This window comes from Carcharodon carcharias, chromosome 15 (assembly GCF_017639515.1).
Source record: "Carcharodon carcharias isolate sCarCar2 chromosome 15, sCarCar2.pri, whole genome shotgun sequence".
Classification (NCBI taxonomy): Eukaryota; Metazoa; Chordata; class Chondrichthyes; order Lamniformes; family Lamnidae; genus Carcharodon; species Carcharodon carcharias.
Genome location: NC_054481.1, coordinates 134,507,569 through 134,576,858, shown reverse-complemented (window position 1 = coordinate 134,576,858; position 69,290 = coordinate 134,507,569). Strand labels below are relative to the sequence as shown.

The 69,290-nt window shown below is 52.4% G+C and overlaps 1 protein-coding gene across 1 annotated transcript; it reads right to left on the bottom strand.

Annotated features, from left to right (window-relative positions):
* Positions 1-23,294: 23,294 nt before the first annotated feature.
* On the bottom strand, positions 23,295-25,649 carry camk2n1b (calcium/calmodulin-dependent protein kinase II inhibitor 1b). Its single transcript, XM_041206636.1, has 2 exons — positions 25,035-25,649; positions 23,295-24,460 (listed from the first exon to the last, which is right to left on the bottom strand). The coding sequence occupies exons 1-2, from the start codon at positions 25,336-25,338 to the stop codon at positions 24,390-24,392; spliced, it is 375 nt and encodes a 124-aa protein (XP_041062570.1). The 5' UTR covers positions 25,339-25,649; the 3' UTR covers positions 23,295-24,389.
* Between the last annotated feature and the right edge of the window lie 43,641 nt (positions 25,650-69,290).

Here is a 69,290-nt window from a genome sequence, read left to right as displayed (position 1 = left end):
GAGAGTGCCAGTGAGTTTAAACACGTTCGAGAGGCGAAAGAGCCAGTGAGAGTTTAAAGAAGCACAAGAAGGGATAGTGCCAATGAGAGTTTAAACAGTTGCAAGAGGGGAGAGGGCCAGTGAGTTTAAAGAGGGGTGAGAGGGCAGAGTGCCAGTAAGTTTAAAAAAGGGCGAGAGGGGAGAGTGCCAGTGAATTTAAAGAAGCGCGAGAGGGGAGAGTGCCAGTGAGAGTTTAAAGAGGGGCAAGAGGGGAGAGTGCCAGTGAGGGTTTAAAGAGGGGCGAGAGGAGAGAGTGCCAGTGACAATTTAAACATGTGCGAGAGGGTACAGTGCCAGTGAGAGATCAAACAGGGGCGAGAGGGGAGTGTGCCAGTGAGAGACGAAAGAGGCGCGAGAGGGGAGAGTACCAGTGAGATTTTAAAGAGGCACGAGAGGGGAGAGTGCCAATGAGAGTTCAAACAGGGGCGAGAGGGGAGATTGCCAGTGAGTTTAAACAGGGGAGATTGCCAGTGAGAGTTCAAACAGGGGCGAGACGGGACAGTGCCAGTGAGAGTTTAAAGAAGCACAAGAGGGGAGCGTGCCAATGAGGGTTTAAACAGTTGCAAGAGGGGAGAGGGCCAGTGAGTTGAAACAGTGGTGAGAGGGGAGAGTGCCAGTGAGTTTAAAGAGGGCTGAGAGGGCAGAGTGCCAGTAAGTTTACAAAGGGGCGAGATGGGAGAGTTCCAGTGAATTTAAAAAGGGCCGAGAGGGGACAGTGCCAGTGAGTTTAAACAAGTGCGAGGGGGGACAGTGCCAGTGAGTTTAAACAAGTGAGAGAGGGGTGAGTGCCAGTGAGTTTAAACAGGAATGAGAGGGGAGAGTGCCAGTTAGAGTTTAAACAGGGGCGAGATAGGAGAGTGCCAGAGAGAGTTTCAACAGGGGCGAGAGGAGAGAGTGCCAGTGAGAGTTTCAACAGGAGCGAGAGAGGAGAGTGCTAGTGAGAGATTAAAGAGGCGCGAGAAGGGAGAGTGCCAGAGAGGGTTTAAAAAGCAGGAGAGGGGACAGTACCAGTGAGTTTAAACAGGTGCGAGAGGGTACAGTGCCAGTGAGAGATCAAACAGGGGCGAGAGGGGAGTGTGCCAGTGAGAGATGAAAGAGGCGCGAGACGGGAGAGTACCAGTGAGATTTTAAAGAGGCGCGAGAGGGGAGAGTGCCAATGAGAGTTTAAACAGGGGCGAGAGGGGAGATTGCCAGTGAGTTTAAACAGGGGAGATTGCCAGTGAGAGTTCAAACAGGGGCGAGACGGGACAGTGCCAGTGAGAGTTTAAAGAAGCACAAGAGGGGAGCGTGCCAATGAGGGTTTAAACAGTTGCAAGAGGGGAGAGGGCCAGTGAGTTTAAAGAGGGCTGAGAGGGCAGAGTGCCAGTAAGTTTAAAAAGGGGCGAGATGGGAGAGTTCCAGTGAATTTAAACAGGGCCGAGAGGGGACAGTGCCAGTGAGTTTAAACAAGTGTGAGAGGAGACATTGCCAGCCAGTTTAAAGTGGTGCGAGAGGGGAGAGTGCCAGTGAGATTAAACAAGCACAAGAGGGGAGTGGGCCAGTGAGTTTAAACAGGTGCGAGAGGGGAGAATGCCCGTGAGTTTAAAGAGGCGCGAGAGGGGAGAGTGCCAGTGAGCTTAAACAGGTGCGAGAGGGGAGAATGCCGGTGAGTTTAAAGAGGCGCGAGAGGGGAGAGTGCCAGTGAGTTTAAAGAAGCGTGAGAGGGGAGAGTGCCAGTGAGAGTTTAAAGAGGGGCAAGAGGGGAGAGTGCCAGTGAGAGTTTAAAAAGCATGAGAGGGGACAGTACTAGTGGGAGTTTAAAGAGCGTGACCGAGACAATGCCAGTGAGTTTAAACAGAGGCGAGAGGCGATAGTGCCAGTGAGTTTAAACAGGTGCGAGAGGAGAGAGTGCCTGTGAGAGTTCAAACAGGGGCGAGAGGGGAGAGTGCCAGTGAGAGATTAAAGAGGCGCGAGAGGGGAGAGTGCCAGTGAGATTTTAAAGAGGCGCAAGAGGGGACAGTGCCAGTGAGATTTTAACGAGGCGCAAGAGGGGACAGTGCCAGTGAGTTTAAACAGGGGTGAGAGGGGAGGGTGCCAATGAGATTTTAAAGAAGCACAAGAGGGGAGAGTGCCAATGAGAGTTTAAACAGTTGCAAGAGGGAAGAGAGCCAGTGAGTTTAAACAAGGGCGAGAGGAGAGAGAACAAGTGAGAGTTTAAACAAGGGCAAGAGGGGAGAGTGCCAGTGAGTTTAAGCAGGTTCAAGAGGGAAGAGAGCCAGTGAGTTTAAACAGGGGTGAAAGGGGACAGTGCCAGTGAGAGTTTAAACAGGGGCGAGAGGGGAGAGTGCCAGTGAGTTTAAAGAGGGGCAAGAGGGGAGACTGCCAGTGAGAGTTTCAACAGGGGCGAGAGGGGAGAGTGCCAGTGAATTTAAACAGGTGCAAGAGAGCAGAGAGCGAGTGAGTTTAAACATGGGTGAGAGGAGAGATTGCCAGCCAGTTTAAAGAGGCGCGAGATGGGAGAGTGCCAGTGAGATTAAACAAGCGCAAGAGGGGAGTGTGCCCGTGAGTTTAAACAGGTGCGAGATGGGAGAGTGCCAGTGAGTTTAAAGAGGTGCGAGAGGGGAGAGTGCCAGTGAGTTTAAACAGTGGCGAGAGGGGAGAGTGCCAGTGAGTTTAAAGAGGGGCGAGAGGGGAGAGTGCCAGTGAGAGTTTAAAAAGCATGAGAGGGGACAGTACTAGTGGGAGTTTAAAGAGCGTGACGGAGACAATGCCAGTGAGTTTAAACAGGTGCGAGAGGAGAGAGTGCCAGTGAGTTTAAACAGGGGCGAGAGGGTACAGTGCCAGTGAGAGATCAAACAGGGGCGAGAGGGGAGAGTGCCAGTGAATTTAAACAGGTGCAAGAGAGCAGAGAGCGGGTGAGTTTAAACATGGGTGAGAGGAGAGATTGCCAGCCAGTTTAAAGAGGCGCGAGAGGGGAGAGTGCCAGTGAGATTAAACAAGCGCAAGAGGGGAGTGTGCCCGTGAGTTTAAACAGGTGCGAGATGGGAGAGTGCCAGTGAGTTTAAAGAGGTGCGAGAGGGGAGAGTGCCAGTGAGTTTAAACAGTGGCGAGAGGGGAGAGTGCCAGTGAGGGTTTAAAGAGGGGCGAGAGGGGAGAGTGCCAGTGAGGGTTTAAAAAGCAGGAGAGGGGACAGTACTAGTGGGAGTTTAAAGAGCGTGACGGAGACAATGCCAGTGAGTTTAAACAGGTGCGAGAGGAGAGAGTGCCAGTGAGTTTAAACAGGGGCGAGAGGGTACAGTGCCAGTGAGAGATCAAACAGGGGCGAGAGGGGAGAGTGCCAGTGAGAGATTAAAGAGGCGCGAGAGGGGAGAGTGCCAGTGAGAGATTAAAGCGGCGCGAGAGGGGAGAGTGCCACTAAGATTTTAAATAGGCACGAGAGGGGAGAGTGCCAGTGAGATTTTAAAGAAGCTCGAGAGGGGAGAGTGCCAGTGAGTTGAAACAGGGGAGAGTGCCAGTGAGTTTAAACAGGTTCGAGAGGTGAAAGTGCCAGTGAGAGTTTAAAGAAGCACAAGAAGGGATAGTACCAATGAGAGTTTAAACAGTTGCAAAAGGGGAGAGGGCCTGTGAGTTTAAAGAGGGGTGAGAGGGCAGAGTGCCAGTAAGTTTAAAAAATGGCGAGAGTGGAAAGTGCCAGTGAATTTAAACAGGGCTGAGAGGGGACAGTGCCAGTGAGTTTAAACAAGTGCGAGAGGGGTGAGTGCCAGTGAGTTTAAACAGGAATGAGAGGGGAGAGTGCCAGTGAGAGTTTCAACAGGGGCGAGAGGGGAGAGTGCCAGTGAAGTTAAACATTTGCAAGAGAGGAGAGAGCCAGTGAGTTTAAACATGGGTGAAAGGAGAGAATGCCAATCAGTTTAAAGAGGTACGAGAGGGGAGAGTGCCAGTGAGATTAAACAAGCGCAAGAGGGGAGTGGGCCAGTGAGTTTAAACAGGTGCGAGAGGGGAGAGTACCAGTGAGTTTAAAGAGGTGCGAGAGGGGAGAGTGCCAGTGAGTTTAAAGAGGGGCAAGAGGGGAGAGTGCCAGTGAGGGTTTAAAAAGCATGAGAGGGGACAGTACTAGTGGGAGTTTAAAGAGAGTGACGGAGACAATGCCAGTGAGTTTAAACAGGTGCGAGAGGAGAGAGTGCCAGTGAGAGTTTAACGAGGCTCAAGAGGTGAGAGTGCCAGTGACAGGTTAAACAGGAGCGAGAGGGTACAATGCCAGTGAGAGTTCAAACAGGGGCGAGAGGGGAGAGTGCCAGTGAGATTTTAAGAGGCGCGAGAGGGGAGAGTGTCACTGAGAGTTTAAACAACTGCAAGAGTGGAGAGTGCCAGTGAGTTGAAACAGGGAAGAGTGCCAGTGAGTTCAAACAGGGGTGAGAGGGGAGAGCGCCAGTGAGAGTATAAAGAAGCACAAGAGGGGAGAGTGCCAATGAGAGTTTAAACAGTTGCAAGAGGGGAGAGGGCCAGTGAATTTAAACAGGGGCGAGAGGGGAGAGTGCCAGTGAGAGTTTAAACAGGGTCGAGAAATCGAGACTGCCAGCGAGAGTTTAAACAGGGACAAGAGGGGAGAGTGCCAGTGAAAGTTTAAACAGGGTCGAGAAATCAAAAGTGCCAGCGAGAGTTTAAACAGGGGCAAGAGGGGAGAGTGCCAGTGAATTTAAAGAGGGGTGAGAGGGGAGAGTGCCAGTGAGTTTAAACAGGTGCGAGAGGGGAGAGTGCCAGTGAGTTTAAACAAGTGCAAGAGGGGAGTGGGCCAGTGAGTTTAAAGATGCACGAGAGTTGAGAGTGCCAGTGAGAGTTTAAAGAGGCGCAAGAGGGAAGCGTGCCAGTGAGTTTAAACAAGTGCAAGAGGGGAGTGGGCCAATGAGTTTAAAGAGGGGCGAGAGGGGAGAGTGCCAGTGTGTGTTTAAACAGGGGTAAAAGGCGAGAGATGCCAGTGAGAGTTTAAACAGGGGCAAGAGGTGAGAGTGCTAGTGAGAGTTTAAAGAAGCACAAGAGGGGAGAGTGCCAGTGAGTTTAAAAAGGGGCGAGGAGGGAGAATGCCAGTGAGAGTTTAAACAGGGACGAGAGGGGAGCGTGCCAGTGAGTTTAAACAGTGATGAGAGGGGAGAGTGCCAGTGAGAGTTTAAAGAGCGTGAGGGGGGCGAGTACCAGTGAGAGTTTCAAGAGCGTGATGGGGACTGTGCCAGTGAGTTTTTAACAGTTGCGAGAGGGGAAAGTGCCAGTGAGAGTTTAAACAGGTACGATAGGGTAGAGTACCTGTGAGAGTTGAAAGAGCGTGAGGGGGACAGTGCCAGTGAGTTTAAACAGGGGTGAGAGGGGAGAGTGCCAGTGAGAGTTTAAACAGGGGTGAGAGGGGAGAGTGCCAGTGAGAGTTTAAACAGGAGCGAGAGGAGAGGGTGCATGTAAGAGTTTAAAGAGCGTGAGAGGGGAGAGTGCCAGTGAGAGTTTAAACAGGGTTGGTTGGGGAGACTCCCAGTGAGAGTTTAACCAGGGCGAGTGGGGAGAGTGTCAGTGAGTTTAAACAGGAGCGATAGGAGAGGGTGCCAGTGAGAGTTTAAACAGGTGCGAGAGGAGAGGGCCAGTGAGTTTAAGGAGGTGCAAGAGGGGAGAGTGCCAGTGCATCTTAACAGGGGTGAGAGGAGAGAGTGCCAGTGCATTTTAACAGGGGTGAGAGGGGAGAGTGCCAGTGAGTTTAAGCAGGGGCGAGAGAGGAGAGTGTCAGTGAGAGTTTAAGCAGGCACGAGAGGGGAGTGTGCCAGTGAGAGATTAAAGAGCGTGAGGGGGACAATGCCAGTGAGTTTGAACAATGGTGAGAGGCGAGAGTCCCAGTGAGCGTTTAAACAGGGCGAGAGGGGAGAGTGCCGTCGAGAGTTTAAACAGGGCGAGAGGGGAGAGTACCAGTGAGTTTAAACAGGGGCGAGAGGGAAGAGTGCCAGTGAGTTTAAACAGGGGCGAGAGGGGAGAGTGCCAGTGAGTTTAAACAGGGGCGAGAGGGGAGAGTGCCAGTGAAAGTTTAAACAGGTGCGAGAGGGTAGAGTACCTGTGAGAGTTTAAAGAGCGTGAGGGGGACAGTGCCAGTGAGTTTAAACAGGTGTGAGAGGGGAGAGTGCCAGTGAGAGTTTAAACAGGGGTGAGAGGGGAGAGCGCCAGTGAGTTTAAACAGGAGCGATAGGAGAGGGCCAGTGAGTTTAAGGAGGTGCAAGAGGGGAGAGTGCCAGTGCATTTTAACAGGGGTGAGAGGGGAGAGTGCCAGTGAGTTTAAGCAGGGGCGAGAGAGGAGAGTGTCAGTGAGAGTTTAAGCAGGCACGAGAGGGGAGTGTGCCAGTGAGAGATTAAAGAGCGTGAGGGGGACAATGCCAGTGAGTTTGAACAGTGGTGAGAGGCGAGAGTCCCAGTGAGCGTTTAAACAGGGCGAGAGGGGAGAGTGCCGTCGAGAGTTTAAACAGGGCGAGAGGGGAGAATGCCAGTGAGTTTAAACAGTGGTGACATGGAACAGTGCCAGTGAGTTTAAAGAGGCGCGAGATCGGAGACTGCCAGTGAGAGTTTAAACGGGCGTGAGAGGGGAGAGTGCCAGTGCGATTAAACAAGCGCAAGAGGGGAGACTGCCAGTGAGTTTAAAGAGGCATGAGAGGGGAGAGAGCCAGTGAGTTTAAACAGGGGTGAGAGGGGAGAGTGCCAGTGAGAGTTTAAACAGTGGTGAGAGGGGAGTGTGCCAGTGAGTTTAAAGAGGCATGAGAGGGGAGAGTGCCAGTGAGTTTAAACAGGGGCGAGAGGGGAGAGTGCCAGTGAGAGTTTAAAGAGCGTGAGGGGTAGAATGCCAGTGATTTCAAAGACTGTGAGAGGGGAGTGTGCCAGTGCGATTAAACAAGAACAAGAGGGGAGTGGGCCAGTGAGTTTAAAGCGGTGCGAGAGGAGAGAGTGCCAGTGCGATTAAACAAGCGCAAGAGGGGAGACTGCCAGTGAGTTTAAAGAGGCATGAGAGGGGAGAGAGCCAGTGAGTTTAAACAGGGGTGAGAGGGGAGAGTGCCAGTGAGAGTTTAAACAGTGGTGAGAGGGGAGTGTGCCAGTGAGTTTAAAGAGGCATGAGAGGAGAGAGTGCCAGTGAGTTTAAACAGGGGTGAGAGGCGAGAGTGCCAGTGAGTGTTTAAAGAGCGTGAGGGGTAGAGTGCCAGTAATTTCAAAGACTGTGAGAGGGGAGTGTGCCAGTGAGTTTAAAGAGGCGCGAGGGGCGCAAGTGCCAGTGAGGTTTTAACGCGGCGTGAGAGGAGAGAGTGCCAGTCAGAGTTTAAGGAGGCGCGAGAGGGGAGAGTGCCAGTGAGAGCTTAAACAGGTGGGAGAGGGGAGAATGCCAGTGAGTTTAAACAGTGTTGACAGGGAAAAGTGCCAGTGAGTTTAAAGAGGCACGAGATCGGAGAGTGCCAGTGAGAGTTTAAACGGGCGTGAGAGGGGAGAGTGCCAGTGCGATTAAACAAGCAAAAGAGGGGAGTGGGCCAGTGAGTTTAAAGCGGTGCGAGAGGGGAGAGTGCCAGTGAGTTTAAGGAGGCGCAACATGGGCGTGTGCCAGTGCGTTTTAACAGGGGTGAGAGGGGAGTGTGCCAGTGAGAGGTTAAAGAGCGTGAGGGGGAGACTGCCAGTAATTTCAAAGACTGTGAGAGGAGAGAGTGCCAGTCAGAGTTTAAAGAGGCGCGAGAGGAGCAAGTGCCAGTGAGAGCTTAAACAGATGCGAGAGGGGAGAATGCCAGTGAGTTTGAACAGGAGTGAGAGGGGAGAGTGCCATTAAGTTTAAACAGGGGCGAGAGGGGAGAGTGACAGTGAGAGTTTAAACAGAGGCGAGAGGGGAGAGTGCCAGTGAGGGTTTAAACAGGTGCGAGAGGGGAGAGTGCCAGTGAGAGCTTAAACGGGCGCGAGAGGGGAGAGTGCCAGTGCGACTAAACAAGCACAAGAGGGGAGTGGGCCAGTGAGTTTAAAGCGGTGCGAGAGGAGAGCGTGCCAGTGCGATTAAACAAGCGCAAGAGGGGAGACTGCCAGTGAGTTTAAGGAGGCGCAACATGGGCGTGTGCCAGTGAGTTTTAACAGGGGTGAGAGGGGAGAGTGCCAGTGAGAGTTTAAAAAGGGGTGAAAGTGGAGAGTGCCAGTGAGTTTAAACAGGTGCAAGAGGGGAGAGTACCAGTGAGAGCTTAAACAGGGGTGAGAGGGGAGAGTGCCAGTGAGAGTTTAAAGAGCATGAGGGGTGAGTGCCAGTAATTTTAAAGACCATGAGATGGGACAGTGCCAGTGAGTTTAAACATGCGTGAGATGGGAGAGTGCCAGTCAGAGTTTAACGAGTCGCAAGAGGGGAGAGTGCCAGTGAGATTTCAACGTGGCACGAGAGGAGAGTGCCAGTGAGAGTTTAAACAGTGGTGAGAGAGGAGAGTGCCAGTGAGAGTTTAAACAGTGGTGAGAGAGGAGAGTGCCAGTGAGAGTTTAAACAGTGGCGAGAGAGGAGAGTGCCAGTGAGAGTTTAAACAGTGGCGAGAGAGGAGAGTGCCAGTGAGAGTTTAAACAGTGGCGAGAGAGGAGAGTGCCAGTGAGAGTTTAAACAGGGGCGAGAGGGGAGAGTGCCAGTGAGAGTTTAAAGAGGCGCGAGTAGGGAGAGTGCCAGTGGGAGTTTAAAGAGGCGCGAGTAGGGAGAGTGCCAGTGAGAGTTTAAAGAGGCGCGAGAGGGGAGAGTGCCAGTGAGAGTTTAACAAGGTGAGAGAGGGGAGAGTGCCAGTGAGTTTAAACAGTGGTGAGAGGGGAGAGTGCCAGTCAGAGTTTAAACAGGTGCGAGAGGGGAGAATGCCAGTGTGTTTAAACAGTGGTGACAGGTGTGTGTACCAGTGAGTTTAAACAGGGCTGAGAGGAGAGAATGCCAGTGAGTTTAAAGAGGCGCGAGATCGGAGCTTGCCAGTGAGAGTTTAAGCAGGCAGGAGAGGGGAGGGTGCCAGTGAGTTTAAACAGGGGCGAGAGGGTGGAGTGCCAGTGAGAGTTTAAACAGGGGCAAGAGGGTGGAGTGCCAGTGAGAGTTTAAGCAGGCAGGAGAGGGGAGGGTGCCAGTGAGAGTTTAAACAGGGGCGAGAGGGTGGAGTGCCAGTGAGAGTTTAAAGTGCACGAGAGGGGAGGGTGCCAGTGAGTTTAAAGAGGTGCGAGAGGGGAGCTTGCCAGTGAGAGTTTAAGCAGGCAGGAGAGGGGCGAGTGCCAGTGAGTTTAAAGAGGCATGAGAGGGGAGAGTGCCAGTGAGTTTAAGGAGGCGTGAGAGGGGAGAGTGCCAGTGAGAATATAAACAGGCGCAATAGGGCAGAGTGCCAGTGAGTTTAAAGAGGCATGAGAGGGGAGAGTGCCAGTGAAAGTTTAAACAGGTGCGAGAGGGGAGAGTGCCAGTGAGTTTAAACAGGGGTGAGAGGGGAGAATGCCAGTGAGTTTAAACAGGGGCGAGAGGGGAGAGTGCCAATGAGTTTAAAGAGGCACGAGAAGGGAGAATGCCAGTGAGTTTAAACAGGGGCGAGAGGGGAGAGTGCCACTGAGAGTTTAAACAGGGGCGTGTGCCAGTGAGTTTAAACAAGGGCGAGAGGGGAGAGTGCCAGTGAGTTTAAAGAGGCACGAGAGGGTAGAAGGCCAGTAAGTTTAAACAGGGACGAGAGGGGAGAGTGCCAGTGAACGTTTAAAGAGCGTGAGAGGGGAGAGTACCTGTGAGAGTTTAAAGTGCGTGAGGGGAACAGTGCCAGTGTGTTTAAAGAGGCGCGAGAGGGGAGAGTGCCAGTGAGTTTAAACAACGGCGAGAGGTAAGAGTGCTCGTGAGTTTAAACAAGGGTGAGAGGAGAGAGTGCCAGTTAGTTTAAACAGGGTGAGAGGAGAGAGTGCCAGTGAGAGTTTAAAGTGATGAGGCCAAGTCTATGCATTCACCTCATTCTGGGAGAAAAGTAAAGTGTGCCATCACAGAGAAAGAGGTGTTTGATTGGTAAATATTTTCCTGTTTATCTTTGAAAATTCATGCAATTTATTAATAAGTATAAAGCTATATTATTAGTTGTAAGCTTTACTAGCAGTAGTAAAGCTGATTGGTTATGGTAGGGTTTATCCATTTTAACTTAATTAATTTATTATTTTCCTTAATTAACATTTAATAAAGATGTCAGGGCATCTAATGGATTACAACTGTGGAATGTGGGAGCTGCCGGATACCAACGTGATCCAGGGTGAACACGTTTGCAGTAAAACAAGCTTTGGCTCAGAGACATAGAGCTGGAGTCTGAGCTGTGCACACGATGATCCTTTGGGAAGGGGGAATGTTGGCCACTTGTACCAGGAGGCAGTCACACCCCTTAGGGTATCATCTTCTGATTTGGTCAGTGGTCAGGAACAGGAGGCTGTGACTGTAAGTGAGGCAGATAAGAAGATTGAGAAAGTAGAATTGGAGGAGCCTCAGCCCTTGCAGTTGTCCAATAGGTCCAAGGTTCTTGCAGCTTTTAGGGATGAAAGCAAGGGCTGCAGGGTAAGTAAGCAAATCGATCATTGTTGCATAGTACAGGATGCCATTCAAGCAGGGGGAGTTAATAGGAATGTAATGTAGTAGAGGACAGTATAGTTAGAGGGATAGGCACAGGTTTCTGCAGCCAGAAACCTGAGTCCAGACACTGTGTTGCCCCCAACAACTAAACCATCTTCCTTTGTGCTGGATATGACTCCAGCATGTGGAGAGTTTCTCAATGTTTACTGGGACTACCTTCAATTGGTCTTGGTGTTTTTGTTAGCATTCTGTACTATTCAACTGTAGGAGCAACACAGCTGACCTCCATCTTCACCTGATACTAGGACAGTTTTCCTTGGAGGAAAGGAGGCTGAGAAGAAATTTCATTGAGATATTCAAAACCACGAGGGGCCTGGACAGAATAGATAAAGAGTAAATATTCCCACTGTTGAAGGGGAACATTCAAAACAATTGGCAACATAAGCAAGAGCAACATTCAAAAAAACATTTTCACACAGCACATGATTAAGTCTGGAACGCATAGCCTGAGAGTGTGGTGGAGGCAGGTTCAAAGGGTAATTAGAACATTATCTAAAAAGGAAGAATGTGCAGGGTTATGGGGGAAAAGCGGGAGAATGGCACTAAGTGAATTGCTCATTCAGAGAGGGGGTGCAGACACAATGGGTTGAATGGCCTGCTACGCTGTAACTATACGGGGATTGTGAACATGCTGTGTTTACTGGATAACATCATGAAGCCAGATTGATTTCTCACCTGCAAGATGAGCACCAAATCCAATTGTAGAATCACAAATTCCACTCCCCCATTACCCCACTGCTGCCTGAGTTCACATTATTCAACAGAATCTGCAAATCAGGTGTAGACTTTGTGATCTGGCCAGGTCAGTCCCACAGTGAGCCACTCATTTACCCACCAGCTCAGCAAAGTTAAACATTCCATCTCAGTAAACTTGTAAATACCAACTACAATATTAATGGAAATATTAACAGGTAAATTTACTCTTGCAATGATGGAATTTTTAGGAACTAGTTAGAAAATGAGAGATACAGTACCCAATCTGAGTACCTGGGTAGATGCCTTTACTCCCTGTTTGATCCTGTATTCAATGCCTCTACCCGACCAGTCAGAGGACCTGAGTGGTTAACCTACACACTGACACTCCCGATGAGATGTTGGATGAGACTCTATCTGCCCTTTAGTTTGAAAGATCCCACGTCGTTATTCAAAGACAATTACGGGAGCTCTTCCAACATCCTGGAAAACAGTCATCCCTCAAACAACACCTACCAGGGATACTCTGGCCGTTTGTTTTGTTTCCGTCTATGGGATCTTGCTGTGCTCAAATTGGCTGCCACGTGACCTGCGGGTGGCTATACATCAAAGGCCGTGTTTTTTTTTGCCTGATAAACATTTTCAGACATTCCAAGGTCTTGAAAGAAATTGTCTGTAACTGTAAACTCTTTCTCGGTAAAGGGGATGTTGTTGAAATGAGCTCCGATTAGATCATTTTCATGGAGGGTTTTCTTGTTTGGACTTGGCGCTGGCAGAACAACAGCCGGGTCCACGGATGTTTGTTCACATGAATTTTTCACAATTTACTGACTCCTACACAATTCATCAAATTCTCGTCGAGAAAACCTCATTTTGCATTTTGCAGCACAATTGCAACTCTGTAATTTCTCTTAATTTGATTGTTAATGTAATAGCTTTTGCTAATTTTGCACATACATGTTTTAACAGGTAATTATACGACGAGGATTAAATCAAAATTATGTGGAAGACATTTTAATCCTAATTATTTTACATGAACTAATATTCACTCCACTTGACAGGTTTCTTTAAGAGATAAATTTATTTCGGCCAATGAGATGAAGGGGATGTCGGACCGCGTTCACCTTACACCAACACCACTGAAAATGTGTTTTGCATCATTTCAACAGAGTGGAAAGGAAATAAATCATCGATCTCAAAGATCAACATCCTTTGCTCGCATCGAGAAAGAACATGTTATTGCAAATTACGATTCTGTTAAATATTCAAGTTTAATCCTTATTTTCCTGTTGCATTTTGACATCCAATGTCTTAGAAGAGAAAATGAGCTCCATTTATTTCAACGAGAGTCCATTGATCTTATGATAATAACGATTTGTGATTCAGCCTTACCCCTGCAATGCTCGCTTTCCGGAAAAATCGACTAATCTCTTAAGAACCGGGATTCCTTTAAATTCCCAACATGTATACTCTTTACAAAAATCGTAATCGGGCTGTTATTAATCTCATTCAACTTTTCTCACTGAAAGTATTTTGAATCTTTCAATGAAACAAATCTGACATTAAATAATGAGAAATCCCTGGACAGCTTGTTCCGAATTACCGACCGTTGGTGTCAGATATTAATTTGGTGTCTGCTCACTGTCATGACAATATTACAATTTTATAATATTATTGTAATTTATTGTAAAGGTAGGTTAATAGCGGTGTTTGGATTAGTTTCTCTGTGTGTAGGTGTGTGTATGTGTGGGTTGTAATTTAATTACAGGAACTGGTCTGGGTACTTCGATGTGTCAGGAGGGAAACCAGGTTTGAAATGCTAAATAGGTAAACAGGGCTGAAATTTTAGAATGGGAGGTGCGATGAACATTTGCATTTTTAGATAAATTAGATTAGTTTGAATTTTAATGAGATGGTGAGGTGTTTGGCTAAGCCAAACAGTGTGTTTATTTTCCCCAAACGTTACTGATAATATGCAAGATTTATGTTATTAACTATTGCAAGATCCAACAAGTGTGAAAAGCCTCCAGCCTCTATGTACCAAGCTGCTGTCTCCAGGAACCGAAGCTAAGAAAACTCACTGTGAATATCCCTGTGCAGGGTATTGTGTGCTTTGCCTGGATCTGTTCAAATCTATGTTGTTTTACTATTACCTTAACATTGGTGTAACTGGGAGTCAGATTAATTAGGGGACCTGGGAGTTATCATAGGAGTAATCTGTAAACCTATGTATGTGCTTAACATTATTTATTTTATTAATAAATGTTTAATTTAGTTTTGTAAAAATCCTCCAAGCCTCAGTGGTCTTATTATTACTGAATTCAAGGCAGGCATCTCAAAATAAAAATACAAATTGCAAAAACAGTTGTGGCAGCTGTTTCAAGTTTCCCTCTGGGATTTCAGCAGCTCAGCATCTACCATCCACTGTGCCACAACACTCACAATGAGACATCCGGTAAAATGGAAGAGGCTTCTTTTGTTCAATCTCTGCCTAATGAAGTGCGGGTTTGTGAAAAGGACATTTCTCAGTTTGCATTTGGCACTGTCCTACAGCTTCCTGTCATGGTTGAATTAAGTGAAGAACCCTCAACACTTGAGCTTGAGAAAGCCTTGGACCACTTAGCAAGCAGAAAGGCACCAAACAAGGATGGAAACCCAGCTGAACTCTTCAAGCACAGAAAGTCCCATATATTACCACATCTCTATAACCTTCTCCTCTCTCACAAAGTCAGCTTCATTCCACAGGAGATGGGTGATGCAAAAATCATCACATTATATAAAATGAAAGGTGACCATAGGGGCATCTCACTCCTTAGCATCAGTGTGAAGATCTCTGTGAAGGTCTTGCTTTAAAGGATCCATCTATTTGCAGGCTAGTGTATTCAGAAGCACAGTGTGGTTTTCATGCTGACAGATCTACAATGGACACAAACCTCTCCACGGACAGAAACAAGAGAAGTAGAGGGAACAGGATATATCTTTTTACCTGACTTTCCAGGGTCTCACTAAAGCATTCAACAATGTCATCAGGGCAGGATTTTGGGAAAAATTGGCTGTCCACCAAAGGTCCTCAGTCTCATCTGCCCCTTCCATGACAACATGCACTGTACTGTACATTTTGATGGCACCACTTCCGAGAGTTTGAGGGTGAGGAATAGTTTGAAACAGGCCTGTGTCCTCACTCCCATTCTGTTTGGTATTTCTTCTCCTGGTCTTTGCCTTCCCTACAGATAGGGAAGGAGCTTCCCTGCATAGTAGGTCAGGCGAAACGCTCTACAATCTGTCCAGATTGAAAGCAAAGACAAAGATACAACATATCTTTATCAGGGAACTCCTCTGTGCCAGCTAGTCACTCACATGGAAACCCAGTTACAAAGGCTCATGCACTCTCTCTCCCATGCTGTAACTTATTCCCCCTGATGATTAACATCAAGAAAACTGCAGTCATGGGACATGGTGTCACATCTATATCCTGACTGCACAAAGTAACACCCAGTGGAAGTAGTTAGTAAATTTTGCTACCCTAGGTCCACAGTGACAGACAATCTGTCCCTTGGTACTCCTATAGGGAAAACAGCGACTGCCTTTGTTGACTCACAATGAATGCATAGAAAACAACAAGCTGACTCTTAGGGCTAAGATGTTGGTTTAGAGTGGTAATGTTACTGAACTAGTGATCCAAAGCCCTGGACTAATGCTCAAGGACATCTGTTCAAATCCAACAGCTGGAGGAATTGCAGTACAATTAATTAATAAAGTCTGGTCCCATTAATAATAATAATACATGAAATAACCAGATTACTGTTTAATAGTGCAGGAAATCTGCTGTCCTTATTCAGTCTAGTCTACATATGACTCCAGAGCCTTGGGAATGTGATTGGCTCAGTAGTACCTAGTGAGTGATTCAAGCCACCACAGGAGAAGAAACAGATAGACTGCCTGTTATCAAGCTAAGCCCTGCAAATGGCAATAACACACCTGCTGATCCTGAAAAGTTCTCCTTCTTAACATTTGGGAACTTGCGCCAAAATTGGGAGAGCTATCCCACACAGACTAGGCAAGCAACAGACTGACAAAATCAGAAAATGCTGGAAAAACTCAGCAGCTCTTACAGCATCGAGGGAGAGAGAAACATAGTTGACGTTTGAAGTTTGCATGACTCTTCTGAAGAAGGATCGTGAGACTCGAAACATTAACTCTGTCTTTCTCTTTGTTTTTGTTTCAGGTTTCCAGCATCCGCAGCATTTTGCTTTTAGCCTGACATAGTCATTGTCAGTGAATCATAGTGTCCAGCCAATGTTCCAGACTTCTCCATCACCATTGTTGGGTATATCCTGTCCCACTAGCAGGACAGAGGAAACAGAGGTGCTGGCACAGTGGCATACAGCTAGGAGGGAGTTGTCCTGGGAGTCCTCAACATTGAATCCAGACCCCATGAAGTGTCATGGCATCAGGTCAAACATGAGCAGGGAAACCTCCTGCCGATGACCATGGACTGCCCTCTGTCTGTTGATGAATTAGTGCTCCTCCATGCTGAGAACTAAAGGTGGCAAAGGCACAGAGTGTACTCTGGGTGAGACAGGCTGAGATTTTGGTCTCTCAGGGAATTAGGGGATATAGGGAGTGGGTGAGAAAGTGGAGTTAAAGCTGAAGATCAGCCATGGTCATATTGAATAGAGGAACAGAGTCTCCTGGAACTAATCCTGCTCCTATTTCTTATGTTTTCTCCACTTGCCTGGATGAGTCCAATTCCAACAACACTCAAGAAGTTCAACACCATCCAGGACAAAGCAGCCTGCTTGATTGGCACCACATCCACCAACATTCACTCCCTCCACCACTGACGCACAGTAGCAGCAGTGTGTACCATCTACAGGATGTACTTCAGGAATTCACCAAGGCTCCTTAGACAGCACCTTCCAAACCCACAACCACTACCATCTAGAAGGACAAGGGCAGCAGACACATGGGAACACCACCACCTGCAAGTTCCCCTCCAAGTCACTCACCATCCTGACTTGGAAATATATCACCGTTCCTTCACTGTCACTGGGTCAAAATCCTGGAACTCCCTCCCTAACAGCACTGTGGGTGTATCTACACCACAGGGACTGCAGCGGCTCAAGAAGGCAGCTCACCACCACCTTCTCAAGGGTAATTAGGGGTGGATAATATACTGGCCTTGACAGTGACAGCCACATTCCAAGAATGAATAAAAAAAGAATCTTTAAGGAAATCATTTTGAGCATTATGAGAATTGCATTGCATTGAATTTGCAGAACAGAAAGAAGTCATTTGACCCAATTGGTCCATGTACTTGGCCAATGTGCTTATTATAAGCATTGTGATCTATGAGGAAGGCAGTGTAGGACTTCAAAAGGACATTGGCCAGCTGGTGGAATGGGTGGACAGATGGTGGATGAGGTTCAATGCAGAGAAATGTGAGATGATTCACTTAGGAAGAATATGGGGGGAAGATATAAAATAAAGGGTACAACTCTAAAGCAGGAGCAGAGAGACCTGGGTGTATATGTACAGAGATCATCCCAGGTGTCAGGACAAGTTGAGGGAGCAGTTAAAAAAGCATATAGTATCCCAGGCTTTATCAATAGGGGCATAGGATACAAGAGCAGGGAGGTTATGTTGAACTTGTCTAAGTGTCTAGTTCAGCCTCAGCCGGAATATTGAATCCAGTTCTGGGCGCTGCACTTTAGGGAGGATGTGAAGGCACTGGAGAGAGTGCAGAAAGGATTCAGGAGAATGGTTTCGGGGATGAGGAACGTCAGTTATGAAGATATATGGTTGGGATTGTTTTGCTCAAAGAGAAGGCTGAGAGAAACCTTGATAGAAGTTTTCAAAATCATGATGGGTCTGGACAGAGTAGCTAGGGAGAAACTGTCCCAGCTGGTGAAAGGGTTGAGAATGAGGTCACAGATTTACAGTAATTGGTAAAAAAAAAAGCAAAAGTGATATGAGGTGAATTTTTTTCATGCAGCAAGTGGTTAGGGTCTGGAATGCGCTGCCTGAGAGTGTGGTGGAGGCAGGTTCAATTGAAACATTCAAAAGGGAATTCGACAGTTTTCAGAAAAGGGAGAAGGTGGGAGAATGGGACAAGTGAATTGCTCATTCGGAGAGCCGGTGCAGTTGGCTTCCTTCTGCACTCAAACGATTCTGTGCATGAGCCCCTAACCCTAAACCTAACCCTAACCCGGGCAGAAAGGAATGCTCCCATCTGCACCCTCTCAATAGGACCACTTAGTGATGCTCTCCCTGTGCATTTAAGCGTACGCGACCAAATAACTTCTGTTTTCAACCTGTATTAATGCACAGTCAGCAGTATAATTCCACTCCCCGGCTATGCACCGCACTGCACATATTGTCAATCACATTATACCTGCAGCCTTATCAAAGGTTATCAAGTAAAAGTTAAATATATTGGAAACTCAACATTTCCCTGGCCACAGAATTCCCCTAATAAACACACATGAATATTATCCTCAAAGGATCTGCATTAACTGCCGTTTGTGCAAATATTTGTCTTTCAGTTGTTCACTGAAACCCGTCCTATTTTCACCTCCCCAGCGGTCACAGCCTTTCCGCTGCTCATTCGAGCTGCGGGTTTTACACAAACATTCTTATCTTATTTCATCCGAGTGACTGTCCACATTTTTACAATATGTCAGTCAAACATTTCTACCACTGGTGACTGCGGCTCTGTCACCATCTGTCGAGGGTCGCGGAGTCTCCTGTACCGACCGCAATGGGGTGGGGGGTGGGGTGGGGGGGGGGGTTTGCGGTTCCCAGTGTCCAGGCCGATGCGAATCTAACTTCCGCACCCCCCACCTCCCCCCGCACCGCCACCCCCCCCCCCCAAATCCCCGAAGGGAATTCGCCTGAAATATTTGCTTCAAATTCAATCCTTTCACTTTGGGCAAAACAGCAAATGCAGCCAATCCCTCAGACTCTGAGAGTAGGAGGTTTGACGGGAGGGGAGGGGGCACGAATAGTAACTGCGACTTTTTGCAGAGCTGATGGAGATTTTGCCATGCTCCGTGTTTGAGCTCCCGGTTCCCGCACTTGGTGTTGGTTTGATTAGCAATGATTGGGGAGTTGCTGGATTGTTAACGTGACAACATCCGACATTACTTGTGACATAACAAAACATGTGTACACCACTGAGCTCATCTGTACTGACCCAGGAATCAGTCACATCTGGTCTACATCCAACAACAGTCGGGGTCGGAGGAAATTTGGGGAAAACCTTTATGACGATAGTGATGGTGGCGAATCGCTGACAGATCCGATCTGTAAATCCAGGTCATTGGTCTGAAACATCCCCACCCCCCCTCTCTCTCCTCCACAGGGGCTGCCAGACCCGCTGAGTCTTTCCAGAACTTTCTGTTCATTTCAGGTTTCATACTTTTACATCAATTTTAAACTCTGATTACACCAAATTCCTTGGTTCTGGCGGGGAGGGGGTGAGCGATGGGGGATTGGGGTTGGAGATGCGGGAGGGGATGGTGGGATGGGGGAGGGGGAGGGGGATGGGGATTGGGGGAGGGGATGGGGTTGGGGGAGGGGATGGGGATTGGGGGAGGGGATGGGGATTGAGGGAGGGGATGGGGATTAGGGAGGGGATGGGATTGGGGAGGGGATGGGATTGGGGAGGGGATGGGGATTGGGGGAGGGGATGGGGATTGGGGGAGGGGATGGGGTTGGGGAGGGGATGGGGATTGGGGGAAGGGATGGGGATTAGGGAGGGGATGGGATTGGGGAGGGGATGGGGATTGGGGGAAGGGATGGGGATTAGGGAGGGGATGGGATTGGGGGAGGGATGGGGATGGGGATTGGGGGAAGGGATGGGGATTGGGGAGGGGATGGGGTTGGGGAGGGGATGGGGATTGGGGGAAGGGATGGGGATTAGGGAGGGGATGGGATTGGGGGAGGGGGATGGGGATTGGGGGAAGGGATGGGGATTAGGGAGGGGATGGGATTGGGGGAGGGGATGGGGATTGGGGGAAGGGATGGGGATTAGGGAGGGGATGGGATTGGGGGAGGGGATGGGGATGGGGATTGGGGGAAGGGATGGGGATTGGGGAGGGGATGGGGTTGGGGTTGGGGAGGGGATGGGGTTGGGGGAGGGGATGGGGATGGGGTTGGGGGAGGGGATGGGGTTGGGGAGGGGATGGGGTTGGGCGAGGGGATGGGGATGGGGATTGGGGGAAGGGATGGGGATTAGGGAGGGGATGGGATTGGGGGAGGGGATGGGGATGGGGATTGGGGGAGGGGATGGGGTTGGGGAGGGGATGGGGATGGGGATTGGGGGAAGGGATGGGGATTGGGGAGGGGATGGGGTTGGGCGAGGGGATGGGGATGGGGATTGGGGGAAGGGATGGGGATTGGGGAGGGGATGGGGTTGGGGGAGGGGATGGGGATGGGGATTGGGGGAGGGGATGGGGTTGGGGAGGGGATGGGGATGGGGATTGGGGGAAGGGATGGGGATTGGGGAGGGGATGGGGTTGGGCGAGGGGATGGGGATGGGGATTGGGGGAAGGAATGGGGATTGGGGAGGGGATGGGGTTGGGGGAGGGGATGGGGATGGGGAAGGGGATGGGGATGGGGATTGGGGGAGGGGATGGGTTTGGGGGAGGGGATGGGGTTGGGGAGGGGATGGGGTTGGGCGAGGGGATGGGGAAGGGGTTGGGGGAGGGGATGGGGTTGGGGGAGGGGATGGGGATGGGGATTGGGGGAGGGGATGGGCTTGGGGGAGGGGATGGGGTTGGGGGAGGGGATGGGGATGGGATGGGGATGGGGATTGGGGGAAGGGATGGGGATTGGGGAGGGGATGGGATTGGGGGAGGGGATGGGGATGGGGTTGGAGGAGGGGATGGTGTCACTGTGCTTATCTTATGAGGAAAGTATGAACAGACTAGATCCCACCCGCCGGAGGTTAGAAGAATGAACAGTGCCTTCTCAAGGGGCAATTAGGAATGGACAGTAAATGATGCCCCAGTCAGGGACTCCCACATCCCGTGGGTGAAAAAACCATCTAAGATCTTGAGGGGACCAGGTAGGGTGGATGCTGAGAGGTTTTTACCCTTGTGGGAAGGGCTGGAACTAGGGGGACACAGGTTAACAATAATGGGAGGGGGGGGAGGCAAAATACTGTGGATGCTGGAAATCTGAAACAAAAACAAAAATTGCTGGAAAAAGTCAGCAGGTCTGACAGCGTCTGTGGAGAGAGAGGCAAAGTTAATGTTTCGAGTAGATGACTCTTCTTCACAACTCTAAACGTTAACTCTGTCTCTCTCTCTCCACAGATGCTGTCAGACCTGCTGAGTTTTTCCAGCATTTTTTGTGTTAAAAATAAAGGGTCTCAATTTAAGTGCAAATAAGGAGAATTTTTCTCTCTCAGGAGGTCGTGAATCTTTGGAACTTTCCTCCAAAACAGGTGGAGGCCGGGTCAGTGAATCTTTTTGAGAGAGAGAGATAGAAAGATTCTTGACTAAGAAGGGAGTCAAAGGTTATCAAGGTAGGTGGGGATGTGGAGTTGTGGTTACAATCAGATCAGCCATGATCTTAGTGAATGGTGGAGCAGGCTCGAGGGGCCGAGTGGCCTACTCCTAATTCCCATGTTGTTGTTTTCTATTCCCGAAGATTGCAATTGACCCGAGTAAATGTGGCACCAATAATCTCACAGGTTGACTGAGCTATTCTCATCTGTGTTGACTTAATTCAATTTTATTCCCTATCAATAAAGTTTGTTCTATGAAGCAAATAGAAGATGTCAATCTTTGGCATGTATTTATCAGTACAGTCTGAATATCGAAAAATGTCAAATCTCATCGCTCTGGAATAGTCTGTCTGATATAAACAGCCCCATTGTTAAATGGTCTTCACCCAGAGCAGCTGGAACTCCCTTTACACCTTCACCCGAGCGGCTTCAGTACGAGGGACTGCAACCATTCCCAGAAAGGCGTGTTCAGGGGTCATTCCACTCGGACAATCCATGAGGCTTGGTCAGGGATGTCCGTATTCCAATCAAAATTATTTTTTAAAAAGCATGTAGCAAATGCTTATCAATAAAACATAACATTAACGCTGCATTTTGCTCCTTTTTGGATGTTTAGGGGTTAGTATCCCAGTAAATCCTGCTGTCTAAGAACATTTCTCTCGGAATCACTTCCCCATCGATGGTAACATGAGCGAAAATCCTGGAGATTGTGTAGAAATTGACAAATTGGAACCGATAATGTGATGGCATTACTAGTGTGAAATAAAAATAACTGTTGCTAATTCATTATTTAATATAACGTTATTACGCTCATTATAACGTTCGCTCCCAGTTGATATCCAGCTGCCACACAATGTAGAACCACGAGCTCTAGATAGTGAAAGAATATGAATAATAATAATAGATTAGCTCAACTCTCAACCCCTCCATTCAAAAACTCATGGTAGAAACAGCGAGAGCGAATTAAGATTCCAAATTTCTCCGTCGAACTCCTCTGAAGTCTTAGGGGGAATCCCTTTCTTGAGCGACTTCCATCTCTCAGTCTTCATCTCTTTTGGTTTTTACCGTTTTGCAAATCACATCTAAGAATTGGACAATTCTGAGCATTTCTGTTAACCTTTTTCTAAAGGGCTAATTGAGGTATCCTCTCACACCTGGAATTATTCACAATGTGTTCCGGGCTCCCATATTAAACATAATTAAGCAGTAAGAACATTAACATTCTGCTTAAGTAGACAGAGCACATCCCAGGCGGATGGCTGTAGATTCAGCAAATGCCAAACGGCCGCAGCCCTTCCAATCTTTCAGACTAAAGGCTGTAAGGCAAATCGGACAAAATAAACCTGCACTGAATTGGTCCCAGACCCGTGCTTTAGAAGGTTCCTTAATCTGTTAATACCCAAATATCCGTCTCTAAACAAGGAGTTCCTTAACTTCACCTCAAACTTCACGTGATCCCAACCTTCTGGTAGCTGAAAGCAGCGGGTCTGAGTCAGGGGTTTTCGTGTTATTGATGGAAATTCAAGGTTAACTTCACCAGCAGGACAAATAGGGAATTGACAGATTGTGAAGTTTCCAGTATACACTGCTTTTGAAAACGTGCTAAAGATAATGTGAGAAAGACACCTTTTAGATTTCGTGACACATTCGCCACTCTGACACAAGCAGGGGGTAGACACACACACAGATTCACAGCTAAACATGCATATTTAAACTAGTCTCACTTTACCACCCACACAACCATTTAATCTTATTCACACTTCACAGAATCTAACTAATGGGCTGATGATGAAGGATAATGACAGGGGTCATCAACACCAATCTCAGAATCAGGAACAACCCCAAAGGATTATATTATTTACAAGGTATAAAGGTGCCAGTGGAGATTAAAGGAAAGATTGTTTAAATGCGGGCCATTTAAAGCCCACGAGTTTCTCTCTAATGAATTGTTTTGGCAAGAAAATCGAATGACAACAGTTTCTCGCCTGGTTTGGAACACTCACTGTACCAATATTATTATAAATCTGTAACCGAGACTGGAAACCTGCCTACGCTACTTTGAACAATTTATTATATTTCATAACCTTATTGTTTTTGTGCCAAGATGTAATGTGCCTGATGTTTTAACTGCTACCCGATTGAACTGGTGTTTTAGCACAATGTTTTATGTTTTTAATGATTTTTTTATGATGTTTTAGCACTATGCTCTCTTATTCTACAGTTCCTTCGGACAACTGAAGTGAATTTCTCTAGTGTTCCTGAAATAATGATCTGTGTCCCCTAAGGGATCAGTTGCACCGTGTCCAACACCACACAGCATGAAACGACCAGACACTTATTGGACAATCCGATAGTATTATTGAAAATGTACATTAACTGCCAGGAGCAGTCCATATCCCAGCAAGGTTCTGCGAATAGACACAGAGAGAAAGAGACGGTAGAAAGATTTGACCTTTTATTAATACTTTGCGGAAATAGCCCTGTAGAGGAGAGAGGTACAACAGATATTTATATTTTTATATATTCAATTAAGAAAAAAAATTGAGGTCTGTCATTCAGAGTTGCAAACAAGATCTGCAATGATTTTAGATGTCCTCACATGAGGCAGTTTACATATTTTCATGCAGAGCAATAACTTCACCAATAAGAAAAGTAAATAAGTCCTTTAACATGAAACATGGCAGCCAAGTAGCGTTACTTTATACATTCACAGAGAGCACAGAGATACTGGTAGCCTTCTTGGCATTCTCGAGATATTTGGCACTGTCGTGATGATGTCTCATACAATATAGTAAGTCGATTACTGCCACGATAACAAAACATATTATATGGATCGTACTGAAGGATACACTGTTGTTTATAAATCCTAATATAGAAAATATTTCACTTTAAGTTCAGCAGGCCGCATTATATCGCAACGAGAAATAAAATCAAGCTGCACAGAAGTTTTAAATCAAAAAAGAAACAATATTTCTCCATTCCTATAAAATATGTTTTTGTCTTAAACATTCTCCAACACTGCAATAAAGGAGAATAAAAATAATATTTTACATCCAAGGTGCACAGGATTACAGTATTTGCAAGATAATGTAAACAAGGTGCTCCACTCATAACAAGGTAGCCGCTAGCAATACAATACAAAGATTTGATTGATAGACATTTATGTGCTTGCTACAGCATTCTCTCGCTCCAGTGCTGGTCTGCACACATTGGCTCTTGTTAGCCTGTTACTACAGGCATCGGTTTTAGACAATTTCACTCGGACTTAGAGTTCATGAGCAATCAATCCTTGCACATGACATTGAAAGGTTCACTCTTGTACCAACATTATTCCGTTTCCCTTCGCAGCTGCCCTCACATCCTGCCTCCAAGCGCCAGATACAATAGTTTGATTTTAAGCATCGTGGATCACAGCTTTTATAAGTAAAGGTTAGTTCTGCGTCTCAAAGTGCTCCTGCTTTTCTCCTCAACGAAAAGGTGGGACTTGTTTAAATGTCTTTGTTGTTGTTGATTGGACACAGTATCTTTCGGATTGTTTTAAACACCCGGAGAGGACTTCTCTGTCATATTTTTCAGTACGTCATCAATTCTGTCATCTTCGATAACAACTGCAACGCGGAAAAAAAAGAACAATTCATGTCTCTTTTAAAAAAAAAATCTCATGTTGTTAGTGACTGCCCGAACAGCCAAGGCTGTGTGTGAACAGACATCAATATAAAATCAAACCTGGTCGGGATCTGGTCATTTCAATAAATGTACAGGCGACAAAATGAAGGCGATGGTGGAGGATTTAGAATTTGAGTATAAGAGTTCACACACACACACACACACACACAATGAGTGTAGAAAGGGGACCAGAGCAAGATCCGCAGAAGGTGCAGGGCAAATCCCTGCTTCCCCATCTCCTCCCAATCGGTCGCGATACATTTGAATTGATCCTGCACCCCCTTCAAAAACCATAAACATTTACCCCCCCCCCCCACAAAAAGCTGGAAATTATTGGGTGAAAAATAATCAGATTGTTGCATTATTGGAATATCTGCGCTGGAAAAATGACAAATTAATCCCCACGGATCGGCCAAAAAATCTGGAGCATTAAAAATGCTTCAAGTGGCCAGATTTTGGGACGAGCTCTGGAAGGTTTATTCCTGTTCACGCTACAGGTATGGAGCAGCCACTTACCCCGTTTGCTTCTCCCGATCTGCCCCAGTTTGGGGGGCCGCTTGTTCTGCCCCGATCCGAAAAAGTTATTGGTGTCCTGGAGGCGGCAGGTGAAGGAGATTTGCCCCACTTCATCTCCGTGACCATAGTGCGCAATCTTTTCCTCATTGTAAGGCAGGACCTCCGACATGGCGGCGTGTTCCCCTCGGCGATCCAAGTGTAAACAAGGAGCTGAGGCAGAGAGAAGCAGCAGCAGGAGCGGGAGCAGCAGCGGGAGCCGCGGCTTTGGGATGAGCTCACTCTGACTGCGGCTCAATGTCTTCATTCAATTGCACTTTGCCAATCAGCCGCTGCCTCAATGCTGATTTCCCCCCTTCTTGCTTGCTTCCCGACCAATTTCTTGGGTTAAATCTTTTGTTTTCCTGCCTCAGTGTCGGTGGCGCCGAAGCACAGCTGCTGGAGGTGAAATGCAAACAGAGAGAGAGAGAGAGAGATAGAGAAAAGAGAGAGGAGAGGAGTGAAATCTCACTCGCACGTCACTGTGCCGGAGTATGTTCCCCTGCCAATGGTGACCGCGTCAGTCCGGGCGGAAGACTGGGGTTCAGCTCCCTCTGGGTCTCTCTCTTCCCCTCTGAACCTCTCTTTCTGTATCTCCGGATCTGTCTGTCTCCCTCTCTCTATGTGTGGATCTCTCTGTCTCTTTGTGTGTGTGTTTCTCTGCCTTACCGATGTGTCTGTTGTTTCCCTGTCTCACTGTTCCCTCTCTTTCACTCACCCTGTTTCACTCTCTCTCTCTCTCTCTCTGGATCTCTCCCCGTTTCACTTTGACTTTGCATCTTTCTCTGTGTGTGTGTGTGTGTCTCTCTCTCTCTTTACCTCATTCTGTATATATTTCTGCCTCTTTCGCTGTCTCACCCCCACCCCCACCGGAGGATGGGGATCCCTCCCCGCACCGACTCGCTAACTCAGTCGAAGTTAATCAGGGCCAAAGGTCACTGTAGGATTGACAGGCTGAGGTGTGCCCCAGCTTTAATAGACTGAGCAATGTACCTAAGGGGGCGAATGGAGAGGGGGCAGTGGGTCCACACTGAGCAGTGGGGTGCGTGCAGCCGCCGCCCTGTTAAAAAGGAAAGTGCAGGTATGAAAGGGAGGGATAAGAAAAGACAGATATGGAGAATGTGAAAGACAAATAATGCAGAACACTTACCCTCGGACCGGGAGAGCAAACATCAAATAGAAAAAAAAAACACAAATAAGCAAGTTTTCTAGTTTAAATTGTGATATTTACATCGTTTTACTGATTGCAGTTAATATATTTACTGCACCATGTTTCCTGTAATTATCAACTGAAAATCCAACATCTGTTAGAGAATATCTGAACTGTAACATTGACGCGGTGAAATATAAGCTGCACCTTTATTGTTGACACGAATGTGTCAGTTCCTCACACCCTGCAGGAATATTGAGGGCACTTTGTTCAACGCCAGTGTGAGCGGTACTTTAACAGCAAATACATCTTTTTGCAATTGATAATTGTCGACGGAAAATTCCCCAGTGTAATTGATGAAGGTGCAGCGGAGTGTGCGGCGGGATTGCGCTGGGGTTCCGCCCCCCCCCGCCCCGCTGCAGAGGCGCTGACAGCGCCGCTCAGAGCCCAGGGAACCGGATTCAAGGCACATTTCCATCTGATCCATGACGAGGGCAAAATGTTGAATATTGCGAAAGTCAAACTATATTCAACCTCCAGGTTTAATTATTTAAAAACATTATTCTGACGTGGTTATTCAGAAAAGGTGAATGTTTAAGAAAATGGGGAGCTGGGTGGGGAGAAGGATTAGACCTGTTCATTCAGGTGGAGAAACAGCACGGGTCTACCATAAACCCCCAAAACTAATATTAAAATACTATTACCGATGACCTTATATTAAACAAATATGTAATTACTTGTCCAATACAGAATAATTTACTCATTTCTTAAAACTCTGAAAAGCCCCCGGCAGAGCAGGAGTAATAATGTAAACAGCTCACGATCGACATGTGCATAAAACCTGAATATTGATTAGTGACATACTTCAGCGCACACCCATCCCCTAACAGCATTGCGAAGAGACTCTGCACTCACTGTCACACAGCCGCAGCGCATTTAACCACCTCACCCCACCCCAACCCAACCCCAGACACTGGGCCAGCAGGACAACTCAACACTGACCCGCACCTGACCCCTCTCACTATCCTGACTTGCCCTATCCCCATGTCGTTCTCCGTCTGTCTCCTGGTTCGAAGTTAGCAAGGGGCTGGGAAGAGACAACAGTCACAATAGTCTTATAGTATTCTCATCAGCCAGGGACACAACACTGACAGTTAAACAAAACAGTTAAAATCCCCTTGATATCAAAACGTCCCAGACAAGTTATACTCCAGCAGCTTGGTGGAGGAAGTTAGGATGGAGCGGGGTATTGAGGAAGGTATGGTGGGGTATTTATTGATGGGGTATTTGAGGAAGTTAGGTTGGAGCGAGGTATTTGGGCACCCAGATGTGACCAACTACAATTTCAAATTTCAGATATCTCCAAACTATCGGCCAGCATTTATTGCCCATCCCTAATTGCCCCTTGGGAAGGTGATGGTGAGCTCCCCTCTTGATCCGCTGAAGTCTATGTGGTGTAGGTACATCCACAGTGCTGTTAGGAGGGGAGTTCCAGGATTTCGACTCAGCGATAGTGAAGGAATGGCGATATACTTCCAAGTCAGAATCACAGAATCACAGGCAGAAGAGGCCCTTTGGCCCATCAAGTCTGCTCCGACACATGAGAAACACCTGACCTACCTACCTAATCCCATTTACCAGCACTTGGCCCATAGCCTTGAATGTTATGACGTGCTCATCCAGGTACTTTTTAAAGGATGTGAGGCAACCCGCCTCCACCACCCTCCCAGGCAGCGCATTCCAGACCCTCACTACCCTCTGGGTAAAAAAGTTTTTCCTCACATCCCCCCTAAACCTCCTGCCCCTCACCTTGAACTTATATCCCCTCGTGACTGACCCTTCAACTAAGGGGAACAGCTGCTCCCTATCCACCCTGTCCATGCCCCTCATAATCTTGTACACCTCCATCAGGTCGCCCCTCAGTCTTCTCTGCTCCAACGAAAACAACCCAAGTGTACCCAACCTCTCTTCATAACTTAAATGAACCATCCCAGGCAACATCCTGGTGAATCTCCTCTGCACCCCCTCCAGTGCAATCACATCCTTCCTATAATGTGATGACCAGAACTACACACAGTACTCCAGCTGTGGCCTCACCAAGGTTCTATACAACTCCAACATGATCCCCCAACTTTTGTAATCTATGCCTCGATTGATAAAGGCAATTGTCCCATATACCTTTTTCACCACCCCACTGAAGATGCCCCTCTGCCTCCAGAGATCTATGGACACATGCCAAGGTCCCTTTGTTCCTCAGAACTTCCTAGTGTCATGCCGTTCATTGAATACTTCCTTGTCAAATTACTCCTTCCAAAGTATTTTCAGGGTTAACTTCCATCTGTCACGTATCTGCTCATTTGACCATCCCGTCTATATCTTCCTGTAGCCAAGACACTCAACCTCACTGTTAACCACCCGGCCAATCTTTGTGTCATCCACAAACTTACTAATCCTACCCCCCACATAGTCATCTATGTCGTTTATATCAATGACAAATAATAGGGGACCCAGCACAGATCCCTGTGGTACGCCACTGGACACTGGCTTCCAGTCACTAAAGCATCCTTCTGTCATTACCCTCTGTCTCCTATAGCTAAGCCAATTTTGAATCCGCCTTATCAAATTACCATGTATCCCATGTACATTTACCTTCTTTATAAGTCTCCCATGTGGGACCTTGTCAAAGGCTTTGCTGAAATCCATATAAACTACATCAACTGCACTCCCCTCATCTACACACCTGGTCACCCCCTCAAAACATTCAATCACATTTGTTAGGCATGACCTCCCTCTGACAAAGCCATGCTGACTATCCCTGATCAAACCTTGCCTCTCCAAGTGGAGATAGATTCTTCCTTCAGAATTTTCTCCAATAGTTTCCCTACCACTGACGTGAGACTCACTGGCCTGTAGTTCCCTGGCTTCTCTCTACAACCCTTTTTAAATAGCAGAACCACATTAGCTGTTCTCCAGTCCTCTGGCACCTCCTCTGTGGCCAGAGAGGAATTAAAAGTTTGGGTCAGAGACCCTGCGATCTCGTCCCTTGCCTCCCACATTAGTCTGGGATACAAATCATCTGAACCTGGAGATTTGTCCACTTTTAAGCCTGCCCAACACCTCCAATACCTTGTCACTCCCTATATCAATTTGCTCAAGAACCTCGCAGTCTCTCTCCCCGAGTTCGATACCTTCATCCTCATTCTCTTGGGTGAAGACGGATGTGAAGTATTCATTCAACACTCTACCAATGTCCTCTGGCTCTACCCATAGATTGCCCCCTTGGTCCCTAATGGGCCCTGCCCTTCAGGATCGTGAGTGACTTGGAGGGGAACTTCCAGGTGGTGGTGTTCCCATGTGTCTGCTGCCCTTGTCCTTCTAGATGGTAGTGGTCATGGGTTTGGAAGGTGCTGGTGAATTCCTGCAGTGCACCTTGTAGATGGTACACACTGCTGTTACTGTGCATTGGTGGTGGAGGGATTGAGTGTTTGTGGATGGGGTGCCAATCAAGTGGGTTGCTTTGTCCTGGAGAGTGTCAAGCTTCTTGAGTGTTGTGAGAGCTGCACTCATCCAGGAAAGTGGGGAGTATTCCATCACACTCCTGACTTGTGCCTTGTAAATGGTGGACAGGCTTTAGGGAGTCAGGGTTTTAAACGTTATACTAACTTGAGCATGGAAGCAAAGTGGTTTCTCTCTCTTTCCTGTTGATTACTGTGAAAATTGGTTTACTAGTACAGGGTGGGACATATTGGGAGGGACTGGGAGGTATGTCAGCTTCAGTCACTGTACATGACTGCTCCTCGTGAGATATGATTTTCTAGACATTTGATGGTAGATGCCTGAATGAACAGTGTGGGTAAGCCCCAATAAACAAAGTGTGTCTGCAATCTATGTCAATCCACATGCTGCACATCACTGACACCACAACCCTACAACAGGGGGAATTTGATCATCCATCAGAAAGGACAAAAACCCAAAGCTAAATAATGGAAATCAGCAGCAGCTCACAAAAATAAACAGCAAAGTAATAGTTCCTTGTTCATATATGTGTGACTGACATGGAATTACTATGATTAAAGCAGGAGTTGCAAAGGGTTCCCCACATGGCAGAAAATTCTCATTCAGGAATTGTTCATATTTATTGTTAGTGCTTAATTTGCATAAGAAATTATCCCTTTTTTCCAAATGTACCAGGAGTGCACTCTTCAAAATCAGACTATGGGAAATGATTGAAACTGATCATTTTTATATATATATTATATACAGATTTAAAATGCAGATTGGGCATTAGTTTCTCCTTTTACTCATTTTTTCACTAATACAAAAGCAACCAAAAAGAGAAATAGAACGGATTTAACTCCGGCTGCCCTCCCAACTCTCCATTACCGACAACTATTCTCCAACATTCCTCCAGTTTGCTCTTTCAATCTCAATCCAATTTCCACTAATCTTCCAACTCACCTCCCAATTCCTGCTGCTTTACCAACCTAACACTTATTCCCAATAGCCTTGCAACTTGACTGCGGTTTACACTTCTCCTCCCACCTGACCCCAGCTTCTGACCCCTGAGTTCCCTCTGCACTCCCTAACCAACCTCAATTCTCACTGGCCTCCCAAAGCTGCTCTCCTGACTTCTGACTTAACCTCTCCCAGTGACTGCAGCTCTCCAGCTAAGCCTCAACTCCTGCTAAAATATTTGCAGGTAATCAGATTTATGGACAATGGGAAAGTGGATAATCATACCGTAAATTTAATTGACATTCAAAACACTCATGGTTATGGCTTCAAACACTGTCATTCACTCTGCAATCTGAATACAAATTCAGTTTAGAATGATTGTGCAGTAGGGTCTCTGCTGGTTGTGAGAGTTTTTAGATTCAAGTCACTTAAAGCCACATCTAATGGTTTTTGACTAACATTCCCAAACGGACAAGCAATTGGAAAAGACACAGTGGGTGTTGGGGTGGGGGTGGTGGGAGTGGGGTCTTGGGAGATTCTTTTCTGTTACTTTAACCCACATAGTAGGAACAAAATAAAGTGATTTTTACCAATACCTAAACTGAAAGTGCTACTGTATCTAGTGGAATGTTCCTGCATGAAAAAAATCTTCATACACCTTAACATGAAACTGGATATATATTTGCTCTTTGAGAAAGAAGCAGTGATATTGAAGTACCATGATTTGTATAAAATAGTGTTACCCAGTTTCTCCAAAAATCAAATCTGCACCTTCACATTTTATCTACATGTCAGTTCTGATCGTAAATGGCATAGGTTTCTTTTTGACACATACATAATAAAGGGCTGAGGGTTCAGGTGTAAGCCAGCTCTGGTGCTCTTGTGCATACATTACATTATTAGAGTAGCCAAGGTAGCGTGAAATAGAAGTTTACTATGGCACTGCAGGCACTGATTAGTAATTAAAGAAAAATGTTCAAAGATCAAATGATGGATTGTTTTAATTTTTACAATGCCAAGTTATTAAATAATCTTTGATGCAAGCATTTGACTTGAAAGAAAATCAGCTCTTAAGTTACTGGGATAGAAATGTGATGGTTCTGCACTGTTACACAGGCACTAAACAAGTGCCTAAACACCTAAACAAAGCTGGGTAGGAGGGTGAGCTGTGAGGAGGATGCAGAGATGCATCAGTGTGATTTGGACAAGCTGAGTGAATGGGCAAATGCATGGCAGATGCAGTATAATGTGGACAAATGTGAGGTTATCCATTTTGGTAGCAAAAACAGGAAGGCAGGTTAATATCTGAATGGCTATAAATTGAGAAAGGGGAATATGCAATGAGACCTGGGTGTCCTTGTACAACAGTCGCTGAAGGTAAGCATGCAGATACAGTAGGTGGTAAAAGTGGCAATTGGTACGTTGGTCTACTTTAAAGACCACTGGAGGCCACTACCAACAAATAAGTTTGAAAAACATGTGTACCTGCATGTGGAGCCAGAAAAATGGGAATGCTTCTCGCTCACCACTCAGGAAATGCTGCTCATCCACAGCCCCCATCTCAGGAAATGCTGCTCACTCCCCCTTCAGGAAATGCTGCTCGCTGCCCCCTCAGAAATGCTGCTCGCTGCCCCCTCAGAAATGCTGCTCGCTGCCCCCTCAGAAATGCTGCTCGCTCCCCCCTCGGGAAATGCTGCTCATTCCCCCCTCAGGAAATGCCGCTTGTTCTCCCCTCAGGAAATGCTGATCGTTCCTCCCTCAGGAAATGCTGATCGTTCCCCCCTCAGAAAATGCTGCTCGTTCCCCCCTCAGGAAATGCTGCTCGTTCCCCCCCCAGGAAATGCTGCTCGTTCCCCCCTCAGAAAATGCTGCTCGTTCCCCCCTCAGAAAATGCTGCTCGTTCCCCCTTCAGAAATTGCTGCTCATTCCCCCCTCAGGAAATGCTGCTCGTTTCCCCCTCAGGAAATGCTGCTCGTTCCCCCCTCAGGAAATGCTGCTCGTTCCCCCCTCAGGAAATGCTGCTCGTTCCCCCCTCAGGAAATGCTGCTCGTTCCCCCCTCAGGAAATGCTGCTCGTTCCCCCCTCAGGAAATGCTGCTCGATCCCCCCTCAGGAAATGCTGCTCGTTCCCCCCTCAGGAAATGCTGCTCGTTCTCCCCTCAGGAAATGCTGCTCGTTCCCCCCTCAGGAAATGCTGCTCGTTCCCCCCTCAGGAAATGCTGCTCCTTCCCCCTCAGGAAATGCTGCTCCTTCCCCCTCAGGAAATGCTGCTCCTTCCCCCTCAGGAAATGCTGCTCCTTCCCCCCTCAGGAAATGCTGTTCGCTGCCCCCTCAGGAAAGGCTGCTTGCTCCCCCTCAGGAAATGCTGCTCCTTCCCCCTCAGGAAATGCTGCCTGTTCCCCCCTCCGGAAATGCTGCTTGTTCCCCCCTCAGGAAATGCTGCTTGTTCTGCCCTCAGGAAAAGATGTTCACTCTCCACTCAGGAAATGCTGCTCGTTCCCCCTCAGGAAATGCTGCTCGTTCCTCTATCAGGAAATGCTGCTCGCACCCCCTCAGGAAATGCTGCTCGTTCCCCGCTCATGAAATGCTGCTCATTCCCCCCTCAGGAAATGCTGCTTGTTCCCCCCTCAGGAAATGCTGCTTGTTCCCCCCTCAGGAAATGCTGTTCGGTGTCCCCTCAGGAAATGCTGCTCGTTACCACCTCAGGAAATGCTGCTCACTCCCCCCTCAGGAAATGCTGCTCGTTCCCCCCTTAGGAAATGCTGTTCGCTCCCCCCTTAAAAATGCTGTTCGCTGCCCCCTCAGGAAATGCTGCTCGCTCCCCCCTCAGGAAACGGTGCTCAATTCCCCCTCAGGAAATGCAGCTCGTTCCCTCCTCAGGAAATGCTGCTCACTCCCACCTCAGGAAATGCTGCTCGCTCCCACCTCAGGAAATGCTGCTCGCTCCCACCTCAGGAAATGCTGCTCGCTCCCCCCTCAGGAAACGGTGCTCAATTCCCCCTCAGGAAATGCAGCTCGTTCCCTCCTCAGGAAATGCAGTTGGTCCCTCCTCAGGAAATGCTGCTCACTCCCCCAACAGGAAATGCTGCACACTCCCCCCTCAAGAAATGCTGCTCACTCCCCCAACAGGAAATGCTGCTCGCTCCCGCCTCAGGAAATGCTGCTAATTTCCTCTCAGGAAATGCTGCTCGCTCCCCCCTCAGGAAATGCTGCTCACTCCCCACTCAGGAAATGCTGCTCGTTCCCCCCTCAGAAATGCTGCTCGCTCACACCGAAGGAAATGCTGCTCACTCCCCCCCTCAGGAAATGCTGCTCACTGCCCCCCTCAGGAAATGCAGCTCATTCCCCCCTCAAGAAATGCGGCTTGCTTCCCCCTCAGGAAATGATGTTCTCTGCCCCTCAGGAAATGCTGCACATTCCCCCCTCAGGAAATGGAGCTCATTCCCCCCTCAGGAAATGCTGCTCATTTACCCCTCAGAAATGCTGCTCGCTCCCCACTCCGGAAGTGCTGCTTGTTCCCCCCTCAGGGAATGCTGCTTGTTCCCCTCTCTGCAAATGCTGCTTGTTCCCCCCTCCGGAAATGCTGCTTGTTCCCCCCTCCGGAAATGCTGCTTGTTCTGCCCTCAGGAAAAGATGTTCACTCTCCTCTCAGGAAATGATGCTCATTCCCCCCTCAGGAAATGCTGCTCGTTCCCCCCCAGAAAATGCTGCTCGTTCCCCCCTCAGGAAATGCTGCTCGTTCCCCCCTCAGGGAATGCTGCTTGTTCCCCTCTCTGCAAATGCTGCTTGTTCCCCCCTCCGGAAATGCTGCTTGTTCTGCCCTCAGGAAAAGATGTTCACTCTCCTCTCAGGAAATGATGCTCATTCCCCCCTCAGGAAATGCTGCTCGTTCCCCCCCAGAAAATGCTGCTCGTTCCCCCCTCAGGAAATGCTGCTCGTTCCCCCCCCAGGAAATGCTGCTCGTTCCCCCCTCAGGAAATGCTGCTCGTTCCCCCCTCAGGAAATGCTGCTCGTTCCCCCCTCAGGAAATGCTGCTCGATCCCCCCTCAGGAAATGCTGCTCGTTCCCCCCTCAGGAAATGCTGCTCGTTCCCCCCTCAGGAAATGCTGCTCGTTCCCCCCTCAGGAAATGCTGCTCGTTCCCCCCTCAGGAAATGCTGCTCGTTCCCCCCTCAGGAAATGCTGCTCGTTCCCCCCTCAGGAAATGCTGCTCGTTCCCCCCTCAGGAAATGCTGCTTGTTCCCCCCTCAGGAAATGCTGCTCATTTCCCCCTCAGGAAATGCTGCTCACTGACCCTTCCGGAAATGCAGCTCCATCCCCCTCAGGTATTGCTGTTGGCTCCCCCCTTAGGAAATACTGCTCGCTACCCCCTCTGAAATGCTGCTCGTTCCACCCTCAGGAAATGCTGCTCGCTCCCCAATCAGGAAACGCTGCTCGCTCCCCCGTCAGGAAATGCTGCTCGCTCCCCCCTCAGGAAATGCTGCTCGCTCCCCACTCAGGAAATGCTGCTCGTTCCTCCGTCAGGAAATGCTGCTCGCACCCCCTCAGGAAATGCTGCTCAATCCCCCCACAGGAAATGCTGCTTGTTCCCTGCTCATGAAATGCTGCTTGTTCCCCCCTCAGGAAATGCTGCTTGTTCCCCCCTCAGGAAATGCTGCTTGTTCCCCCCTCAGGAAATGCTGCTTGTTCCCCCCTCAGGAAATGCTGCTTGTTCCCCCCTCAGGAAATGCTGCTCACTCCCCCCTCAGGAAATGCTGCTTGTTACTACCTCAGGAAATGGTGTTTGCTCCCCCCTTAGAAATGCTGTTTGCTGCCCCCTCAGGAAACGGTGCTCAATTCCCCCTCAGGAAATGCAGCTTGATCCCTCCTCAGGAAATGTAGTTGGTCCCTCCTCAGGAAATGCTGCTCACTCCCCCCTCAGGAAATGCTGCTCGCTCCCACCTCAGGAAATGCTGCTAATTCCCCCTCAGGAAATGCTGCTCGTTCCCCCCTCAGGAAATGCTGCTCGTTCCCCCCTCAGGAAATGCTGCTCGTTCCCCCCTCAGGAAATGCTGCTCGTTCCCCCCTCAGGAAATGCTGCTCGTTCCCCCCTCAGGAAATGCTGCTCGTTCCCCCCTCAGGAAATGCTGCTCGTTCCCCCCTCAGGAAATGCTGCTCGTTCCCCCCTCAGGAAATGCTGCTCGTTCCCCCCTCAGGAAATGCTGCTCGTTCCCACCTCAGGAAATGCTGCTCGTTCCCAACTCAGGAAATGCTGCTCGTTCCCCCCTCAGGAAATGCTGCTCGTTCCCCCCTCAGGAAATGCTGCTCGTTCCCCCCTCAGGAAATGCTGCTCACTGCCCTCTCAGGAAATGCTGCTCGTTCCCCCCTCAGGAAATGCTGCTCATTCCCCCCTCAGGAAATGCTGCTCATTCCCCCCTCAGGAAATGCTGCTCGTTCCCCCCTCAGGAAATGCTGCTCGTTTCCCATTCAGGAAATGCTGCTCGTTTCCCACTCAGGAAATGCTGCTCGTCCCCCCCTCAGGAAATGCTGCTCGTTCCCCCCTCAGGAAATGCTGCTCGTTCCCCCCTCAGGAAATGCTGCTCGTTCCCCCCTCAGGAAATGCTGTTCGGTGTCCCCTCAGGAAATGCTGCTCGTTACCACCTCAGGAAATGCTGCTCAATTCCCCCTCAGGAAATGCAGCTCGTTCCCTCCTCAGGAAATGCTGCTCGCTCCCACCTCAGGAAATGCTGCTCGCTCCCCCCTCAGGAAACGGTGCTCCATTCCCCCTCAGGAAATGCAGCTCGTTCCCTCCTCAGGAAATGCAGTTGGTCCCTCCTCAGGAAATGCTGCTCACACCCCCAACAGGAAATGCTGCTCACTCCAACAGGAAATGCTGCTCACTCCCCCCTCAAGAAATGCTGCTCACTCCCACCTCAGGAAATGCTGCTCACTCCCGCCTCAGGAAATGCTGCTAATTCCCCCTCAGGAAATGCTGCTCGCTCTCCCCTCAGGAAATGCTGCTCACTCCCCACTCAGGAAATGCTGCTCGTTCCCCCCTCAGAAATGCTGCTCGCTCACACCTAAGGAAATGCTGCTCACTCCCCCCCTCAGGAAATGCTCCTTGTTCCCCCCTCAGGAAATGCTGCTTGTTCCCCCCTCAGGAAATGCTGCTTGTTCTGCCCTCAGGAAAAGATGTTCACTCTCCCCTCAGGAAATGCTGCTCGATCCCCCCTTAGGAAATGCTGCTCATTCCTCTGTCAGGAAATGCTGCTCGCTGCCCCCTCAGGAAATGCTGCTCGCACCCCCTCAGGAAATGCTGCTCGTTCCCCGCTCATGAAATGCTGCTCATTCCCCCCTCAGGAAATGCTGCTCGTTCCCCCCTCAGGAAATGCTGCATGATCACCCCTCAGAAAATGCTGTTCGGTGTCCCCTCAGGAAATGCTGCTCGTTACCACCTCAGGAAATGCTGCTCACTCCCCCCTCAGGAAATGCTGCTCGTTCCCCCCTCAGGAAATGCTGTTCGCTCCCCCCTTAAAAATGCTGTTCGCTCCCCCCTTAAAAATGCTGCTCGTTGCCCCCTCAGGAAATGCTGCTCGCTCCCACCTCAGGAAATGCTGCTCGCTCCCCCCTCAGTAAACGGTGCTCAATTCCCCCTCAGGAAATGCTGCTTGTCCCCCCCTCAGGAAATGCTGCTCACTCCCCCAACAGGAAATGCTGCTCACTCCCCCCTCAAGAAATGCTGCTCACTCCCCCCTCAGGAAATGCTGCTCGCTCCCGCCTCAGGAAATGCTGCTAATTCCCCCTCAGGAAATGCTGCTCGCTCCCCCCTCAGGAAATGCTGCTCACTCCCCACTCAGGAAATGCTGCTCGTTCCCCCCTCAGAAATGCTGCTCGCTCACACCTAAGGAAATGCTGCTCACTCCCCCCCTCAGGAAATGCAGCTCACTGCCCCCCTCAGGAAATGCAGCTCATTCCCCCCTCAAGAAATGCGGCTTGCTTCCCCCTCAGGAAATGATGTTCTGTGCCCCTCAGGAAATTCTGCTCGCTCCCCCCTCAGGAAATGCTGCTCGCTCCCCCCTTAGGAAATACTGCTTGCTACCCCCTCAGAAATGCTGCTCCTTCCACCCTCTGGAAATGCTGCTCGCTCCCCCCTCAGGAAATGCTGCTCGCTCCCCACTCAGGAAATGCTGCTCGCTCCCCCCTCAGGAAATGCTGCTCGCTCCCCCCTCAGGAAATGCTGCTCGCTCCCCCCTCAGGAAATGCTGCTCGCTCCCCCCTCAGGAAATGCTGCTCACTGCCCCCCTCAGGAACTGCTGCTCGATCACCTCTCAAGAAATGCGGCTTGCTTCCCCGTCAGGGAATGCTCCTCCCTTCCCTCTCAGGAAATGATGTTCGCTGCCCCTCAGGAAATGCTGCTCGCTCCCCCCTCAGGAAATGCTGCTCGCTCCCCCCTCAGAAATGCTGCTCACTCCCGCCCTCAGGAAATGCTGCTCACTGCCCCCCTCAGGAACTGCTGCTCGATCACCTCTCAAGAAATGGTGCTTGTTTCCCCGTCAGGGAATGCTCCTCCCTTCCCTCTCAGGAGATGATGTTCGCTGCCCCTCAGGAAATGCTGCTCATTCCCCCCTCAGGAAATGGAGCTCATTCCCCCCTCAGGAAATGCTGCTCATTTACCCCACAGAAATGCTGCTCGCTCCCCTCTCAGGAAATGCTGCTCACTCCTCCCTCAAGAAATGCTGCCCGATGCCCCCTCAGAAATGCTGCTCGCTCCCCACTCTGGAAGTGCTGCTTGTTCCCCCCTCAGGAAATGCTGCTTGTTCCCCTCTCTGCAAATGCTGCTTGTTCCCCCCTCAGGAAATGCTGCTTGTTCCCCCCTCAGGAATTGCTGCTTGTTCTGCCCTCAGGAAAAGATGTTCTCTCTCCTCTCAGGAAATGCTGCTCATTCCCCCCTCAGGAAATGCTGATCATTCCCCCCTCAGAAAATGCTGCTCATTCCCCCCTCAGGAAATGCTGCTCGTTCCCCCTTCAGGAAATGCTGCTCGTTCCCCCCTCAGAAAATGCTGCTTGTTCCCCCCTCAGAAAATGCTGCTCGTTCCCCCCTCAGGAAATGCTGCTCGTTCCCCCCTCAGGAAATGCTGCTCGTTCCCCCCTCAGGAAATGCTGCTCGTTCTCCCCTCAGGAAATGCTGCTCGTTCCCCCCTCAGGAAATGATGCTCGTTCCCCTCTCAGGAAATGCTGCTCATTCCCCCCTCAGGAAACGCTGCTCGTTCCCCCCTCAGCAAATGCTGCTCGCTGACCCCTCAGGAAATGCTGCTCGCTGACCCCTCAGGAAATGCTGCTCGTTCCCCCCTCAGGAAATGCTGCTCGTTCCCCCCTCAGGAAATGCTGCTCGTTCCCCCCTCAGGAAATGCTGCTCATTCCCCCCTCAGGAAATGCTGCTCATTCCCCCCTCAGGAAATGCTGCTCATTCCCCCCTCAGGAAATGCTGCTCATTCCCCCCTCAGGAAATGCTGCTCATTCCCCCCTCAGGAAATGCTGCTCATTCCCCCCTCAGGAAATGCAGCTCATTCCCCCCTCAGGAAATGCAGCTCATTCCCCCCTCAAGAAATGCGGCTCGCTTCCCCCTCAGGAAATGATGTTCTCTGCCCCTCAGGAAATTCTGCTCGCTCCCCGCTCAGGAAATGCTGCTCGTTCCCCCCTTAGGAAATACTGCTTGCTACCCCCTCAGAAATGCTGCTCCTTCCACCCTCTGGAAATGCTGCTCGCTCCCCCCTCAGGAAATGATGTTCTCTGCCCTTCAGGAAATGCTGCTCGCACCCCACTCAGGAAATGCTGCTCGCTCCCCCCTCAGGAAATGCTGCTCGTTCCCCCCTCAGGAAATGCTGCTCGTTCCCCCCTCAGGAAATGCTGCTCGTTCCCCCCTCAGAAATGCTGCTCGTTCCCCCCTCAGAAATGCTGCTCGTTCCACCCTCAGGAAATGCTGCTCGCTCCCCAATCAGGAAACGCTGCTCGCTCCCCCGTCTGGAAATGCTGCTCGCTACCCCCTAAGGAAATGCTGTTCGCTCCCCACTCAGGAAATGCTGCTCGTTCTTCCGTCAGGAAATGCTGCTCGCACCCCCTCAGGAAATGCTGCTCAATTCCCCCACAGGAAATGCTGCTTGTTCCCTGCTCATGAAATGCTGCTTGTTCCCCCCTCAGGAAATGCTGCTTGTTCCCCCCTCAGGAAATGCTGCTTGTTCCCCCCTCAGGAAATGTTGCTTGTTCCCCCCTCAGGAAATGCTGCTCACTCCCCCCTCAGGAAATGCTGCTTGTTACTACCTCAGGAAATGGTGTTTGCTCCCCCCTTAGAAATGCTGTTTGCTGCCCCCTCAGGAAACGGTGCTCAATTCCCCCTCAGGAAATGCAGCTTGATGCCTCCTCAGGAAATGCTGCTAATTCCCCCTCAGGAAATGCTGCTCGTTCCCACCTCAGGAAATGCTGCTCGTTCCCCCCTCAGGAAATGCTGCTCGTTCCCCCCTCAGGAAATGCTGAACGTTCCCCCCTCAGGAAATGCTGCTCGTTCCCCCCTCAGGAAATGCTGCTCGTTCCCCCCTCAGAAAATGCTGCTCATTCCCCCCTCAGGAAATGCTGCTCCTTCCGCCCCTAGGAAATGCTGCTCGTTCCCCCCTCATGAAAAGCTGCTCCTTTCCCCCCTCAGGAAATGCTGCTCGTTCCCCCTTCAGGAAATGCTGCTCGTTCCCCCCTCAGAAAATGCTGCTTGTTCCCCCCTCAGAAAATGCTGCTCGTTCCCCCCTCAGGAAATGCTGCTCGTTCCCCCCTCAGGAAATGCTGCTCGTTCCCCCCTCAGGAAATGCTGCTCGTTCTCCCCTCAGGAAATGCTGCTCGTTCCCCCCTCAGGAAATGATGCTCGTTCCCCTCTCAGGAAATGCTGCTCATTCCCCCCTCAGGAAACGCTGCTCGTTCCCCCCTCAGCAAATGCTGCTCGCTGACCCCTCAGGAAATGCTGCTCGCTGACCCCTCAGGAAATGCTGCTCGTTCCCCCCTCAGGAAATGCTGCTCGTTCCCCCCTCAGGAAATGCTGCTCATTCCCCCCTCAGGAAATGCTGCTCATTCCCCCCTCAGGAAATGCTGCTCATTCCCCCCTCAGGAAATGCTGCTCATTCCCCCCTCAGGAAATGCTGCTCATTCCCCCCTCAGGAAATGCTGCTCATTCCCCCCTCAGGAAATGCTGCTCATTCCCCCCTCAGGAAATGCAGCTCATTCCCCCCTCAAGAAATGCAGCTCGCTTCCCCCTCAGGAAATGATGTTCTCTGCCCCTCAGGAAATTCTGCTCGCTCCCCGCTCAGGAAATGCTGCTCGTTCCCCCCTTAGGAAATACTGCTTGCTACCCCCTCAGAAATGCTGCTCCTTCCACCCTCTGGAAATGCTGCTCGCTCCCCCCTCAGGAAATGATGTTCTCTGCCCTTCAGGAAATGCTGCTCGCACCCCACTCAGGAAATGGTGCTCGCTCCCCCCTCAGGAAATGCTGCTCATTCCCCCCTCAGGAAATGCTGCTCGTTCCCACCTCAGGAAATGCTGCTCGTTCCCCCCTCAGGAAATGCTGCTCGTTCCCCCCTCAGAAATGCTGCTCGTTCCACCCTCAGGAAATGCTGCTCGCTCCCCAATCAGGAAACGCTGCTCGCTCCCCCGTCAGGAAATGCTGCTCGCTCCCCCCTAAGGAAATGCTGCTCGCTCCCCACTCAGGAAATGCTGCTCGTTCTTCCGTCTGGAAATGCTGCTCGCACCCCCTCAGGAAATGCTGCTCAATCCCCCCACAGGAAATGCTGCTTGTTCCCTGCTCATGAAATGCTGCTTGTTCCCCCCTCAGGAAATGCTGCTTGTTCCCCCCTCAGGAAATGCTGCTTGTTCCCCCCTCAGGAAATGCTGCTTGTTCCCCCCTCAGGAAATGTTGCTTGTTCCCCCCTCAGGAAATGCTGCTCACTCCCCCCTCAGGAAATGCTGCTTGTTACTACCTCAGGAAATGGTGTTTGCTCCCCCCTTAGAAATGCTGTTTGCTGCCCCCTCAGGAAACGGTGCTCAATTCCCCCTCAGGAAATGCAGCTTGATCCCTCCTCAGGAAATGTAGTTGGTCCCTCCTCAGGAAATGCTGCTCACTCCCCCCTCAGGAAATGCTGCTCGCTCCCACCTCAGGAAATGCTGCTAATTCCCCCTCAGGAAATGCTGCTCGTTCCCACCTCAGGAAATGCTGCTCGTTCCCCCCTCAGGAAATGCTGCTCATTCCCCCCTCAGGAAATGCTGAACGTTCCCCCCTCAGGAAATGCTGCTCGTTCCCCCCTCAGGAAATGCTGCTCGTTCCCCCCTCAGGAAATGCTGCTCGTTCCCCCCTCAGGAAATGCTGCTCGTTCCCCCCTCAGGAAATTCTGCTCGTTCCCCCCTCAGGAAATGCTGCTCGTTCCCCCCTCAGAAATGCTGCTCGTTCCCCCCTCAGGAAATGCTGCTCGTTCCCCCCTCAGGAAATGCTGCTCGTTCCCCCCTCAGGAAATGCTGCTCGTTCCCCCCTCAGGAAATGCTGCTCGTTCCCCCCTCAGGAAATGCTGCTCGTTCCCCCCTCAGGAAATGCTGCTCGTTCCCCCCTCAGGAAATGCTGCTCGTTCCCACCTCAGGAAATGCTGCTCGTTCCCCCCTCAGGAAATGCTGCTCGTTCCCCCCTCAGGAAATGCTGCTCGTTCCCCCCTCAGGAAATGCTGCTCGTTCCCCCCTCAGGAAATGCTGCTCGTTCCCCCCTCAGGAAATGCTGCTCGTTCCCCCCTCAGGAAATGCTGCTCGTTCCCCCCTCAGGAATTGCTGCTCACTGCACTCTCAGGAAATGCTGCTCCTTCGCCCTCAGGAAATGCTGTTCGCTCCCCCCTTAGAAATGCTGTTCGCTGCCCCCTCAGGAAATGCTACTTGCTCCCCCTCAGGAAACGGTGCTCAATTCCCACTCAGGAAATCCAGCTCGAATCGCCTCCTCAGGAAATGCAGTTGGTCCCTCCTCAAAAATGCTGCTCACGCCCCCCTCAGGAAATGCTGCTCACTACCCCCTCAGGAAATGCTCCTTGTTCCCCATTTTGGAAATGCTCCTTGTTCCCCCCTCAGGAAATGCTCCTTGTTCCCCCCTCAGGAAATGCTCCTTGTTTCCCCCTCAGGAAATGCTGCTTGTTCCCCCCTCAGGAAATGCTGCTTGTTCCCCCTTCCGGAAATGCTGCCAGTTCCCCTCTCCGGAAATGCTGCTTGTTCCCCCCTCAGGAAATGCTGCTTGTTCTGCCCTCAGGAAAAGATGTTCACTCTCCCCTCAGGAAATGCTGCTCGATCGCCCATCAGGAAATGCTGCTCGTTCCTCTGTCAGGAAATGCTGCTCTCACCCCCTCAGGAAATGCTGCTCATTCCCCACTCATGAAATGCTGCTCATTCCCCCCTCAGGAAATGCTGCTTGTTCCCCCTTCAGGAAATGCTGCTTGTTCCCCCTTCAGGAAATGCTGCTTGTTCCCCCCTCAGGAAATGCTGCTCGTTCCCCCCTCAGGAAATGCTGTTCGCTCCCCCCTTAAAAATGCTGTTCGCTGCCCCCTCAGGAAATGCTGCTCGCTCCCCCCTCAGGAAACGGTGCTCAATTCCCCCTCAGGAAATGCAGCTCGTTCCCTCCTCAGGAAATGCTGCTAGCTCCCCCTTCAGGAAATGCTGCTAGCTCCCCCTTCAGGAAACGGTGCTCAATTCCCCCTCAGGACATGCAGCTCGTTCCCTCCTCAGGAAATGCAGTTGGTCCCTCCTCAGGAAATGCTGCTCACTCCCCCAACAGGAAATGCTGCTCACTCCCCCCTCAAGAAATGCTGCTCACTCCCCCCTCAGGAAATGCTGCTCGCTCCCGCCTCAGGAAATGCTGCAAATTCCCCCTCAGGAAATGCTGCTCGCTCCCCCCTCAGGAAATGCTGCTCACTCCCCACTCAGGAAATGCTGCTCGTTCCCCCTCAGAAATGCTGCTCGTTCCCCCCTCAGGAAATGCTGCTCACTCCCCACTCAGGAAATGCTGCTCGTTCCCCCTCAGAAAATGCTGCTCGCTCACACCTAAGGAAATGCTGCTCACTCCCCCCCTCAGGAAATACTGCTCACTGCCCCCCTCAGGAAATGCAGCTCATTCCCCCCTCAAGAAATGCGGCTTGCTTCCCCCTCAGGAAATTATGTTCTCTGCCCCTCAGGAAATTCTGCTCGCTCCCCCCTCAGGAAATGCTGCTCGTTCCCCCCTTAGGAAATACTGCTTGCTACCCCCTCAGAAATGCTGCTCCTTCCACCCTCTGGAAATGCTGCTCGCTCCCCCCTCAGGAAATGCTGCTCGCTCCCCCCTCAGGAAATGCTGCTCGCTCCCCCCTCAGAAATGCTGCTCACTCCCCCCCCTCAGGAAATGCTGCTCACTGCCCCCCTCAGGAACTGCTGCTCGATCACCTCTCAAGAAATGGTGCTTGTTTCCCCGTCAGGGAATGGTCCTCCCTTCCCTCTCAGGAAATGATGTTCGCTGCCCCTCAGGAAATGCTGCTCATTCCCCCCTCAGGAAATGGAGCTCATTCCCCCCTCAGGAAATGCTGCTCATTTACCCCACAGAAATGCTGCTCGCTCCCCTCTCAGGAAATGCTGCTCACTCCTCCCTCAAGAAATGATGCCCGATGCCCCCTCAGAAATGCTGCTCGCTCCCCACTCCGGAAGTGCTGCTTGTTCCCTGCTCATGAAATGCTGCTTGTTCCCCTCTCTGCAAATGCTGCTTGTTCCCCTCTCTGCAAATGCTGCTTGTTCCCCCCTCAGGAAAAGATGTTCACTCTCCCCTCAGGAAATGCTGCTCATTCACCCCTCAGGAAATGCTGCTCGTTCCCCCCTCAGAAAATGCTGCTCGTTCCCCCCTCAGGAAATGCTGCTCGTTCCCCCCTCAGGAAATGCTGCTCGTTCCCCCCTCAGGAAATGCTGCTCGTTCCCCCCTCAGGAAATGCTGCTCGTTCCCCCCTCAGGAAATGCTGCTCGTTCCCCCCTCAGGAAATGCTGCTCGTTCCCCCCTCAGGAAATGGTGCTCGTTCCCCCTCAGGAAATGCTGCTCATTTCCCGCTCAGGAAATGCTGCTCACTGACCCTTCCGGAAATGCAGCTCCATCCCCCTCAGGAATTGCTGCTGGCTCCCCCCTTAGGAAATACTGCTCGCTACCCCCTCGGAAATGCTGCTCGTTCCACCCTCAGGAAATGCTACTTGCTCCTCCCTCAGAAATGTTGCTCGTTCGCCCCTCAGTAAATGCTGCTCGCTCCCCAATCAGGAAACGCTGCTCGCTCCCCCGTCAGGAAATGCTGCTCGCTCCCCGCTAAGGAAATGCTGCTCGCTCCCCACTCAGGAAATGATGCTCGTTCCTCCGTCTGGAAATGCTGCTCGCAACCCCTCAGGAAATGCTGCTCAATCCCCCCACAGGAAATGCTGTTCCTTCCGCCCCCAGGAAATGCTGCTCGTTCCCCCTCATGAAATGCTACTCGTTCCCCCCTCATGAAATGCTACTCGTTCCCCCCTCAGGAAATGCTGCTCGTTCCCCCATCAGGAAATGCTGCTCGTTCCCCCCTCAGAAAATGCTGCTCGTTCCCCCCTCAGAAAATGCTGCTCGTTCCCCCCTCAGGAAATGCTGCTCGTTCCCCCCTCAGGAAATGCTGCTCGTTCCCCCCTCAGGAAATGCTGCTCGTTCTCCCCTCAGGAAATGCTGCTCGTTCCCCCCTCAGGAAATGATGCTCGTTCCCCTCTCAGGAAATGATGCTCGTTCCCCTCTCAGGAAATGCTGCTCGTTCCCCCCTCAGGAAACGCTGCTCGTTCCCCCCTCAGCAAATGCTGCTCGCTGACCCCTCAGGAAATGCTGCTCGCTGACCCCTCAGGAAATGCTGCTCGCTGACCCCTCAGGAAATGCTGCTCGCTGACCCCTCAGGAAATGCTGCTCGTTCCCCCCTCAGGAAATGCTGCTCGTTCCCCCCTCAGGAAATGCTGCTCGTTCCCCCCTCAGGAAATGCTGCTCATTCCCCCCTCAGGAAATGCTGCTCATTCCCCCCTCAGGAAATGCTGCTCATTCCCCCCTCAGGAAATGCTGCTCATTCCCCCCTCGGGAAATGCAGCTCATTCCCCCCTCAAGAAATGCGGCTCGCTTCCCCCTCAGGAAATGATGTTCTCTGCCCCTCAGGAAATTCTGCTCGCTCCCCGCTCAGGAAATGCTGCTCGTTCCCCCCTTAGGAAATACTGCTTGCTACCCCCTCAGAAATGCGGCTCCTTCCACCCTCTGGAAATGCTGCTCGCTCCCCCCTCAGGAAATGATGTTCTCTGCCCTTCAGGAAATGCTGCTCGCACCCCACTCAGGAAATGCTGCTCGCTCCCCCCTCAGGAAATGCTGCTCGTTCCCTCCTCAGGAAATGCTGCTCGTTCCCCCCTCAGGAAATGCTGCACGTTCCCCCCTCAGGAAATGCTGCTCGTTCCCCCCTCAGGAAATGCTGCTCGTTCCCCCCTCAGGAAATGCTGCTCGTTCCCCCCTCAGGAAATGCTGCTCGTTCCCCCCTCAGGAAATGCTGCTCGTTCCCCCCTCAGGAAATTCTGCTCGTTCCCCCCTCAGGAAATGCTGCTCGCTCCCCCCTTAGGAAATACTGCTCGCTACCCCCTCAGAAATGCTGCTCGTTCCACCCTCAGGAAATGCTGCTCGCTCCCCAATCAGGAAACGCTGCTCGCGCCCCCGTCAGGAAATGCTGCTCGCTCCCCCCTAAGGAAATGCTGCTCGCTCCCCACTCAGGAAATGCTGCTCGTTCCTCCGTCAGGAAATGCTGCTCGCACCCCCTCAGGAAATGCTGCTCAATCCCCCCACAGGAAATGCTGCTTGTTCCCTGCTCATGAAATGCTGCTTGTTCCCCCCTCAGGAAATGCTGCTTGTTCCCCCCTCAGGAAATGTTGCTTGTTCCCCCCTCAGGAAATGCTGCTCACTCCCCCCTCAGGAAATGCTGCTTGTTACTACCTCAGGAAATGGTGTTTGCTCCCCCTTTAGAAATGCTGTTTGCTGCCCCCTCAGGAAACGGTGCTCAATTCCCCCTCAGGAAATGCAGCTTGATCCCTCCTCAGGAAATGTAGTTGGTCCCTCCTCAGGAAATGCTGCTCACTCCCCCCTCAGGAAATGCTGCTCGCTCCCACCTCAGGAAATGCTGCTAATTCCCCCTCAGGAAATGCTGCTCGTTCCCCCCTCAGGAAATGCTGCTCGTTCCCCCCTCAGGAAATGCTGCTCGTTCCCCCCTCAGGAAATGCTGCTCGTTCCCCCCTCAGGAAATGCTGCTCGTTCCCCCCTCAGGAAATGCTGCTCGTTCCCCCCTCAGGAAATTCTGCTCGTTCCCCCCTCAGGAAATGCTGCTCGTTCCCCCCTCAGGAAATGCTGCTCGTTCCCCCCTCAGGAAATGCTGCTCGTTCCCCCCTCAGGAAATGCTGCTCGTTCCCCCCTCAGGAAATGCTGCTCGTTCCCCACTCAGGAAATGCTGCTCGTTCCCCCCTCAGGAAATGCTGCTCGTTCCCCCCTCAGGAAATGCTGCTCGTTCCCCCCTCAGGAAATGCTGCTCGTTCCCCCCTCAGGAAATGCTGCTCGTTCCCCCCTCAGGAAATGCTGCTCGTTCCCCCCTCAGGAAATGCTGCTCGTTCCCCCCTCAGGAAATGCTGCTCGTTCCCCCCTCAGGAAATGCTGCTCGTTCCCCCCTCAGGAAATGCTGCTCGTTCCCACCTCAGGAAATGCTGCTCGTTCCCCCCTCAGGAAATGGTGCTCGTTCCCCCCTCAGGAAATGCTGCTCGTTCCCCCCTCAGGAAATGCTGCTCGTTCCCCCCTCAGGAAATGCTGCTCACTGCACTCTCAGGAAATGCTGCTCCTTCGCCCTCAGGAAATCCTGTTCGCTCCCCCCTTAGAAATGCTGTTCGCTGCCCCCTCAGGAAATGCTACTTGCTCCCCCTCAGGAAACGGTGCTCAATTCCCACTCAGGAAATCCAGCTCGAATCGCCTCCTCAGGAAATGCAGTTGGTCCCTCCTCAAAAATGCTGCTCACGCCCCCCTCAGGAAATGCTGCTCACTACCCCCTCAGGAAATGCTGCTTGTTCCCCACTTTGGAAATGCTCCTTGTTCCTCCCTCAGGAAATGCTCCTTGTTCCCCCCTCAGGAAATGCTCCTTGTTTCCCCCTCAGGAAATGCTGCTTGTTCCCCCCTCAGGAAATGCTGCTTGTTCCCCCCTCCGGAAATGCTGCCTGTTCACCCCTCCGGAAATGCTGCTAGTTCCCCCCTCAGGAAATGCTGCTTGTTCCCCCCTCAGGAAATGCTGCTTGTTCTGCCCTCAGGAAAAGATGTTCACTCTCCCCTCAGGAAATGCTGCTCGATCGCCCATCAGGAAATGCTGCTCGTTCCTCTGTCAGGAAATGCTGCTCTCACCCCCTCAGGAAATGCTGCTCGTTCCCCACTCATGAAATGCTGCTCATTCCCCCCTCAGGAAATGCTGCTTGTTCCCCCTTCAGGAAATGCTGCTTGTTCCCCCTTCAGGAAATGCTGCTTGTTCCCCCCTCAGGAAATGCTGTTCGCTCCCCCCTTAAAAATGCTGTTCGCTGCCCCCTCAGGAAATGCTGCTCGCTCCCCCCTCAGGAAACGGTGCTCAATTCCCCCTCAGGAAATGCAGCTCGTTCCCTCCTCAGGAAATGCTGCTCGCTCCCACCTCAGGAAATGCTGCTAGCTCCCCCTTCAGGAAACGGTGCTCAATTCCCCCTCAGGACATGCAGCTCGTTCCCTCCTCAGGAAATGCAGTTGGTCCCTCCTCAGGAAATGCTGCTCACTCCCCCAACAGGAAATGCTGCTCACTCCCCCCTCAAGAAATGCTGCTCACTCCCCCCTCAGGAAATGCTGCTCGCTCCCGCCTCAGGAAATGCTGCAAATTCCCCCTCAGGAAATGCTGCTCGCTCCCCCCTCAGGAAATGCTGCTCACTCCCCACTCAGGAAATGCTGCTCGTTCCCCCTCAGAAATGCTGCTCGTTCCCCCCTCAGGAAATGCTGCTCACTCCCCACTCAGAAAATGCTGCTCGTTCCCCCTCAGGAAATGCTGCTCGCTCACACCTAAGGAAATGCTGCTCACTCCCCCCTTCAGGAAATGCTGCTCACTGCCCCCCTCAGGAAATGCAGCTCATTCCCCCCTCAAGAAATGCGGCTTGCTTCCCCCTCAGGAAATTATGTTCTCTGCCCCTCAGGAAATTCTGCTCGCTCCCCCCTCAGGAAATGCTGCTCGTTCCCCCCTTAGGAAATACTGCTTGCTACCCCCTCAGAAATGCTGCTCCTTCCACCCTCTGGAAATGCTGCTCGCTCCCCCCTCAGGAAATGCTGCTCGCTCCCCCCTCAGGAAATGCTGTTCGCTCCCCCCTCAGAAATGCTGCTCACTCCCGCCCTCAGGAAATGCTGCTCACTGCCCCCCTCAGGAACTGCTGCTCGATCACCTCTCAAGAAATGGTGCTTGTTTCCCCGTCAGGGAATGGTCCTCCCTTCCCTCTCAGGAAATGATGTTCGCTGCCCCTCAGGAAATGCTGCTCATTCCCCCCTCAGGAAATGGAGCTCATTCCCCCCTCAGGAAATGCTGCTCATTTACCCCACAGAAATGCTGCTCGCTCCCCTCTCAGGAAATGCTGCTCACTCCTCCCTCAAGAAATGATGCCCGATGCCCCCTCAGAAATGCTGCTCGCTCCCCACTCCGGAAGTGCTGCTTGTTCCCTGCTCATGAAATGCTGCTTGTTCCCCTCTCTGCAAATGCTGCTTGTTCCCCTCTCTGCAAATGCTGCTTGTTCCCCCCTCAGGAAATGCTGCTTGTTCTGCCCTCAGGAAAAGATGTTCACTCTCCCCTCAGGAAATGCTGCTCATTCACCCCTCAGGAAATGCTGCTCGTTCCCCCCTCAGAAAATGCTGCTCGTTCCCCCCTCAGGAAATGCTGCTCGTTCCCCCCTCAGGAAATGCTGCTCGTTCCCCCCTCAGGAAATGCTGCTCGTTCCCCCCTCAGGAAATGCTGCTCGTTCCCCCCTCAGGAAATGCTGCTCGTTCCCCCCTCAGGAAATGCTGCTCGTTCCCCCCTCAGGAAATGCTGCTCGTTCCCCCCTCAGGAAATGCTGCTCATTTCCCGCTCAGGAAATGCTGCTCACTGACCCTTCCGGAAATGCAGCTCCATCCCCCTCAGGAATTGCTGCTGGCTCCCCCCTTAGGAAATACTGCTCGCTACCCCCTCGGAAATGCTGCTCGTTCCACCCTCAGGAAATGCTACTTGCTCCTCCCTCAGAAATGTTGCTCGTTCGCCCCTCAGTAAATGCTGCTCGCTCCCCCCTTAGGAAATACTGCTCGCTACCCCCTCAGAAATGTTGCTCGTTCCACCCTCAGGAAATGCTGCTCGCTCCCCAATCAGGAAACGCTGCTCGCTCCCCCGTCAGGAAATGCTGCTCGCTCCCCCCTAAGGAAATGCTGCTCGCTCCCCACTCAGGAAATGATGCTCGTTCCTCCGTCTGGAAATGCTGCTCGCACCCCCTCAGGAAATGCCGCTCAATCCCCCCACAGGAAATGCTGTTCCTTCCGCCCCCAGGAAATGCTGCTCGTTCCCCCTCATGAAATGCTACTCGTTCCCCCCTCAGGAAATGCTGCTCGTTCCCCCATCAGGAAATGCTGCTCGTTCCCCCCTCAGAAAATGCTGCTCATTCCCCCCTCAGAAAATGCTGCTCGTTCCCCCCTCAGGAAATGCTGCTCGTTCCCCCCTCAGGAAATGCTGCTCGTTCCCCCCTCAGGAAATGCTGCTCGTTCTCCCCTCAGGAAATGCTGCTCGTTCCCCCCTCAGGAAATGATGCTCGTTCCCCTCTCAGGAAATGATGCTCGTTCCCCTCTCAGGAAATGCTGCTCGTTCCCCCCTCAGGAAACGCTGCTCGTTCCCCCCTCAGCAAATGCTGCTCGCTGACCCCTCAGGAAATGCTGCTCGCTGACCCCTCAGGAAATGCTGCTCGCTGACCCCTCAGGAAATGCTGCTCGTTCCCCCCTCAGGAAATGCTGCTCGTTCCCCCCTCAGGAAATGCTGCTCATTCCCCCCTCAGGAAATGCTGCTCATTCCCCCCTCAGGAAATGCTGCTCATTCCCCCCTCAGGAAATGCTGCTCATTCCCCCCTCAGGAAATGCAGCTCATTCCCCCCTCAAGAAATGCGGCTCGCTTCCCCCTCAGGAAATGATGTTCTCTGCCCCTCAGGAAATTCTGCTCGCTCCCCGCTCAGGAAATGCTGCTCGTTCCCCCCTTAGGAAATATTGCTTGCTACCCCCTCAGAAATGCTGCTCCTTCCACCCTCTGGAAATGCTGCTCGCTCCCCCCTTAGGAAATGATGTTCTCTGTCCTTCAGGAAATGCTGCTCGCACCCCACTCAGGAAATGCTGCTCGCTCCCCCCTCAGGAAATGCTGCTCGTTCCCCCCTCAGGAAATGCTGCTCATTCCCCCCTCAGGAAATGCTGCACGTTCCCCCCTCAGGAAATGCTGCTCGTTCCCCCCTCAGGAAATGCTGCTCGTTCCCCCCTCAGGAAATGCTGCTCGTTCCCCCCTCAGGAAATGTTGCTCGTTCCCCCCTCAGGAAATGCTGCTCGTTCCCCCCTCACGAAATGCTGCACGTTCCCCCCTCAGGAAATGCTGCTCGTTCCCCCCTCAGGAAATGCTGCTCGTTCCCCCCTCAGGAAATGCTGCTCGTTCCCCCCTCAGGAAATGCTGCTCGTTCCCCCCTCAGGAAATTCTGCTCGTTCCCCCCTCAGGAAATGCTGCTCGCTCCCCCCTTAGGAAATACTGCTCGCTACCCCCTCAGAAATGCTGCTCGTTCCACCCTCAGGAAATGCTGCTCGCTCCCCAATCAGGAAACGCTGCTCGCGCCCCCGTCAGGAAATGCTGCTCGCTCCCCCCTAAGGAAATGCTGCTCGCTCCCCACTCAGGAAATGCTGCTCGTTCCTCCGTCAGGAAATGCTGCTCGCACCCCCTCAGGAAATGCTGCTCAATCCCCCCACAGGAAATGCTGCTTGTTCCCTGCTCATGAAATGCTGCTTGTTCCCCCCTCAGGAAATGCTGCTTGTTCCCCCCTCAGGAAATGTTGCTTGTTCCCCCCTCAGGAAATGCTGCTCACTCCCCCCTCAGGAAATGCTGCTTGTTACTACCTCAGGAAATGGTGTTTGCTCCCCCCTTAGAAATGCTGTTTGCTGCCCCCTCAGGAAACGGTGCTCAATTCCCCCTCAGGAAATGCAGCTTGATCCCTCCTCAGGAAATGTAGTTGGTCCCTCCTCAGGAAATGCTGCTAATTCCCCCTCAGGAAATGCTGCTCGTTCCCCCCTCAGGAAATGCTGCTCGTTCCCCCCTCAGGAAATGCTGCTCGTTCCCCCCTCAGGAAATTCTGCTCGTTCCCCCCTCAGGAAATGCTGCTCGTTCCCCCCTCAGGAAATGCTGCTCGTTCCCCCCTCAGGAAATGCTGCTCGTTCCCCCCTCAGGAAATGCTGCTCGTTCCCCCCTCAGGAAATGCTGCTCGTTCCCCCCTCAGGAAATGCTGCTCGTTCCCCACTCAGGAAATGCTGCTCGTTCCCCCCTCAGGAAATGCTGCTCGTTCCCCCCTCAGGAAATGCTGCTCGTTCCCCCCTCAGGAAATGCTGCTCGTTCCCCCCTCAGGAAATGCTGCTCGTTCCCCCCTCAGGAAATGCTGTTCGCTGCACCCTCAGGAAATGCTGCTCGTTCCCCCCTCAGGAAATGCTGCTCGTTCCCCCCTCAGGAAATGCTGCTCGTTCCCCCCTCAGGAAATGCTGCTCGTTCCCCCCTTAGGAAATGCTGCTCGTTCCCCCCTCAGGAAATGCTGCTCGTTCCCCCCTCAGGAAATGCTGCTCGTTCCCCCCTCAGGAAATGCTGCTCGTTCCCCCCTCAGGAAATGCTGCTCACTGCACTCTCAGGAAATGCTGCTCCTTCCCCCTCAGGAAATGCTGTTCGCTCCCCCCTTAGAAATGCTGTTCGCTGCCCCCTCAGGAAATGGTACTTGCTCCCCCTCAGGAAACGGTGCTCAATTCCCACTCAGGAAATCCAGCTCGAATCGCCTCCTCAGGAAATGCAGTTGGTCCCTCCTCAAAAATGCTGCTCACACCCCCCTCAGGAAATGCTGCTCACTACCCCCTCAGGAAATGCTGCTTGTTCCCCCCTTTGGAAATGCTCCTTGTTCCCCCCTCAGGAAATGCTCCTTGTTCCCCCCTCAGGAAATGCTGCTTGTTCCCCCCTCAGGAAATGCTGCTTGTTCCCCCCTCCGGAAATGCTGCCTGTTCCCCCTCCGGAAATGCTGCCTGTTCCCCCCTCCGGAAATGCTGCTTGTTCCCCCCTCAGGAAATGCTGCTCGTTCCCCCCTCAGGAAATGCTGCTCGTTCCCCCCTCAGGAAATGCTGCTCATTTCCCGCTCAGGAAATGCTGCTCACTGACCCTTCCGGAAATGCAGCTCCATCCCCCTCAGGAATTGCTGCTGGCTCCCCCCTTAGGAAATACTGCTCGCTACCCCCCTCGGAAATGCTGCTCGTTCCACCCTCAGGAAATGCTACTTGCTCCTCCCTCAGAAATGTTGCTCGTTCGCCCCTCAGTAAATGCTGCTCGCTCCCCCCTTAGGAAATACTGCTCGCTACCCCCTCAGAAATGTTGCTCGTTCCACCCTCAGGAAATGCTGCTCGCTCCCCAATCAGGAAACGCTGCTCGCTCCCCCGTCAGGAAATGCTGCTCGCTCCCCCCTAAGGAAATGCTGCTCGCTCCCCACTCAGGAAATGATGCTCGTTCCTCCGTCTTAAAATGCTGCTCGCACCCCCTCAGGAAATGCCGCTCAATCCCCCCACAGGAAATGCTGTTCCTTCCGCCCCCAGGAAATGCTGCTCGTTCCCCCTCATGAAATGCTACTCGTTCCCCCCTCAGGAAATGCTGCTCGTTCCCCCATCAGGAAATGCTGCTCGTTCCCCCCTCAGAAAATGCTGCTCATTCCCCCCTCAGAAAATGCTGCTCGTTCCCCCCTCAGGAAATGCTGCTCGTTCCCCCCTCAGGAAATGATGCTCGTTCCCCTCTCAGGAAATGCTGCTCGTTCCCCCCTCAGGAAACGCTGCTCGTTCCCCCCTCAGCAAATGCTGCTCGCTGACCCCTCAGGAAATGCTGCTCGCTGACCCCTCAGGAAATGCTGCTCGCTGACCCCTCAGGAAATGCTGCTCGTTCCCCCCTCAGGAAATGCTGCTCGTTCCCCCCTCAGGAAATGCTGCTCATTCCCCCCTCAGGAAATGCTGCTCATTCCCCCCTCAGGAAATGCTGCTCATTCCCCCCTCAGGAAATGCTGCTCATTCCCCCCTCAGGAAATGCAGCTCATTCCCCCCTCAAGAAATGCGGCTCGCTTCCCCCTCAGGAAATGATGTTCTCTGCCCCTCAGGAAATTCTGCTCGCTCCCCGCTCATGAAATGCTGCTCGTTCCCCCCTTAGGAAATACTGCTTGCTACCCCCTCAGAAATGCTGCTCCTTCCACCCTCTGGAAATGCTGCTCACTCCCCCCTCAGGAAATGATGTTCTCTGCCCTTCAGGAAATGCTGCTCGCACCCCACTCAGGAAATGCTGCTCGCTCCCCCCTCAGGAAATGCTGCTCGTTCCCCCCTCAGGAAATGCTGCTCATTCCCCCCTCAGGAAATGCTGCACGTTCCCCCCTCAGGAAATGCTGCTCGTTCCCCCCTCAGGAAATTCTGCTCGTTCCCCCCTCAGGGAATGCTGCTCGTTCCCCCCTCAGGAAATGCTGCTCGTTCCCCCCTCAGGAAATGCTGCTCATTCCCCCCTCAGGAAATGCTGCACGTTCCCCCCTCAGGAAATGCTGCTCGTTCCCCCCTCAGGAAATGCTGCTCGTTCCCCCCTCAGGAAATGCTGCTCGTTCCCCCCTCAGGAAATGCTGCTCGTTCCCCCCTCAGGAAATGCTGCTCGTTCCCCCCTCAGGAAATTCTGCTCGTTCCCCCCTCAGGAAATGCTGCTCGCTCCCCCCTTAGGAAATACTGCTCGCTACCCCCCTCAGAAATGCTGCTCGTTCCACCCTCAGGAAATGCTGCTCGCTCCCCAATCAGGAAACGCTGCTCGCGCCCCCGTCAGGAAATGCTGCTCGCTCCCCCCTAAGGAAATGCTGCTCGCTCCCCACTCAGGAAATGCTGCTCGTTCCTCCGTCAGGAAATGCTGCTCGCACCCCCTCAGGAAATGCTGCTCAATCCCCCCACAGGAAATGCTGCTTGTTCCCTGCTCATGAAATGCTGCTTGTTCCCCCCTCAGGAAATGCTGCTTGTTCCCCCCTCAGGAAATGTTGCTTGTTCCCCCCTCAGGAAATGCTGCTCACTCCCCCCTCAGGAAATGCTGCTTGTTACTACCTCAGGAAATGGTGTTTGCTCCCCCCTTAGAAATGCTGTTTGCTGCCCCCTCAGGAAACGGTGCTCAATTCCCCCTCAGGAAATGCAGCTTGATCCCTCCTCAGGAAATGTAGTTGGGCCCTCCTCAGGAAATGCTGCTAATTCCCCATCAGGAAATGCTGCTCGTTCCCCCCTCAGGAAATGCTGCTCGTTCCCCCCTCAGGAAATGCTGCTCGTTCCCCCCTCAGGAAATGCTGCTCGTTCCCCCCTCAGGAAATGCTGCTCATTCCCCCCTCAGGAAATGCTGCTCGTTCCCCCCTCAGGAAATGCTGCTCGTTCCCCCCTCAGGAAATGCTGCTCGTTCCCCCCTCAGGAAATGCTGCTCGTTCCCCCCTCAGGAAATGCTGCTCGTTCCCCCCTCAGGAAATGCTGTTCGCTGCACCCTCAGGAAATGCTGCTCGTTCCCCCCTCAGGAAATGCTGCTCGTTCCCCCCTCAGGAAATGCTGCTCGTTCCCCCCTCAGGAAATGCTGCTCGTTCCCCCCTCAGGAAATGCTGCTCGTTCCCCCCTCAGGAAATGCTGCTCACTGCACTCTCAGGAAATGCTGCTCCTTCCCCCTCAGGAAATGCTGTTCGCTCCCCCCTTAGAAATGCTGTTCGCTGCCCCCTCAGGAAATGCTACTTGCTCCCCCTCAGGAAACGGTGCTCAATTCCCACTCAGGAAATCCAGCTCGAATCGCCTCCTCAGGAAATGCAGTTGGTCCCTCCTCAAAAATGCTGCTCACGCCCCCCTCAGGAAATGCTGCTCACTACCCCCTCAGGAAATGCTGCTTGTTCCCCCCTTTGGAAATGCTCCTTGTTCCCCCCTCAGGAAATGCTCCTTGTTCCCCCCTCAGGAAATGCTGCTTGTTCCCCCCTCAGGAAATGCTGCTTGTTCCCCCCTCCGGAAATGCTGCCTGTTCCCCCCTCCGGAAATGCTGCTTGTTCCCCCCTCAGGAAATGCTGCTCGTTCCCCCCTCAGGAAATGCTGCTCGTTCCCCCCTCAGGAAATGCTGCTCATTTCCCGCTCAGGAAATGCTGCTCACTGACCCTTCCGGAAATGCAGCTCCATCCCCCTCAGGAATTGCTGCTGGCTCCCCCCTTAGGAAATACTGCTCGCTACCCCCTCGGAAATGCTGCTCGTTCCACCCTCAGGAAATGCTACTTGCTCCTCCCTCAGAAATGTTGCTCGTTCGCCCCTCAGTAAATGCTGCTCGCTCCCCCCTTAGGAAATACTGCTCGCTACCCCCTCAGAAATGTTGCTCGTTCCACCCTCAGGAAATGCTGCTCGCTCCCCAATCAGGAAACGCTGCTCGCTCCCCCGTCAGGAAATGCTGCTCGCTCCCCCCTAAGGAAATGCTGCTCGCTCCCCACTCAGGAAATGATGCTCGTTCCTCCGTCTGGAAATGCTGCTCGCACCCCCTCAGGAAATGCCGCTCAATCCCCCCACAGGAAATGCTGTTCCTTCCGCCCCCAGGAAACGCTGCTCGTTCCCCCTCATGAAATGCTACTCGTTCCCCCCTCAGGAAATGCTGCTCGTTCCCCCATCAGGAAATGCTGCTCGTTCCCCCCTCAGAAAATGCTGCTCGTTCCCCCCTCAGAAAATGCTGCTCGTTCCCCCCTCAGGAAATGCTGCTCGTTCCCCCCTCAGGAAATGCTGCTCGTTCCCCCATCAGGAAATGCTGCTCGTTCTCCCCTCAGGAAATGCTGCTCGTTCCCCCCTCAGGAAATGATGCTCGTTCCCCTCTCAGGAAATGATGCTCGTTCCCCTCTCAGGAAATGCTGCTCGTTCCCCCCTCAGGAAACGCTGCTCGTTCCCCCCTCAGCAAATGCTGCTCGCTGACCCCTCAGGAAATGCTGCTCGCTGACCCCTCAGGAAATGCTGCTCGCTGACCCCTCAGGAAATGCTGCTCGTTCCCCCCTCAGGAAATGCTGCTCGTTCCCCCCTCAGGAAATGCTGCTCATTCCCCCCTCAGGAAATGCTGCTCATTCCCCCCTCAGGAAATGCTGCTCATTCCCCCCTCAGGAAATGCTGCTCATTCCCCCCTCAGGAAATGCAGCTCATTCCCCCCTCAAGAAATGCGGCTCGCTTCCCCCTCAGGAAATGATGTTCTCTGCCCCTCAGGAAATTCTGCTCGCTCCCCGCTCAGGAAATGCTGCTCGTTCCCCCCTTAGGAAATATTGCTTGCTACCCCCTCAGAAATACTGCTCCTTCCACCCTCTGGAAATGCTGCTCGCTCCCCCCTCAGGAAATGCTGCTCGTTCCCCCCTCAGGAAATGCTGCTCATTCCCCCCTCAGGAAATGCTGCACGTTCCCCCCTCAGGAAATGCTGCTCGTTCCCCCCTCAGGAAATGCTGCTCGTTCCCCCCTCAGGAAATGCTGCTCGTTCCCCCCTCAGGAAATGCTGCTCGTTCCCCCCTCAGGAAATGCTGCTCATTCCCCCCTCAGGAAATGCTGCACGTTCCCCCCTCAGGAAATGCTGCTCGTTCCCCCCTCAGGAAATGCTGCTCGTTCCCCCCTCAGGAAATGCTGCTCGTTCCCCCCTCAGGAAATGCTGCTCGTTCCCCCCTCAGGAAATGCTGCTCGTTCCCCCCTCAGGAAATTCTGCTCGTTCCCCCCTCAGGAAATGCTGCTCGCTCCCCCCTTAGGAAATACTGCTCGCTACCCCCTCAGAAATGCTGCTCGTTCCACCCTCAGGAAATGCTGCTCGCTCCCCAATCAGGAAACGCTCCTCGCGCCCCCGTCAGGAAATGCTGCTCGCTCCCCCCTAAGGAAATGCTGCTCGCTCCCCACTCAGGAAATGCTGCTCGTTCCTCCGTCAGGAAATGCTGCTCGTTCCCCCCTCAGGAAATGCTGCTCGTTCCCCCCTCAGGAAATGCTGCTCATTCCCCCCTCAGGAAATGCTGCTCGTTCCCCCCTCAGGAAATGCTGCTCGTTCCCCCCTCAGGAAATGCTGCTCGTTCCCCCCTCAGGAAATGCTGCTCGTTCCCCCCTCAGGAAATGCTGCTCGTTCCCCCCTCAGGAAATGCTGTTCGCTGCACCCTCAGGAAATGCTGCTCGTTCCCCCCTCAGGAAATGCTGCTCGTTCCCCCCTCAGGAAATGCTGCTCGTTCCCCCCTCAGGAAATGCTGCTCGTTCCCCCCTCAGGAAATGCTGCTCGTTCCCCCCTCAGGAAATGCTGCTCGTTCCCCCCTCAGGAAATGCTGCTCGTTCCCTCCTCAGGAAATGCTGCTCACTGCACTCTCAGGAAATGCTGCTCCTTCCCCCTCAGGAAATGCTGTTCGCTCCCCCCTTAGAAATGCTGTTCGCTGCCCCCTCAGGAAATGCTACTTGCTCCCCCTCAGGAAACGGTGCTCAATTCCCACTCAGGAAATCCAGCTCGAATCGCCTCCTCAGGAAATGCAGTTGGTCCCTCCTCAAAAATGCTGCTCACGCCCCCCTCAGGAAATGCTGCTCACTACCCCCTCAGGAAATGCTGCTTGTTCCCCCCTTTGGAAATGCTCCTTGTTCCCCCCTCAGGAAATGCTCCTTGTTCCCCCCTCAGGAAATGCTGCTTGTTCCCCCCTCAGGAAATGCTGCTTGTTCCCCCCTCCGGAAATGCTGCCTGTTCCCCCCTCCGGAAATGCTGCTTGTTCCCCCCTCAGGAAATGCTGCTTGTTCTGCCCTCAGGAAAAGATGTTCACTCTCCCCTCAGGAAATGCTGCTCGATCGCCCATCAGGAAATGCTGCTCGTTCCTCTGTCAGGAAATGCTGCTCTCACCCCCTCAGGAAATGCTGCTCGTTCCCCACTCATGAAATGCTGCTCATTCCCCCCTCAGGAAATGTTGCTTGTTCCCCCTTCAGGAAATGCTGCTTGTTCCCCCTTCAGGAAATGCTGCTTGTTCCCCCTTCAGGAAATGCTGCTTGTTCCCCCCTCAGGAAATGCTGCTCGTTCCCCCCTCAGGAAATGCTGTTCGCTCCCCCCTTAAAAATGCTGTTCGCTGCCCCCTCAGGAAATGCTGCTCGCTCCCCCCTCAGGAAACGGTGCTCAATTCCCCCTCAGGAAATGCAGCTCGTTCCCTCCTCAGGAAATGCTGCTCGCTCCCCCCTTAGGAAATACTGCTCGCTACCCCCTCAGAAATGCTGCTCGCTCCCACCTCAGGAAATGCTGCTTGTTCCCCCTTCAGGAAATGCTGCTTGTTCCCCCCTCAGGAAATGCTGCTCGTTCCCCCCTCAGGAAATGCTGTTCGCTCCCCCCTTAAAAATGCTGTTCGCACCCCCCTTAAAAATGCTGCTCACTCCCCCCTCAGGAAACGGTGCTCAATTCCCCCTCAGGAAATGCAGCTCGTTCCCTCCTCAGGAAATGCTGCTCATTCCCCCCTCAGGAAATGCTGCTTGTTCCCCCTTCAGGAAATGCTGCTTGTTCCCCCTTCAGGAAATGCTGCTTGTTCCCCCCTCAGGAAATTCTGCTCGTTCCCCCCTCAGGAAATGCTGTTCGCTCCCCCCTTAAAAATGCTGTTCGCTGCCCCCTCAGGAAATGCTGCTCGCTCCCCCCTCAGGAAACGGTGCTCAATTCCCCCTCAGGAAATGCAGCTCGTTCCCTCCTCAGGAAATGCTGCTTGTTACTACCTCAGGAAATGGTGTTTGCTCCCCCCTTAGAAATGCTGTTTGCTGCCCCCTCAGGAAACGGTGCTCAATTCCCCCTCAGGAAATGCAGCTTGATCCCTCCTCAGGAAATGTAGTTGGTCCCTCCTCAGGAAATGCTGCTAATTCCCCCTCAGGAAATGCTGCTCGTTCCCCCCTCAGGAAATCCTGCTCGTTCCCCCCTCAGGAAATGCTGCTCGTTCCCCCCTCAGGAAATGCTGCTCGTTCCCCCCTCAGGAAATGCTGCTCGTTCCCCCCTCAGGAAATTCTGCTCGTTCCCCCCTCAGGAAATGCTGCTCGTTCCCCCCTCAGGAAATGCTGCTCGTTCCCCCCTCAGGAAATGCTGCTCGTTCCCCCCTCAGGAAATGCTGCTCGTTCCCCCCTCAGGAAATGCTGCTCGTTCCCCCCTCAGGAAATGCTGCTCGTTCCCCCCTCAGGAAATGCTGCTCGTTCCCCCCTCAGGAAATGCTGCTCGTTCCCCCCTCAGGAAATGCTGCTCGTTCCCCCCTCAGGAAATGCTGCTCGTTCCCCCCTCAGGAAATGCTGCTCGTTCCCCCCTCAGGAAATGCTGCTCGTTCCCCCCTCAGGAAATGCTGCTCGTTCCCCCCTCAGGAAATGCTGTTCGCTGCACCCTCAGGAAATGCTGCTCGTTCCCCCCTCAGGAAATGCTGCTCGTTCCCCCCTCAGGAAATGCTGCTCGTTCCCCCCTCAGGAAATGCTGCTCGTTCCCCCCTCAGGAAATGCTGCTCGTTCCCCCCTCAGGAAATGCTGCTCGTTCCCCCCTCAGGAAATGCTGCTCGTTCCCCCCTCAGGAAATGCTGCTCGTTCCCCCCTCAGGAAATGCTGCTCACTGCACTCTCAGGAAATGCTGCTCCTTCCCCCTCAGGAAATGCTGTTCGCTCCCCCCTTAGAAATGCTGTTCGCTGCCCCCTCAGGAAATGCTACTTGCTCCCCCTCAGGAAACGGTGCTCAATTCCCACTCAGGAAATCCAGCTCGAATCGCCTCCTCAGGAAATGCAGTTGGTCCCTCCTCAAAAATGCTGCTCACGCCCCCCTCAGGAAATGCTGCTCACTACCCCCTCAGGAAATGCTGCTTGTTCCCCCCTTTGGAAATGCTCCTTGTTCCCCCCTCAGGAAATGCTCCTTGTTCCCCCCTCAGGAAATGCTGCTTGTTCCCCCCTCAGGAAATGCTGCCTGTTCCCCCCTCCGGAAATGCTGCCTGTTCCCCCCTCCGGAAATGCTGCCTGTTCCCCCCTCCGGAAATGCTGCTTGTTCCCCCCTCAGGAAATGCTGCTTGTTCTGCCCTCAGGAAAAGATGTTCACTCTCCCCTCAGGAAATGCTGCTCGATCGCCCATCAGGAAATGCTGCTCGTTCCTCTGTCAGGAAATGCTGCTCTCACCCCCTCAGGAAATGCTGCTCGTTCCCCACTCATGAAATGCTGCTCATTCCCCCCTCAGGAAATGCTGCTTGTTCCCCCTTCAGGAAATGCTGCTTGTTCCCCCTTCAGGAAATGCTGCTTGTTCCCCCTTCAGGAAATGCTGCTTGTTCCCCCCTCAGGAAATGCTGCTCGTTCCCCCCTCAGGAAATGCTGTTCGCTCCCCCCTTAAAAATGCTGTTCGCGCCCCCCTTAAAAATGCTGTTCGCTGCCCCCTCAGGAAATGCTGCTCGCTCCCCCCTCAGCAAACGGTGCTCAATTCCCCCTCAGGAAATGCAGCTCGTTCCCTCCTCAGGAAATGCTGCTCATTCCCCCCTCAGGAAATGCTGCTTGTTCCCCCTTCAGGAAATGCTGCTTGTTCCCCCTTCAGGAAATGCTGCTTGTTCCCCCCTCAGGAAATTCTGCTCGTTCCCCCCTCAGGAAATGCTGTTCGCTCCCCCCTTAAAAATGCTGTTCGCTGCCCCCTCAGGAAATGCTGCTCGCTCCCCCCTCAGGAAACGGTGCTCAATTCCCCCTCAGGAAATGCAGCTCGTTCCCTCCTCAGGAAATGCTGCTCGCTCCCACCTCAGGAAATGCTGCTAGCTCCCCCCTCAGGAAATGGTGCTCAATTCCCCCTCAGGACATGCAGCTCGTTCCCTCCTCAGGAAATGCAGTTGGTCCCTCCTCAGGAAATGCTGCTCACTCCCCCAACAGGAAATGCTGCTCACTCCCCCCTCAAGAAATGCTGCTCACTCCCCCCTCAGGAAATGCTGCTCGCTCCCGCCTCAGGAAATGCTGCTAATTCCCCCTCAGAAATGCTGCTCGCTCACACCAAAGGAAATGCTGCTCACTCCCCCCGTCAGGAAATGCTGCTCACTGCCCCCCTCAGGAAATGCAGCTCATTCCCCCCTCAAGAAATGCGGCTTGCATCCCCCTCAGGAAATTATGTTCTCTGCCCCTCAGGAAATTCTGCTCGCTCCCCCCTCAGGAAATGCTGCTCGTTCCCCCCTGAGGAAATACTGCTTGCTACCCCCTCAGAAATGCTGCTCCTTCCACCCTCTGGAAATGCTGCTCGCTCCCCCCTCAGGAAATGCTGCTCGCTCCCCCCTCAGGAAATGCTGCTCGCTCCCCCCTCAGAAATTCTGCTCACTCCCCCCCTCAGGAAATGCTGCTCACTGCCCCCCTCAGGAACTGCTGCTCGATCACCTCTCAAGAAATGGTGCTTGTTTCCCCGTCAGGGAATGCTCCTCCCTTCCCTCTCAGGAAATGATGTTCGCTGCCCCTCAGGAAATGCTGCTCATTCCCCCCTCAGGAAATGGAGCTCATTGCCCCCTCAGGAAATGCTGCTCACTCCCCCCTCAGGAAAAGATGTTCACTCTCCCCTCAGGAAATGCTGCTCATTCACCCCTCAGGAAATGCTGCTCGTTCCCCCCTCAGAAAATGCTGCTCGTTCCCCCCTCAGGAAATGCTGCTCGTTCCCCCCTCAGGAAATGCTGCTCGTTCCCCCCTCAGGAAATGCTGCTCGTTCCCCCCTCAGGAAATGCTGCTCGTTCCCCCCTCAGGAAATGCTGCTCGTTCCCCCCTCAGGAAATGCTGCTCGTTCCCCCCTCAGGAAATGCTGCTCCTTTCCCGCTCAGGAAATGCTGCTCACTGATCCTTCCGGAAATGCAGCTCCATCCCCCTCAGGAATTGCTGCTGTCTCCCCCCTTAGGAAATACTGCTCGCTACCCCCTCGGAAATGCTGCTCGTTACACCCTCAGGAAATGCTACTTGCTCCTCCCTCAGAAATGTTGCTCGTTCGCCCCTCAGTAAATGCTGCTCGCTCCCCCCTTAGGAAATACTGCTCGCTACCCCCTCAGAAATGCTGCTCGTTCCACCCTCAGGAAATGCTGCTCGCTCCCCAATCAGGAAACGCTGCTCGCTCCCCCGTCAGGAAATGCTGCTCGCTCCCCCGTCAGGAAATGCTGCTCGCTCCCCCCTAAGGAAATGCTGCTCGCTCCCCACTCAGGAAATGATGCTCGTTCCTCCGTCAGGAAATGCTGCTCGCACCCCCTCAGGAAATGCTGCTCAATCCCCCCACAGGAAATGCTGCTTGTTCCCTGCTCATGAAATGCTGCTTGTTCCCCCCTCAGGAAATGCTGCTCGTTCCCCCCTCAGGAAATGCTGCTCGTTCCCCCCTCAGGAAATGCTGCTCGTTCCACCCTCAGGAAATGCTGCTCGTTCCCCCCTCAGGAAATGCTGCTCGTTCCCCCCTCAGGAAATGATGCTCGTTCCCCCCTCAGGAAATGCTGCTCTTTCCCCCCTCAGGAAATGCTGCTCGTTCCCCCCTCAGGAAATGCTGCTCGTTCCCCCCTCAGGAAATTCTGCTCGTTCCCCCCTCAGGAAATTCTGCTCGTTCCCCCCTCAGGAAATGCTGCTCGTTTCCCCCCTCAGGAAATGCTGCTCGTTCCCCCCTCAGGAAATGCTGCTCGTTCCCCCCTCAGGAAATGCTGCTCGTTCCCCCCTCAGGAAATGCTGCTCGTTCCCACCTCAGGAAATGCTGCTCGTTCCCACCTCAGGAAATGCTGCTCGTTCCCCTCTCAGGAAATGCTGCTCGTTCCCCCCTCAGGAAATGCTGCTCACTGCCCTCTCAGGAAATGCTGCTCCTTCCCCCTCAGGAAATGCTGCTCGTTCCCCCCTCAGGAAATGCTGCTCGTTCCCCCCTCAGGAAATGCTGCTCGTTCCCCCCTCAGGAAATGCTGCTCGTTCCCCCCTCAGGAAATGCTGCTCGTTCCCCCCTCAGGAAATGCTGCTCGTTCCCACCTCAGGAAATGCTGCTCGTTCCCACCTCAGGAAATGCTGCTCGTTCCCCCCTCAGGAAATGCTGCTCGTTCCCCCCTCAGGAAATGCTGCTCACTGCCCTCTCAGGAAATGCTGCTCCTTCCCCCTCAGGAAATGTTGTTCGCTCCCCCCTTAGAAATGCTGTTCGCTGCCCCCTCAGGAAATGTTGCTTGCTCCCCCTCAGGAAACGGTGCTCAATTCCCACTCAGGAAATCCAGCTCGAATCGCCTCCTCAGGAAATGCAGTTGGTCCCTCCTCAAAAATGCTGCTCACTACCCCCTCAGGAAATGCTGCTCACTACCCCCTCAGGAAATGCTGCTTGTTCCCCCCTTTGGAAATGCTCCTTGTTCCCCCCTCAGGAAATGCTCCTTGTTCCCCCCTCAGGAAATGCTGCTTGTTCAGCCCTCCGGAAATGCTGCTTGTTCCCCCCTTTGGAAATGCTCCTTGTTCCCCCCTCAGGAAATGCTCCTTGTTCCCCCCTCAGGAAATGCTGCTTGTTCAGCCCTCCGGAAATGCTGCTTGTTCCCCCCTTTGGAAATGCTCCTTGTTCCCCCCTCAGGAAATGCTCCTTGTTCCCCCCTCAGGAAATGCTGCTTGTTCAGCCCTCCGGAAATGCTGCTTGTTCCCCCCTCCGGAAATGCTGCTTATTCCCCCCTCAGGAAATGCTGCTTGTTCCGCCCTCAGGAAAAGATGTTCACTCTCCCCTCAGGAAATGCTGCTCGATCACCCATCAGGAAATGCTGCTCGTTCCTCTGTCAGGAAATGCTGCTGTCACCCCCTCAGGAAATGCTGCTCGTTCCCCACTCATGAAATGCTGCTCATTCCCCCCTCAGGAAATGCTGCTTGTTCCCCCTTCAGGAAATGCTGCTTGTTCCCCCCTCAGGAAATGCTGCTTGTTCCCCTCTCAGGAAATGCTGTTCGGTGTCCCCTCAGGAAATGCTGCTCGTTACCACCTCAGGAAATGCTGCTCACTCCCCCCTCAGGAAATGCTGCTCGTTCCCCCCTCAGGAAATGCTGTTCGCTCCCCCCTTAAAAATGCTGTTCGCTGCCCCCTCAGGAAATGCTGCTCGCTCCCCCCTCAGGAAACGGTGCTCAATTCCCCCTCAGGAAATGCAGCTCGTTCCCTCCTCAGGAAATGCTGCTCGCTCCCACCTCAGGAAATGCAGTTGGTCCCTCCTCAGGAAATGCTGCTCACTCCCCCAACAGGAAATACTGCTCACTCCCCCCTCAAGAAATGCTGCTCACTCCCCCCTCAGGAAATGCTGCTCGCTCCCGCTTCAGGAAATGTTGCTAATTCCCCCTCAGGAAATGCTGCTCGCTCCCCCCTCAGGAAATGCTGCTCACTCCCCACTCAGGAAATGCTGCTCATTCTCCCCTCAGAAATGCTGCTCGCTCACACCTAAGGAAATGCTGCTCACTCCGCCCCTCAGGAAATGCTGCTCACTGCACCCCTCAGGAAATGCAGCTCATTCCCCCCTCAAGAGATGCGCCTTGCTTCCCCCTCAGGAAATTATGTTCTCTGCCCCTCAGGAAATTCTGCTTGCTCCCCCCTCAGGAAATGCTGCTCGTTCCCCCCTTAGGAAATACTGCTTGCTACCCCCTCAGAAATGCTGCTCCTTCCACCCTCTGGAAATGCTGCTCGCTCCCCCCTCAGGAAATGCTGCTCGCTCCCCCCTCAGGAAATGCTGCTCGCTCCCCCCTCAGAAATGCTGCTCACTCCCCCCCTCAGGAAATGCTGCTCACTGCCCCCCTCAGGAACTGCTGCTCGATCACCTCTCAAGAAATGGTGCTTGTTTCCCCGTCAGGGAATGCTCCTCCCTTCCCTCTCAGGAAATGATGTTCGCTGCCCCTCAGGAAATGCTGCTCATTCCCCCCTCAGGAAATGGAGCTCATTCCCCCCTCAGGAAATGCTGCTCATTTACCCCACAGAAATGCTGCTCGCTCCCCTCTCAGGAAATGCTGCTCACTCCTCCCTCAAGAAATGCTGCCCGATGCCCCCTCAGAAATGCTGCTCGCTCCCCACTCCGGAAGTGCTGCTTGTTCCCCCCTCAGGAAATGCTGCTTGTTCCCCTCTCTGCAAATGCTGCTTGTTCCCCTCTCTGCAAATGCTGCTTGTTCCCCTCTCTGCAAATGCTGCTTGTTCCCCCCTCAGGAAATGCTGCTTGTTCTGCCCTCAGGAAAAGATGTTCACTCTCCCCTCAGGAAATGCTGCTCGATCCCCCCTCAGGAAATGCTGCTTGTTCCTCTGTCAGGAAATGCTGCTCGCACCCCCTCAGGAAATGCTGCTCGCACCCCCTCAGGAAATGCTGCTCGCACCCCCTCAGGAAATGCTGCTCGCACCCCCTCAGGAAATGCTGCTCGCACCCCCTCAGGAAATGCTGCTCGCACCCCCTCAGGAAATGCTGCTCGCACCCCCTCAGGAAATGCTGCTCGCACCCCCTCAGGAAATGCTGCTCGCACCCCCTCAGGAAATGCTGCTCGCACCCCCTCAGGAAATGCTGCTCGCACCCCCTCAGGAAATGCTGCTCGTTCCCCGCTCATGAAATGCTGCTCATTACCCCCTCAGGAAATGCTGCTCGTTCCCCCCTCAGGAAATGCTGCTCGTTCCCCCCTCAGGAAATGCTGCTCGTTGCCCCCTCAGGAAATGCTGCTTGTTGCCCCCTCAGGAAATGCTGCTTGTTGCCCCCTCAGGAAATGCTGCTTGTTGCCCCCTCAGGAAATGCTGCTTGTTGCCCCCTCAGGAAATGCTGCTTGTTCCCCCCTCAGGAAATGCTGTTCGGTGTCCCCTCAGGAAATGCTGCTCGTTACCACCTCAGGAAATGCTGCTCACTCCCCCCTCAGGAAATGCTGCTTGTTCCCCCCTCAGGAAATGCTGTTCGCTCCCCCCTTAAAAATGCTGTTCGCTGCCCCCTCAGGAAATGCTGCTCGCTCCCCCCTCAGGAAATGCTGCTCGCTCCCCCCTCAGGAAATGCTGCTCACTCCCCCAACAGGAAATGCTGCTCATTCCAACAGGAAATGCTGCTCACTCCCCCCTCAAGAAATGCTGCTCACTCCCCCCTCAGGAAATGCTGCTCGCTGCCCCCTCAGAAATGCTGCTCATTCCCCCCTCAGGAAATGCTGCTCATTCCGCCCTCAGGAAATGCTGCTCACTGACCCCTCAGGAAATGCTGCTCACTGACCCCTCAGGAAATGCTGCTCATTGACCTCTCAGGAAATGCTGCTCGCTCCCCCCTCAGGAAATGCTGCTCGCTGCCCCCTCAGGAAATGCTGCTCGCTCCCCCCTCAGAAATGCTGCTCACTCCCCCCCATCAGGAAATGCTGCTCACTGCCCCCCTCAGGAACTGCTGCTCGATCATCTCTCAAGAAATGGTGCTTGTTTCCCCGTCAGGGAATGCTCCTCCCTTCCCTCTCAGGAAATGATGTTCGCTGCCCCTCAGGAAATGCTGCTCATTCCCCCCTCAGGAAGTGGAGCTCATTCCCCCCTCAGGAAATGCTGCTCATTTACCCCACAGAAATGCTGCTCGCTCCCCCCTCAGCAAATGCTGCTTGTTCCCCCCTCAGGAAATGCTGCTTGTTCCCCTCTCTGCAAATGCTGTTTGTTCCCCCCTCCGGAAATGCTGCTTGTTCCCCCCTCAGGAAATGCTGCTTCTTCTGCCCTCAGGAAAAGATGTTCACTCTCCTCTCAGGAAATGATGCTCATTCACCCCTCAGGAAATGCTGCTTGTTCCCCCCTCAGAAAATGCTGCTCGTTCCCCCCTCAGGAAATGCTGCTCGTTCCCCCCCCAGGAAATGCTGCTCGTTCCCCCCTCAGGAAATGCTGCTCGTTCCCCCCTCAGGAAATGCTGCTCGTTCCCCCCTCAGGAAATGCTGCTCGTTCCCCCCTCAGGAAATGCTGCTCGTTCCCCCCTCAGGAAATGCTGCTCGTTCCCCCCTCAGGAAATGCTGCTCGTTCCCCCCTCAGGAAATGCTGCTCGTTCCCCTCTCAGGTAATGCTGCTCGTTCCCCCCTCAGGAAATGCTGCTCATTCCCCCCTCAGGAAATGCTGCTCATTCCCCCCTCAGGAAATGCTGCTCATTCCCCCCTCAGGAAATGCTGCTCATTCCCCCCTCAGGAAATGCAGCTCATTCCCCCCTCAAGAAATGCGGCTCGCTTCCCCCTCAGGAAATGATGTTCTCTGCCCCTCAGGAAATTCTGCTCGCTCCCCGCTCAGGAAATGCTGCTCATTCCCCCCTCAGGAAATGCTGCTCATTCCCCCCTCAGGAAATGCTGCTCATTCCCCCCTCAGGAAATGCTGCTCATTCCCCCCTCAGGAAATGCTGCTCATTCCCCCCTCAGGAAATGCTGCTCATTCCCCCCTCAGGAAATGCTGCTCATTCCCCCCTCAGGAAATGCTGCTCATTCCCCCCCCAGGAAATGCAGCTCATTCCCCCCTCAAGAAATGCGGCTCGCTTCCCCCTCAGGAAATGATGTTCTCTGCCCCTCAGGAAATTCTGCTCGCTCCCCCCTCAGGAAATGCTGCTCGTTCCCCCCTTAGGAAATACTGCTTGCTACCCCCTCAGAAATGCTGCTCCTTCCACCCTCTGGAAATGCTGCTCGCTCCCCCCTCAGGAAATGATGTTCTCTGCCCTTCAGGAAATGCTGCTCGCTCCCTCCTCAGGAAATTCTGCTCGATCACCCCTCAAGAAATGCTGCTCGCTCCCCCCTCAGGAAATGCTGCTCGTTCCGCCCTCAGGATATGCTGCTCGCTACCCCCTCAGAAATGCTGCTCACTCCCCCCTCAGGAAATGCTGCTCGCTCCCCCCTCAGTAAATGCTGCTCGCTCCCCCCTCAGGAAATGCTGCTCGCTCCCCCCTCAGGAAATGCTGCTCGTTCCGCCCTTAGGAAATGCTGCTCGCTCCCCCCTCAGGAAACGGTGCTCAATTCCCCCTCAGGAAATGCAGCTCGTTCCCTCCTCAGGAAATGCAGTTGGTCCCTCCTCAGGAAATGCTGCTCACTCCCCCAACAGGAAATGCTGCTCACTGCCCCCTCAAGAAATGCTGCTCACTCCCCCCTCAGGAAATGCTGCTCGCTCCCGCCTCAGGAAATGTTGCTAATTCCCCCTCAGGAAATGCTGCTCGCTCCCCCCTCAGGAAATGCTGCTCACTCCCCCCTCAGGAAATGCTGCTCACTCCCCCCTCAGGAAATGCTGCTCATTCCCCCCTCAGAAATGCTGCTCGCTCACACCTAAGGAAATGCTGCTCACTCCCCCCCTCAGGAAATGCTGCTCACTGCCCCCCTCAGGAAATGCAGCTCA

Excerpts from the sequence above, each read along its gene's own strand:
- camk2n1b (XM_041206636.1), bottom strand. The coding sequence starts at position 25,338 with ATGAAGACATTGAGCCGCAGTCAGAGTGAGCTCATCCCAAAGCCGCGG. Across the intron at positions 24,461-25,034 it reads GATCGGGAGAAGCAAACGGG|TTGTTATCGAAGATGACAGA; the intron begins GTAAGTGGCTGC and ends TCCGCGTTGCAG.